At 45.6% G+C, this 63,540-nt stretch overlaps 1 protein-coding gene across 1 annotated transcript; it reads right to left on the bottom strand.

Moving 5' to 3' along the window:
• Window positions 1–40,621: 40,621 nt before the first annotated feature.
• On the bottom strand, window positions 40,622–63,068 carry LBHD2 (LBH domain containing 2). The gene is made up of 5 exons (XM_065839524.2): window positions 62,914–63,068; window positions 53,254–53,356; window positions 48,740–48,830; window positions 44,789–44,990; window positions 40,622–43,914 (listed from the first exon to the last, which is right to left on the bottom strand). Exons 3-5 carry the CDS (start codon window positions 48,827–48,829, stop codon window positions 43,838–43,840), a joined length of 369 nt encoding a protein of 122 aa, XP_065695596.1. The 5' UTR covers window position 48,830; window positions 53,254–53,356; window positions 62,914–63,068; the 3' UTR covers window positions 40,622–43,837.
• Window positions 63,069–63,540: the final 472 nt, after the last annotated feature.

The raw sequence follows: 63,540 nt of genomic DNA, 5'->3' as shown, positions 1-63,540 counted from the left end.
TCTGATGTACGCAACAGTTCCCTGTGACTCATTGATGTTACTTATTTCATTCTTACCTATCCTTACTTGTCACCGTGTCTGTGAAGGGTTTGGTATTATAACCTTGCTGTAACAAAGTCTTTGATTACATGATAGCACTTGTCCCTTTCTTCTTCACTGAACCCTTCTTATTTTGGGGTAGTGCTGGATGATTTTCAACAGCATAACCCATGTCAAGTGTCTTGCACCTATTGCTGGTCTTCTTTTGCACAGGGTGAAACATCTTGTGCTGCAAGTCCCATATGCTCTCTTATGGTAAGAGGAAGAAGTAGCAAAGAATCGGCAAAGCTAAGGAGAAATGGGCACTCAGTCAACTTTTGTGTTGTGCGAGCACAGTACAAAAATTTTGTTCCTTGTTTTTGCATTAACAATTCAGGTCTTGCCTACCCTGTTTGTTTTTTTCTTCACTGGAGAACTAATAGTATTATGACAGTGCAAGTAAAAGCTGACGAATTTTGAGTAGAATTGCTTTTCCTACAAAATGTTTTAAGCAGTCTGTATTTAGCTAACATTTATCTAACTCCACTCCTAACCAACAGTTGGAAGAGAAAATCTTTGCAGTTCAACACCTCCTCCTCTTCCCCTTTCACTAGAAACTGCAAAACCTCCCACTCCACTTCTCTAGATCTTTCGAGGAGACCTCTGCCAAAACACAACTTGATGTTCGATTTTTTTAATTTTTTTTTTTTTTTTTAGTAAGAAAAAGCAGAAAACAAAACACTTCCAGCCTCTCATACACAAAGAATCAGAACAGGGCATGAGTCCAATTTGTCTTCCTTCCCATATTTCCTGAACATGTACTCTTGGAGAGCCAGCCAAGGCACTCTGCTGCACGCTCTACTCACCAGCCTTGCTAGAGCTCTCTGGTAGGAGCAGTATCAAGGCTATCTCCATGACCCTGTTCTTCAGGGTGGCCACCAAAGCAGGGACTGTCCAAGGCTTCTGAGCATATTGTGGAGGACTACAGTGGGTCCGTGGATTCCCTGACGGAGGGCATGGTAACAGAAATTAGCCTTGAAGATATGAAGGCCTACCCGTGAGAAAGATGGGAGTAAAGGAGTGTCTGGAGATGGTAAGGATGTACCCGTGAGAGAGAAGGGAATAGAAGAGTAACATTGATGATAGCAAAATTAGCCAATGAGATGTTACTGCTGTAACTTGTAACCAATAGTGAAGAGACACATGAATTGGTAAAACTGTATAAAAATGCACTTGTGGCAATAAATGGCATCTACTACTTTCATCCTGGAAGAACTTGGTCTATGTCATTTGTCCGTCTCAACCACGACAGCATTTGGCAGCAAATGAGATGCTGTCTTTGACAGAGATCCTGTCTTTGACAGCTCAAGGCAAACTCTTCAGCGATGCCACCAGCCCACAGTGAAGATTCTGGGTCTCCCTTGTAGTCATAATTTCTGTAGCTGTTAATCAATTCTCATGCAATTCGTGGGTGTGGAGGCTTTTTTCCAAAGCAGACCATGGCCACACTTCCCAAGGGCTTGCCCAGGAGGTGCCAGGCAGAGAGCATCTGCTCCACAGTCACCTGTCAGCATCTGGGACAGGCTGTGCTGGAGTCACGCGGGCTGAGAGCAGGCCTTGGGAACCGGCCTCTTCACTCTGCTGTGGGCAAAATCCTTATGAAGGAAATGGAAGACGCTTCCAGCCTGGGCTCCTGGCCAGCCCATGGGCAGGGTCCCAGTTGGGACAATGGAACGAGCCCTGTGCAATTAGATCCTGGCTGGCGCGGGGCAATGCCTGTGCCAGGGCTACCGAGCAGTCTGCAGGGCAGCAGCCTGCACATGCCAGGCCAGAGCCACTGACAGGAAACTGGAATGGTGTGCCTTTTTTTTTTTTTTAAGGGCCTATTTTACTTCTTTTTCCTGTCTAGAAATTCTTCTCTTTAGAACCTGCTGATCAGCTGGGAAACTTCACTGCTGGCTCCTAACCACTGACAACAGCCAGGCTTGCTGTCTTCCTACCACGTGTGAGAAGTTAAATCCTGTTCCCACTGACATGTAGGCAGCGTCAGCTCCAAGATGGCACAGAAGACCTCCAAAAGCTCTTATTTTTAATCACGAGTTTCTTGACCTACAAGGCCACAGCTTCCAGGAAGGCTGTAACCTCTCTCCAGCCTTCACCAGCCACAGGTGAGGAGCAGCTCTGGCACCTCATGCTGCACAACTGTACCCTGCTCAACTGAAGCTGCAGGGACAGTCTTGGACCACCCAAAGAGGATTTTCTCAGGAGATAGGCTCACTTCTTCCTCATTTTCAGTCTCTAGACATCCTGAAAGATGTCATAGGAGTCTTTCTTGGTTGGTCAGTTTCCGTTCACTACCTCTCGTTGCCCCTCTCATGGGATGTACATCCATCCTTAAAAGTCCAGCGACCTTGCATACCATTGCTATGTCTACCAAAACATGTATCTAGCTTTCAGGAAAGCGGTTAGTAAGAAGACTTTAGCTGACAGGGAAATTAACTAAAAGAGAAACTTGCTTTTAACAAAACCAGGACACCCATCACAAAGGCTGTTCAGACAGCCCCTCTCCAGAAATGGTTTCTCCGAAGCTCCAGTTTGTAGGTTGGAGGTGGTGGCTGCTGCCTTTCCAAGTTGACTGCTCTCTGGAAATCGTGCTGCTAACTACATTAGGAGGACAGTCCTGAACCTTTGCCCTGTCCTCCTTAACTTTCTGAGTAACTTGCAAAGAAAAGTTTGACAGCTTGCACGTGTAGATGCTGAGGAAGTGGTAACTCATGAAGGGGACCTTGATGATGAGTGGACCCTCTTGGTAAATGAGGTTAAGGAAAGTAGCTTGTTTTTGTCAGCACAGCCAAATATAGGGACCTTCATCCAGAAGCAAAGAGTCAGGGACAGGTTTATTGCGTGGGAGTTTTAGGGAGGCCAGTGCTTCTGAAAGCTGCTGGAGGAGGCAGAGGGGAAGACTATGGCAGACAATAGGAAGAGGAGGCGTGGGTGCATGCTGTGCTGGTGACTGAGAGTTAACACAGTTCTCTGGTGCATTAAGCATACAGTGAGGGGTAGCGGTGAGATTGTGTTTTCTCTGTGTCTGGCGCTGGTGCAGCTGCAGTTTGGTTGTTACATCCATCCCTTGTGTGCCTCGGTTTCCTGATCTGTCCTGCCTGCCTGGGGAGGACAGAGCAGTGAACAGGGGAAAGGTAGGAGACTGAGCCTCACGTGTGGCCTGGGATCATCCCACCTAATAGAATCATAGAATAGTTTGCGTTGGAAGGGACCTTTCAAGGTCATCTAGTCCACATCCCCTTAAATGAGCAGGGACATCTTCAACTAAATCAGGCTCCTCAGAGACCCGTCCAGCCTGGCCTTGAGTGTTTCCAGGGATAAGGCATCTACCAGCTCTCTGGGCAACCTGGGCCAGTGTTTTACCACTCTCACTGTAAAAAATGTCTTCCTCATGTCTAGCCTGAATCTCCCCTCTTTTAGTTTAAAACCATTGTTAATATTAGGCACCAAACTACAGTCTCGATGGAAGGAGCAGGGTTGCCTTGTACAGTTACTTAAGAGAGAGAGGGTTCCACCTCCTGCTCAGCCCTTCAGGGCTGGAAGCAGAGCACAACTCTGGCTGGGATGCCCTGCTTGGTGCATGACCCAGAGCTCTCGGAGCGGGTAAGGGAAGATGGCATCACACTGCACATGCACCCTCACCGGCAGCAGGCTGCTTGGTGGCAGGGGTGACAGATGAGTGTGAGGCTACATCCATCCACTCGCCATTTCACTGCCCATATTGTGCTATGAATTGAATTGCCATTAACCTCTGCACTGTTAATTGCTGTTCATCTGTCTTACTTACAAATTGAAGAGGTGGCGGTGCCTTACAGAGGCGAAAGCGATGCACATCACGGTTACAGAACATCGAGCTGATGTGCACTGCATCTAACCAGAAACCAGAATGAAAATGCGATTCCCTTCTGAAATGAAATCAAGTCCTTTAAAGACAGAGGGGGCTGGAAAACTCCAAAAGGAGCCAGCTCAGGGCAAAGAATACCCTGGTTACGGTGGGATTTTCCATGCCCACGGGGGGACGGAGTCCTGAATGAAGGTTTGTCTGGTTTGAAGGAGAAATTTCATTAAGAACTTCAATAGCCACAACCGTTACTGGGCTACTTGCTGTTAAGATGGTGTTTCATGAGCACATTTAAGTGCCTTGTCAGTTTTTGATTTTTAATTATTTTTTTTAAATTAGTAACTGAGATTCTCCCCTCTCCATCCTGTATGGTGATGTACTGCCAAAACTGCTTGATATGGAGACAGACGGAGAGAAGGAAACTTCTTGTCTGACCATGCGGTTCTTCTCCTGTTGACTTTCCCTTTTAAAGGAAAAAGAAGTTTATTTCAAACTAAAAATGCCATTCAGACAATTTTTGTCAGAAATGCTGATATAAAGCATTATTTTTTTAAAAAAGCTTTTTTTTTTTTTTTTTTTTTTCAGCTGGAGCTGTAAACTTGAATTCATCATGTTTTCATTTGGAGCAGCACAATATTTCTAACTTGCAGTTCACTGGATAATATTTTTCCGATCCGTTCCAACTAAAGAGCCTCTGTCGCAGAGGCTGACGAGGCAGTTGAGCAGCCCAGCCCCTGGGATGGCCAGGATGAGAACATGGCAAGGCACGGCACACTGCCAGGACAAGCAGCTGGTGCTCGGGGTGATGTCGGGGTGAGAGCAGGTATCGCACAGGCTCATGTTCATCACCTGGATGAGTGACCTCCCACGGAGGGCGAGGATGGTGCTGGCAAAGCTCTGTGTCTGGGTTAGCAAGGGTTCAAATAAGACTCAGGTAAAATTCAGCATTGATATAGGCTAACTAATGGCTCTTTAGAAGATTAATTTGAAGTGCTTGTACTTTACTGGGTTTCCCAATTAGCTGTGACAGCCCAAGGAGAAAACAAACCAGCCTATTGCTGCAGATAGCCAGCTCAGGCTCCCTGAGCAGCAGTGAGGTGGGTGCAGCGAGCCAGGGTGTTGGGTGCTGAGTAGAGGTGGAAAGTGAGACTGAAAAGACTGCAGGACTTATAATGGCTGTGATCAAGTGGGTCTTTGGTCTTTATCCGTGGGCTGGTAGGGGTGACAGATGTGCTGAGCACCTCTTTCCCCTCCAAGAGCCTGGCATGCCACATGCTGTCATTTGATGGCCAACATGACCAGCAAGTACAGCCTTGCAGGTCACGCACAGGCCAGCAGAAACCTTTTCCAGGAGAACAGTGAGAAACAGGGCTTTTCTTTGGGATTGTAATCACAAAGTCAGAGGGATTAATTAGTCATAGTTTCATGTGGTTAAACAAAGCAAGCAGGAGAAATAATCATGCTGTCCGTCATGGACAGAGCTCATTGGAAACCAAGGCTTGCTAATGGAAGGCAGCTTCAGACACCTGAAACTGATACTCCTATGAAATCCTGGTATCCATCCTGGCATCCTTCTCACCTCCTTCATGACCCCATTGGCAGTTTGATTGGATCGTACATATTCTAGACAAGAGGGGCAGCTCTGCACAGCCAGGGACCAAGGATGTGGGGATGCAAGCTGGCCTCAGCCTCCATTTAGAATGCTATAAGCTGCCATGGAAAATGACACCTTTGGCAAACAGGAACAAGAAAACTGCTCTTGTTGTTATAGTATTTTTTTGTTCTTCCACACTTGACAAAACTAGGCTTTGTGCTCAATCACCATGAATAAACAGAATTGCACCTGGGACACATCTTAATTGGATTTTCAATTTTTCTGGCGGAGAAACAACCCTGTGAAGTCTTGACTATTAGCTAGCAGTTGACTCCAAGAGGGTAAGACTATGATAATGCTATTAAATAACTTGCTTTCAGGATTTACCTATAACTGGGTGTGCTGGTCTGTGACCATGCTTTCTGCAGGAGCACCTCAACCAGGGTCCTGGAGGTAAATGCAGTGGTTCCAGGCTTTGCTCCGGGCCAGGTTTCCCTCCACATTTGGGCACTTGTAAGCATAAATGGAGACAGATGATGTTTCCAGAGATGATGAAGGTCTATGCTGGGACACTACCCCATGTCCCTATCTCAGAAGGCAAGTGTGAAAAGGGGTCAGGACTGCAAAGCATCCAGGTAGGCAATAGGCATGTAATGCCAACCTGTACAGAGGAAGCAAGTCAGAAATAATTAACCTTACGTAATGAGGCTGAAAGGCAATACACATAAAACTGCTGAAGGGAAGCAGTCTTTCCGTGGTACGTTGGCCAGGGAAGTCATTATCTCAGTGCTGTGGTGGGAAACTGGAGAGCAGAACAGGTAGGTTTTGCCCCTCATCCGTGCTGTGAGGGTCAGGTTCAGGCTAGATAATGTTAGAATCCATCTGAAAGCATTGTTTTGTTTGTTTTGCTTTTTTTTTTTTCCTATATACTGGAGAATGATACATCATCAATATTGAATGCTAAAGGTTTCCATACAAGTTGCTCTCACTGATGCACAACTTTTGAGATTCAATTGCAATTGTAGGAAGGTGATTTATTGGGATTTGTTCATAAAGTTCGTAGTTGGTAGGGATATTTGAATACTAGACCTAAGAAGGGGTGATGAGTAGCTAATCTTGGATAGGCTGGATAACCTCAACTCCTGGCACATTGTTACACTACCAGGCACTTGACTCCATCCCTGTGCTGGCCTGAAGAGGTTTCAGGGTGATGCTCCCTTCCATGCTGACATTTCAACTGGGTGCAAATGGCAGGAATTTATCCTCTGTTTAATGTGAAAGGTCGTGTCTGGGCACTGTTTCAGGCTCTCTACTGCTCCTAGTCACTTTAGCAAACATAACAGTTAGGGGATGATGTTTTCATTGCAGCTCAGGCTGTTAAAATAGCTATCTACTGATGCTCGATGAAGGCAGGACAAGTGGGGTGGGGATTAACCCACAGTACTTGAGGGGCTTGAATTTTATTTTATTTTATATTTTAGATTTTTTTTCCACAGTTTCCTGATGTCATGCCTCCACTTTTACAGGATTGTGACAGGTCTTTTAAAATATGCATGGCAAACATGGAACAAAGCTGTATGACTGGGTACAGCTTATGCACAAGCAAAGCTGATTCAAAAAAACTCCAGAGGTAATTCAAGCATGTGGAATTCAAGACTTTGTAAAAAATTTGGCTGAGTTTGCAAACAGTATAGCTAGCTTTAAAAAGACTTAAGGGTTTTTTGGTCTTCAAAATAGCACAGCCAGATGGCAATAGGCTATTTTTGAACTTTGGTTACATAATTTTGCTAAATATTTTTCTTTCCTCTGCAAAAATTATCTGTAATTCAGACAGTGCTGGTGCTGTGTATGGTAGTCTCCTGACATAAAGGCATTCATTATGTGCTGCTCCCTGTGCCAGGGAGCAGTCGGAGCCAGGCTGCCTGCCAGGGGAGTGGATTTGGGAGCTGAGATGGCCCCAGGTGGGATGTGTCCTCCCCAATGGCACAGTCCCCTGGGGAATGGAGTCACAGACAAAGTGGGGCTGGTCGTGGGGTCCATGAACAGTCCCAAACACAGCAAGTCATCAGCCAGGTCTGGGCAGGGTGTGGGTCCTGGGTGAGGCAAGTTGGGCCCAGGAAGGAGTTTTGGTGCCCAGGGAGAAAGCATACAGACGATTCAAGCTGCCTGAGGGGAACAGCAATGCCTGGGAGAAGACAATGAATGTGCAATTAAAAAGGACCCCAAGGGGTCCATAAATGGGACCAATGCAAACGGACCATAAATGCTGCTTTAGGAGAAGGCATGAAGATATTTGTGCTCCCCACACCATTCTACTTCCATAGAATATGAAGTTTTTTGGAAAAAAACCTACATTTTGTTTCCTTAGTCTTAAGCATCTCTTTTTTTTTTTTTTTTTATGACAGCATTTTGATAATCTAACCAATACTACTGGAATGGAATAACCGAGGATGGAAAACGGCTCAGAGAAGCTTTGTTCTCAAATTTGGATTTTATATCAAAATGAATACACTGAAAATATTTCTTAAATATTTGACTCAAATATTTGATTGTAATGAAACCTACTATTGAGATTTTTAAATAGGACATTTGTTACAAAGCAGAATTTTGGTTTCCTGCCCAGTACTGACAAGCTGTCTTCCTCAGGTGGCCCAGTTGTGACCTCTTTACACCAGTATTCCAGCTCCTGGGTCAAGTCAGTACAAACCACATAAGCCTTTGGATTAGTGAGACTAGGGCCTCCTTTTAAGCATGGGCTCAGTCTTGATTTCTCCATTACTCTGGACTCTCTATAAGGTCACCATTACCTTCTTGCGAGTTTATCCCTGGCTCTGGTGTTCCTGACCCTGATCTGCACGGTGATAAAATCTTGATAGGGCCAAGAGCCCCAAGACACCGGCGATTTGCCATAGAGAGCTCAGGGAGGGAAGGCTACCCCAGTTATTTGCGGCAAGTGGGAAAATAGTCCTCTTCCTTTTTTTTTTTTCCTTTTCCTTTTCCATAGACTGGCCCAAAATAAATGCATCCATACACAAATATTTCTGCAGTATCATGAGAGAGAAAGAGAGGGATGGGTGGCTTAAACCAGTCTACTTAGCCCAAAAGAATAACAATTTTTTTCAGGTTGCTCTTATTCTGATTTCTTAAAATATTTTTATTTGGGATTAAAGCCAAAAAAACTCAGCTATTTTGCACAACCCTGATCTGAGCTCTCTAGAGTGGGGTGTTGCCTCAGTCTACTGGAAAGTGAGACAATTCATCAGGCCACAAAGGTCTCATTGCTCAAATATCCCATAACACGTCTCTGCTGTCACCCACAGTGTGACATTACCTTATGCCACACATTGTATATGGATCTGCGAGGTCTCAAAGTCTTCTGCCTTCTCCATGCTTATGAGACTACTAACTCTAAACAAGTTGGGCTTTGTTGATGTTTCCAGCTAGAGCACCTCATGAGAACTGAGGGCTTGGTAAAATGACTGTGCAGCTGTGAAAATCATATCTGGATTTCTAGGTCTGTTCTCTCTCCTCACCTCTTCCTGTCTTCTTCTGCAGTTTCATGGCTCAGCTTGGAATGCACTGCTGGTGGCACTTATCTCCTGGGAGCAAAAATGCAGACTCTCAGGAGCTGACTTGGCTCAGTAAGGATTGCCCAGAAACAGTGCCAGACATGTGTGCAGGTGGTTCTTCCTACAAAGGAGATGGTTATTCCTTGGTCACACTGCTGGCACACCACTGATGCAGGGCCAGCAGAAGCAGTGTGTTTTGCTGCTTTTCCTACTCTCCTTGCTCATTTGAATCAGTTGGAAGATGACAAGCAGGCACATTCACATCTCCTCCTTGCAGTTACTATGAGGTCTTTGCCCCTCTGTCACACTCAGTCTGGACTTTCCTGCTGCTTTCTTTTATACAGCAAGTAGCCCACAGCCACAAACTAAATAACAGGGCTTGTCACTGCATCAGAAAATTTAGAAGGAAAAAAAAATTGGTTATGTTGGGTGAGAAAGCAGTGACAGGGACACAGGGATCTACAACACCATGGGAGGAACACAGCAGCACACACAGACCATTTGGTTTCATGAGTCTGGGATGCTGATGTGAACAAGCTTGCAGCCAAAGTGGTGGGGATTTGGAGGAAGAGGAGCCTGGCCCACAGTCTTGGGGCACAGGAGGAGCTGTAAGGATGAGCATCTTCCCCTGGGGCTGCTCATCCCACCACCCAGTGAGAATCTGTTGTGGCATGTGAAAAATTTGTGTAAGAACATACTGCAAGGGTAGGACCAGGGCTGGGAGCCACGGCTTGGCTGGCGCTGCAGGGAGTGGGAAGGAGAAGCTGCCAGACCCTGGGGACACACGTGGGGCTTGCTATGGAGAGCAAGTCACCTATGGTAAAAGGTACATGTAGGGCTTCATTACCATGTTCAATTAATGTTTTACTGTGTTTGGTGGTGAGGAAGCATGTCACTGTGAACCAGCTGTAGGACGTGTCTGTAGGCAATGTCCCTAGGTTGTTCTTCAGAAGGGCCAGGGTGTTAAAAAAATTGCATAACTCATTTGTCCGAGTCTTGACAAGGTAGGAGTTGCTAATTGGCTTAAAGAGAATGCCCTCAGAAGTGTGCTAGTTGCTTGCTAACAGGATGCAGAACCTTCCTCCTCCAGGCCTACAGAGTTTCTTCAGTCTACTCAATACAGGCTGGATGTCCTTTCTGGCCAACACCTGAATGTGGGCTGGATCTCCTTTCTGGCCAGCACCTCACAGCTATGCCATTTTCCAAGCTTGCTGGCATGCTCAGAGCTTGTCTGTTCAGAGTTACTCAGGACTAGTTTTTTCCATAGCAGTGATCTATTTTTATGCATGATCCTTTTTGTTCTAAGTTGAATGCCCTTTTCTGTTTTAGCATAACACACTTTGACTGAGTTGAGGTATTTAAGAATGGGGATTGCACTTACAATTAACACCCTACTTGAATCTTACTTGCCTTTCAAGTACAGACATGGCCTAAAAGTCAGGCCAGGAGCTATGGAGCCAGTGGAGACGGTTGCCCCAGAGGGAAGCCTTTGCTAGAGCAGGACTGAGCTGTGTTGATGGGGTTGGACTAGTGGTGCTCAGTGTCAGAAAGATAAATAGAGAGTTTCATTAATAATGATGGTGAAGAAGTCTTTCACCAGTTTCAGGGCTATGCCATTTTTTTTTAGAAGCAATTTGTTTGTTTGTTTGTTTAGGTACAGCAGGGCTTACTGATGAGCAGATGACCTCATTGCAATGCCTTACTGAAGCAGTTATGGGTAGAGCATGGCTGTTTACTCCTGATCTCAAAGCACTTCACCCGGTCCATCTCCCAGGTGCCCCTGGGCACAGCTCCTCCATCACAGACATGCTCACAGCTTTGGGCTCCTCTCAGTAGATGACCTTTCTATTTTCTTTTTTTTTTAATTTTCACTGGTTGTATTTAAAGTTCTAAGTGAGACAGCTTTCCAGCTTTGAGAGGCAGCTTCCTCTGGTCTGGTGAAGATGAGTGTGTGGCAGTAGCTGTCAACATCTGTCTCTGTCAGGTCAGCAGTAAAGCACCAAGAGACCAAGTTGTGTCATGAAGATGATGGCTGGGAAGGGGCCTAGACTGAATCTTGTCCTCCCCGAACACAGGTGCCCATACAGCGGCCAGGAGTTCGTCATGGAGAATGATGGTCAGAAAGCATGAGAGATTTGCAGCCCTGGGAAGCGAGAGGACAGACCTGAGGCCCACAGTCGATATTAATGGTGGCCCCAGGGTGCTGTTGCATGAGTGCTGATAATATTCTCACCCTTATGTTAATGTCTGATCTTTCATTGCTCCATCAGCAACACCTCCCACCCCATCTGAGCTCAGTGTCCTGGAGAATAGTATGCTTAAAGGTGAGGTCAAGATAATTTCAAGAGGTGCTAAAAGAAAAAGCGAGGGCAGGCTAGCAGCCAGGAAAGGGAAAATGGGCCCCATTGTTAAAAGAAGAAAAGAACATCAGAGGGCTTTTTAAAATGTCAAGAGTGGAGTATTGCTGTGTGCTTGTTGCTTATTGAGCAGAGTTTGAGGGAGGCTTGCCTTCAATATACCTTCCATACAAATATAAAGAAACATGTTTTTAGTGAACTTTAAACATTAGCTATAATAGTCTTTGGATAAAAAGGCAGGCATTATTTCTTCGAGCACGCTCTCTACTGCTGAGCAAATGTTCCAATGTGGCAGGATGGTGGCTTTAAAAATAGCTGTTCACTCCAGAGCTCCCAAGTGTGGCTGGGAGGTAAATTAGATGTTTGACTGTGAGCAGTCATAGATGTGGCCCAAGAGTCGCAGCCGACAAGTCCTCATTTCACTGATGCCAATGGAAATATGAAGCAGTGGAAAACGCTTGCAGGAAGAGAGACGGTTTGGGTATCTTCAGGAAGTTCCAAGGCTTTCAGGAGCTATTTTTAAACGTCACCCATTGCTGAATGAACTGTTATGATACCTGTCATAAAAATCACAGGAAACTGGGTGGAAGGGCAGTGACAAGGTGTTATCTTGGGTGACATGCCTGTGCTAATTCTCAAGGTACTTGTCCAATCTTTTCTTAAATGTCCAGAGACAGAGACCCACATGCCTCAGCTCAGCAGCTCCAGTGCTTCGCTGCTCCCACCAACACAAAACTCTGCTGTGTTTTGCCTGAATCTCACTTTCTGTAACTTATGCACATTATTTTTGTCCTACTGACAGTAGAAATGGGGAAAAAAACCTATTTCTTTTTTTTTTTTTTCTTGATGTCCTTTGAATTCATCCTCTCATCTCCTGGCAGAACAGACCCATTTCTTCTGAGCTTCCCACACAAGTTGTGGGTTTGGGTGCTTGCTCACCCAGCTGTTGTCTCCACTAAACTCCTTCCAGTGAGCTCGTGACCTTCTTAAATTGCCTCCAAACAGGATGCAGTAACTCAAACTAAATCTTACCAATGCTGGACAGACTAGATTTACTTCACATATCTTAACAGCAGCAATCCTGTTTGTATGTCACAGTACGGTATTTGACTTTTTTGCAGCAGCTATGTTGATTTGTGGTCAAATTGTGACCCACTAAACTCCTCAGATCCTTTACTGCCTGGCTGGTACCAAACTAGCCTCTTATCTCCCACAAACATGAATACCTGTTCTTCTCTACAGCTGGGACTTTTGTCCTTACTGAATTTGTCCTTACTGAATTTTATCCTACCTTTTTTCAGAATTTATCTCTGATTTTTTGAGGTTACTTTACATTCACTTGTGATGCAGCACAGAGCAGCCTGCCCCATGATGAAGCTATTTGTGGATATAATAAGCATCTTTTCTATCCCATTATTAACATTAGTGATGAAGATACTGAAGGATGCAGGACCCTGCAAAGATCTCTTCTGGTCTGTAAATATCTTCAGTCTCACAGTGAGTGACTGAACACTGAGTACTGTTGAGTACAGTCATTGAGAGCTGTTGTATCTCTTCAATGTAGCTGTCTACTGCAGACTGTTCCCTAACACAAAGGATCTCCTGAACCCCAGCAGCACCGACCTGGCCGGGGAAGCTGCGAGCCCACCAGCGCTGGTGAGCAGCATGTCTGCTGCGCCGGCCAGCTCTCCTATGGGCACGTCAGCCACCCAGCTCACCCCTGCACCCAGCTCCTTCTAAGGGCACAACACTCCAGTGTTGTTTCAGTCTTCATCCTGGACTCAATACATATGTATTTTCCAAAGGCAATATCCTTTGCTTTGACAAGAGGGAGGGAAGTCATGGGAAAGTTTCATTTTTGGAAAAACAGCAATTTTGTGAGAAATTTCAGGAAATGAGAAAATATTGATTTTGTCTCCACTTGTCAATTTTCAAGATAATATCTTTTTTCTTTCAGTCAGGTTTTTCTTTTCAATTCCCTACTCCCATCACCACCTTCCCTCAACTTTTCCTCCATCTGCTTGCAGGGAAAATACAATGTTCAGATATTCTTTCCAAATCTTCCTTTTTCCACTGTCTAACCTTTCAAAACTTCAATTCAGAGAAGTTAGACAATGGAAAAAAAAAAAAAAGAACTGTGAAAACAAAAATGTTGATTTTTCTAGGATGTGTATGGAGCCATTCCTGGGCAGAACCAAAAGTACCAGAGTCTTAGCTAAGAAAAAATTACACTAATGTCATTCAGTGGCAAAGCGTCAAGAAAGAAGGGAAAGTAATGCAAAACCAAAACACATTAAAAGGTGTTCTGCTCTGACATGGCAATGAATAAACACATTCACAATTTGAAAAGGTTTGATATTCACCCCTCTCTCCTCCTTTCTTTGACCTGATCATGTTCCTCTGATGGGCTATATCACAGTACCACAGTATCACAGTATGTTTGGGATTGGAAGGGACCTCGAAAGATCATCTAGTCCAATCCCCCTGCTGGAGCAGGAACGCCTAGGTGAGGTCGCACAGGAATGTGTCCAGGTGGGCTTTGAATGTCTCCAGAGTAGGAGACTCCACAACCTCCCTGGGCAGCCTGTTCCAGTGCTCTGTTACCCTCACTGAGAAGAAGTTTTTTCTCAAATTTAAGTGGAACCTCTTGTGTTCCAGCTTGATCCCATTGCCCCTTGTCCTATCATTGTTTGCCACTGAGAAGAGCCTGGCTCCATTCTCATGGCACTCACTCTTTATATATTTATAAACACTAATAAGGTCACACCTCAGTCTCCTCCAAACTAAAGAGACCCGGCTCCCTCAGCCTTTCTTCATAAGGGAGATGCTCCACTCCCTTAATCATCTTTGTTGCCCTACGCTGGACCCTCTCCAGCAGTTCCCTGTCCTTCTTGAACTGAGGGGCCCAGAACTGGACACAATATTCCAGATGGGGTCTCACCAGGGCGGAGTAGAGGGGAAGGAGGACCTCTCTCGATCTACTGACCACCCCCTTGTAATACACCCGAGGATGCCATTGGCCTTCCTGGCCACAAGGGCACAGTGCTGGCTCATGGTCATCCTGTTGTCCACCAGGACCCCCAGGTCCCTTTCCCCTACACTGCTCTCTAATATGTAATTTCCCAACCTATACTGGAACCTGGGGTTGTTCCTGCCCAGATGCAGGACTCTACACTTTCCCTTGTTAAATTCCATCAGGTTATCCCCCGCCCAACTCTCCAGCCTGTCCAGGTCCCGCTGGATGGCAGCACAGCCTTCTGGAGTGTCAGCCACTCCTCCCAGCTTAGTGTCATCAGCAAACTCGCTGATAGTACACTCAATTCCCTTGTCCAAATCGTTAATGAATATATTGAATAATATTGGCCCCAGTACTGACCCCTGAGGCACTCCACTAGATACTGGCCTCCAACTGGACTCTGCACCATTGACCACCACTCTCTGGCTTCTCTCTTTAAGCCAGTTTGCAACCCACCTCACTACCCTATTGTCTAGACCACATCTCCTCAATTTAGCTGTGAGGGTGCTGTGAGAGACTGTGTCAAAGGCTTTACTGAAGTCAAGGTAGACCACATCCACCGCTCTGCCATCATCCATCCACCTTGTTACATTCTCATAAAAGGCTATGAGGTTGGTCAAGCATGACTTACTCTTGTTAAAGCCATGCTGACTGCCCCTAATGACCCTCTTATCCCTGATATGCCTTGAGATGACACCAAGGATAAGCTGTTCCATTACTTTCCCAGGGACAGAGGTGAGGCTGACCAGTCTATAATTATCCGGATCCTCCTTCTTGCCCTTTTTGAAAACTGGAGTGACATTTGCTTTCCTCCAATCCTCGGGCAACTCTCCCATTTCCCAAGACTTGGCAAAAATGATGGAGAGCGGTCCAGCAATGACTTCAGCCAGCTCCCTCAGCACCCGTGGATGCACCCCATCTGGACCCATGGATTTATGGATGTCCAGACTATTTAATTGCTCCCCAACCCAGTCCTCATCGACTAAAGCAAACTCCTCCATTGACCTGGCTTCATCCAGAGTCTCAGGGGTACAGTCTGATTCTGCTTCCCATGGGGATGCCTGTGACGGAGAGATAAGTCTCAGACATACTCTCCCATCTCTGTAGGACTAAATACATAATTTTCATACCCTAGCAGCACTAAGGGTTTTCAATGACCTTAGCAGAGTATAAAATCCAGTCTTAAGTCTTTCTTTTTTTTTTTTTATATTTCATGCAAAGAGCCAGGAAAGAACTGATTACAAAAGTACAAGGAATAAATTCTTCTGTAAATTCAAAAAAGCGGCACTATTACTTTTGGAGAGGGCACAAAACATAACTCAAAGCAGGACTGCTGACTGGAGTTCAGCCGGCCAACACATCATCCTCAAGAGCAATGAGGCTGCTAATCTCATCCGCTAGATAATCCCACTCCACGGTGAAGACGGAAATAAAGGGCCATGTTTTCAGCAGTCCTACAAAAACAGGCTTGTTTGACTGCATGAACTGGGCAAATTGCAGGATACACAGATAGCACCATGGCACATTTTCCACTTGCAGACACATGCATCCATAGACACAGAGGATTCATCCTGAGAGACCTGCTGGAACTGTGGCCAGAGCTGTCTGCACTGGAGGTTGCAGCTGTACGAGCAACCCACACTCCCACAGGGAGCTCCCACCCTGCTGCCTGAGCTGCAAGGATGACTGTAGGGGTAGCAGGATTTCAGTGCCCTCCTTGCCACCTTGAAACACCCTTTTAGCACCACATCAGCACGGTGAGTGGGCTACACTGCGATCAGTCCCAATTTCTGAGGGTAATGCCTCTGAGGATTATTTCCCCATGTCCCCACACTTCCTACCCTTCTGTGGGCTCAAGTAGAGGCTCTTCATGGGTTATTTTTCTTCCTTTTCCTTCCTTGCTTGCTGTCTGAAGGATATCTTCAGTAGAAACATTTTCTGGTTAAAAATATATGATGGATGTGAACTGAGAATTGACATCCCCAGCTTCCCAGAAATCTGTGCCAGTTTGTATCAAGACTCGTCTATGCTCTTGAAAAAAAAGCAAACCAAGGAGCCCCATCCTCCTGACGGATGGAAATACCTTCCTTGTTTTGCAAAATGGAAAGCAAGGAGGCAGCTCCTCACATGCGGGGGTGAGGATGGAAGAGGGAAGGGAACATCTTGTGGATTTTATCCTGACTCACTGGCAGCTTCTTTGAAGGCCTCATTTTGCCCAGATGGGAGTGCATAAGCATGGCAGCTTTTCTCTTTGTGTCCTACACGTGCCGGGACGCAGAGCTGCCATGCTTGGCCGTGTGAATGGTGTTTTGAACAGGACCACCTTCTTACACAGCCCACGGCCCCTGCTGCTGGTCCACAGGTGAGCTGTGTTGGTAGCCCCTGTGATCCATCATCCTTCATTTTGACCCTGTATGCCTGTGATAGGTGGTCCCTAAGTTTTCCGTCTCATTTCTGAACCGCTATGTGTTGTAATGTTGACTCTTTACACATTAACACCTGGTTGTAGGTCCTGTTGAACTCTTCGGTGCTCCCACATGGAGCTCTTCTGTGCAGTGGTGGCACAGGAGTAAATGGTTCCAGAGAGCTATGGCACCACTCCAGTGGCTCCATACTACAGGGGAAGGCACGTCAGGTTTCATGATGATTGAGCAAGTGGTTTGTTTTAGACTGGCTACTGCATTTTATGAGCCTATTTGTACTGTCATCTTCAGTCTCTTCCCCAGTTCCAAATAAAGATATCAAGAAAAGCTTGTTGCACCAAAGGTTTCACAGTTCACAGCAAAAATGTTCTATACAGAGGCATATAAAAGACTATAGTAACTAGCCCTACTTGGCCAAATGTTGCTGTTATTAGACTGGTGTATATCACAGTCCAGCCAGTGGTTCTTGAGAGGCCACTTGAAATCACTTGCTACTAGGACAATGATTTCACACGCCAGAAGGCTCCAGTGGAGATTATTTGCTCTTATTCTCTGTCAGTTCCTCCCACTACATTTGCTGACTCTAAGACAACAGCATCTTGGATATATGCTTTTACTTTAGGTGTGATTTCCATTTTGTTGTCTTTATTCCTATTACCGGACCCACCTTCTCTGATATTTTCAGTGACAATGTTCTCACTCAAGCAAAGCATTTGCTTGGTTTTGGGAAGATATTGCAGTTACCTTTAATCTACCACACTCTCACCACATAATATAACAGCTCTTTCCTCATTCTCACTTTATTTATATAACTGAACAACCTCTATATTATTATTTCCTGTGCAAAGTTCAACTCAGTGTGATTCTTGGCAGTCCTCGTTGGTTTCTGAGCCATGACAGTCAGAAATATCATCACCAGTTGCACTTTCCAGGCTGCTGCTGGGGCAGTAGAGCCTCCCATAGTGATATGAGTCTTCCAGCATGTCTCTATCTGGTATCATTACAGCAGTATTTGTCCATGACCAGGTGAGTTTGCAGTAGTGGCTCAACACAGTCCCGGTAGATCATTATTCCCTAAAATAACATGATTCAACCAGTTTTGACTCTACTACATATTTTGCCTCCTTGTTTCTCCACAGTCTTTCCCAGCATGACCAGAAGCTACACCTTCACCTGTAGTTTCACCATTGCATCTCCAGGATAGTGTGTTTCCTTCAGTGCCAGTGTTGCATTCAGAACCTCAATTTCTCCATGCCACACAAGCAGGAATTTTTAACTCTGTATTCATACATTTCTATCAAAAGATGGTTTGCACACAAGGCATCTGTTTCTTCCCACTCTCTCCTAAGCTTAGCCTTGACTGTGGTTGAACACCAGAAGAGGTTGCTCAGGGAGGTTGTGGTGTTTCCATCCTTGGAGATATTAAAAACCTGACTAGGCATGACCCTGAGCAACTTTTGGTCACTCTGCCCAGCACAGGAGGTTGAAAAGTGTGAAGGTGTGTTGTCAGCCCTGCTGCTGCTCCTCTGGCTTTTCAGAAAGTGAAGATCACAAGCTCTGGCATCTTCTGACACTAAGCAACTTGAGTTTCCACCACCTTTTTTCAAAAAGACTGATGGGTTTTATTATGACTGTCAATAAACTGTACTTATTTCATTGGAAACACCCTGATGACTCTTTTTCATGAGCTTGTTAAAAGTGTTTTATTTTCTATTTCTAGGTAAGCAAGAAAAAACATGACTCCCCTAACTTTGTTTTCAGATTTGGTATAATCAAGTTAATTACTGACATTCTTTTTGATACTTAGTAATTTTAGCCTAAAGACATGTTCAACTTGACAGCTCTAAATACACAGATATAATGGAAAGACCGATCCATTCTCAGCTATGCTGAGTTGGGGACATGGTGACAAAATAAAGCTTTAAATATGCTGCTTCATTTGACTGTCTCAGCAGCCATCTGTTTACCACGTGGAAAATAATTTGTAAGGTTTCTTAAGGGTTTCTCCATTGTTTTGAGCATGTTTTTCTTTCTTTTCTTGCTGAATGAGGATCTCATTCTCTCACCTCTCAATCTGATGGAGCTGGAGACTTGGGGTAGGTACTTGTATAGTAATTGTGCAAGACAACATTTACTGAATAACCTGAAGCAGGGAGAGGTGACTGCAGACATCTCTATCTCCTGCTATTAATTGGCACACCTGTTGCACAGACCTGTTGGTACCATGGGATGAAACAATGAAAGATGAAATCATGGTAATTGCAATCTTCCCGTGAGTTATCATTTAATTTACATTTTAATTAATTTTTATAAGTCTAGTAGTTATGAAATACTGAAACAATTAAAGGCATGAAGGAGGGAACATGTAGGGTCAATTAAGGACAGTGAGTCAAAGAGTTTGGTTCAAGACAAAGTTCATATGAAAAATAATGCTTTGTAATTTATAATTCTGTCTATGTGACACTTTCATAGAATCACAGAATGGTTTGGGTTGGAAGGAACCTTAAAGATAATTTAGTTCCAACCCCCTGCCATGGGCAGGAACACCTTCCACTAAACTGGATTGTTCAAAGCTCCATCCAGTTTTGTAAGTTCTTTGGAATCTTGAATAAAACAAGACATAGTTTTAGAGTCTTAGCCATTTTGAGACATCACCAGTTTCCTTAGTTTTCAAATGAGGAAACTGAAGCAGAGAGAGTTTGTACATCAGCTTCCTGAGCTTGAGGAGAAAATCTGCAATGGAGCTGGGAATCAAATCCTGAGCTGTTGAGCAATCCAGGTAAGCATCTTCCTTACAAAAGCATCCTTCCAACTGGCACACAAAAAGGAATTATGAAAGATGTGTGTGTTTTTTGTGGGCAGGGTGATGTCTTCATTACACAGATCTCATAACCTGGCCTTTGGCTACGGAACCATTTGATGTTCTCAGAAAATGGCTGTTACTAATTGAAATGTTGCTGTGTCTTGTGATTTTCATATTTATTGTTTTCTTAGGACATCAGTTCCTACATGCAGATGCTTCACTTCTGTTTAAATTAAAATGAAGATTCCTACATCAGAGATGTGTAAAATATAAAGCACTGCTCCTAACTGCACAGAAACCAAACCATGATATTAAAAATAACTTCAATGCATTTTATGAATCACACCCAGTGTATCATACCTCCAGTTTCTTAAACCACCTCCATGATTCTGAAGGACAGATTTGGGACTTCCGATGTTGCTGATATTGCACATCAGATGGCATTGAGCCTGAAGGTGCTGAGCTGCTCTGAGCAGTCATGGTCACACCAACAGTGCATCATCTGGAAGATGCCAAGAAGCGGCTACCTAAGAGTGGGGGACAGAAATGCTGATTTCACATCTTTGGACAATATATCTATCAGTGCAGGTCTGAATGCCAGATTGAAGGAGGAGGGGAGCTGGGTTTGCTATCTCGAGAAACGCAAGTGTCGGAGAATTAGGTGGTTTTGAAACAGCAGCTAACACAGGTAACTGCTTACACTGGTGAGGGACCTCAGCCACCAGCAGGTATCAGCCTAAATCTGTGCTGAGATACAGCAAAGATGTGACAGATGATTTATGGTATTTTCACAGAGAGTTGTCTCTTCCTATGTTATATTCCTATAAAGCCTGTGAGGGATGACATAGAGCAGAAGGCTTTCTGTTTGCTTGGTACAAGTAGGGATGGCACACAGCCCGGCCCTGGAGATGATGGAGAGAGATAGAGATGGTCCCCAGAAAGGGCTGGTCTCTGTGCACGGAGAGACAGCTGCTGGGCTGGGGAAACCCAGGGAGGAAAACCATCTTTGCAGCAGCAGTCTGAATCGCAAACACCATTTACTTTTATTCTGATTCATTTCAGCTCTTCTCTACACCAAAGGGTGCTCTGTTCTCTTCTGCTCACAAAACCTCGCCCTAGAATTTTGGTTTATTTGGAGAGCTCAGGGTGGTGAAAAGGGTCAGGATGGTCCCTTGAAGATTAATCTGACTTGAGGCGGGGCTGCCACGAGAGACACCGGCACCAGTGGGGACTGTTCTGCTCCAGGTGGCCGGGAGCCCCATGAGCAGCCAGACTGTAAAGGCACTTCTGCCACCAGTGCAGATGTGCTCAGGGCTTGCTCAGACATCCTGTGCATGCTTGCTTGGACACAACATCCGTCCCTGTCGCGGTTGAGACAGACAAATGACATGGACCAAGTTCTTCCAGGATGAAAGCAGTAGATGCCATTTATTGCCACAAGTGCGTTTTTATACAGTTTTACCAATTCATGTGTCTCTTCACTATTGGTTACAAGTTACAGCAGTAACATCTCATTGGCTAATTTTGCTGTCATCAGTGTTACTCTTCTACTCCCTTCTCTCTCACGGGTACATCCTTAACATCTCCGGATACTCCTTTACTCACGGGTAGGCCTTCACATCTTCAAGGCTAATTTCTGTTCCCATGCCCTCTGTCAGGGAATCCACGGACCCACCGTAGTCCCCCACACGTCCCTCAGGGAGGGAGGATGTTCATGCTTTCCCTGGGCTCTTGCAGAGCCATCGATGTAGAAGCTAACCCACTTTTTCTGTTTTTGCTCAGTGCTGTGTGTCTGCAGGGAGTGAATCTCCATCCTTTCCCACTGCTCCTTGCCATGGGCAGGCTGCAGGTTGCTTTACTGGCATTTGTCCTCTGCCTCTTTCCAGAGACCTAGGGATGCTCTGCCCCGGCCTTACAGCTGCCTGGATGGGGCTGCTTTTGCTGCTCCGAACCTCTGGTTAATCAGTATTTTCACATTATTATAACCAGAGAGATGTGAGATCCTGAGTCAGTCCTGGGCTGGGAGAGAGTGTTCTTTGCCTTCACAGCACCGTGGTGTAGAAAGCTGCTAAAAACAGGTGACTCCTGGCAAGAGAGGCATAGGAATAGGTGCAAGCCACCTGCAGTGTTTCAGATTGTGTCCCACATCTTGCTGTCATGCTGGAAAACAGCGGCTGTGGTGGCTCTGGTGGCTCTGCTAACACCCAGGGAAAAATGTGTGGCACCAGGCCCTTCGGGAAACAGCGAGGGAAACCACAAGGGACAGCCAGAAAGACGTTTATCTTTGTCTTGGAGAGAGGAGGCAGGGTTGGAAAAAAAAAACACAAGAGATGGGATGAAAACCAATCAGGAGAACAAGGTTCGTGGGCCAGATCGGCCGCAGCTGCCAATGTCATCAGCAACAGGCCTCGTGGGAGCCACCCTTTCCAAACACGGAGGAGGACATTGGATGCTCTCCCAGAAGCAGTGCTGCAAACCCACCCAGAACGCTCCAGACACAAGCAAAGATAAATATTATTCTCTTGTTTTAAAAATAAAAAGTCTGATAAGATATCCAGAAAATGATTCTGGCTCAGTGCTGCTCCTTCTCCCAGGGCATCCAGGGTGTCACTCTGATTTGGAGACAGGGACACAGACACTGTGCTGGGTATGGCAGTGCGGGTACCCAGGGAATGAAGGGATGCTCTCTGCCAGAGGAAGGCAGAGCAGGATGCATGGGGATGCATGGTGCCTTTAGGATCCTCCATCTGCAGAAACAGAGCTGTGGCTCAGCCTCACAGCTGCAAGCTGCCTCACTGCTTTGGCGTGAGCCTGAGTGCAAGTCCTCTTGTTAATGAAGCATCTTTTTTCTGTATTTCTCATGTCCTGATTGTCTTCCCACATAGATGGTCACAGGTCACTGCTGTGAGGGAGGAAGCCGACCTCCCAAGTCAAGCTGGACACAGGGACTGTGAGTGACTGCTCGCACATCTCCCTCATTTCCCCCTAGGTTTTAAACCACACAAAATGGTGTATAGCCAGGCCCTGAGGTGTTCCCAGTCTTTCCTCCGCCCCTGCTCCCACGCTATCCTGCCCATCATTTTCCTTGCTGTGTGTGGAGGGATCCTCATGTCTTCCAATCTCTAGATGCGCTGACACTGGTTCAAATCTAACACTGCAGGTCATTAACATGGGAGAGCAGTTCAGTGAGGAGCAGAGAAAATTTTATTAATGTTCTTTTCATGTTAAAATGATACTTCTGGTCCATAAACTGAGCAATGAAAGAGAGCAGCTGTGTCAGTAGTCAATAGTTGAAGGGGAAAAGAATTGTTTACAACCATATTGGCCCTTAGAAAAGGTTTAAAGGCTTTGTTTGAAGCTATGCATCGCTCCAGTGTTTAACTATTGGGGGGTGGGGGGAAGATGCAGGTGTGCTCAGAGCATCCCCCGGCCACTGTAAGGCATGTGTAAACTGAACAGCAGGAGAGTCCTAAAAAGTGAGGACAAAGTGCCAGCGAAGATCAGAGCTCAGATGCTAACCAAGATTCCCCATTTGAGATTTGTTGCGGAATGCAAAATATGCTCATCCATGCTGCTGATGAAGTGCTGCTTACGGGGGAAGGGGAACAGATCAGGGCAAATATCACTGAAGGAAAAATTGAGGAAAGACAAATGTATGAGGAATCTTCATGCAAGAGATTTATTCTTGTGCTGGCCAGAAGGTCTGGACCATATATACCAGAGTAGAGGTGAAGAACATCAGCTGCTCAGTCTTGCAGGGACTGCAGCCTGCCAAAGGGACCTGAATCCACAACCCCTTCAACTGATTCATGTAAGCTGAGGAGGACTTTGAAAGGAACCAAATGTTGGGGTTTTTTTTCTTTTTCAGATATTTCAGCTCCTTATTTACCCAATTTTCCCCCTGAACGCTTACCTTTGCAGTAGATCTTCCGTGTTTATTTACTCCATCTAAAATCCCAGGATAGTAAGAACTGCTTATGTTAGAGTTCAGGTTGTTTACCCTCTGTTTTACTTAGCAGACAAAGCCTTAGATACACTTTTATAGGTAAAATACTGAAGCTGCACATTTTAGGTAAGTTGTCAGATAATGCAGAAAATTTTATTCTGAAATTTAGAGATGTCAAATTAAAAATGGTATCTCTCTGTCACCTAAATGAATGTTTTTCTATGTAATGACAAAGGTGATTATGCCAGAAAAGGTAGAGAGAAAGTATTTGTGTTCTTTTCAGTTTTCTTGGAAATCTTTTAAGATCCACAATGTCATAAGTTTTGCATGTAGTTTTCTTTGTATCTTATGTAATGAACCTGTTTTCCATCATTTTAAACATCTACTCAAAGATGAGATTGATTTTTCTCTAGAAATGTCTACTTTTCTCCATTGAATACAAAGGGAACAGCTTGGTGTGTGCACATCATTGAAGTTAATGCAGGGGACCTGCCTGCCCTCTCTGGGCTCCTCTTCATCTGCTTTCCAGGAGCTTGTTCCATACCTCAGCCATCAATTTTGCCAAAGGCACTGAAGTGGGGGATGAGTCTGCTTTGCCGTGTGTGTGTGTTTTGAGGCCATCTCTCTGGAGAAATCACTTTGTTTGAATGTGCTTAGAGATAATAAGACCTGAGACCTCCAGTATCCTATTTCTGTTCCTCCCTAGGCAGCTGCCGAAAGGCAAAGCTCACTCTGGTTTGTTATTTCCAGTTTTCCAGCCCGTCGGTGCCTGAGTGGCAGGTCTGGCAGCAGCTTCTCTTCCCGGCTGCTGGTGCACGGCACGGCTGCCTGTGAGCGCTGCTGGTTCCAGTTCCACTGGTGGTCAGGTACTGGTGTGCTGCCAAGGTACGTCACCACGGGTCAGGGAGTGAGCAAGCAAGGTATGGAGAGAGAAATCCTCCCCTGACGACAATTACATTTGAAAACTTTGTTTTGTGTGTCCTTTGTAGTTCTGTCCTGCCAGCAGCATGATTTTGTGTAGCTCCTTGGAGGTCCTGAGTTATTTATTCTGGTAGTTAAGCTGCTCACTGCTCCTCTGGGCAAATCCACACCATCTCTCCATGGGCAGGGAGAAAGGCAGGAGTCCTTCAGAGCAGGATGGCAGAAATGAAGATCGTCAGAGATGGCACTTGATTAGTGACCTCCTTCATGCCCTATTCTCTTCATTTGATGTGGGCAATCAGGAGAAAGGGTTGCCAAGGCTACAAGATCTTGTCAGTCTGCCTTCCAGGTCCTCTGTGGCTTCCCTCTTCTCCCTCAATTGTGCCCAGACTTTCTGTTTAAATACCATCTGCTTTAGCTGCAATTTACACAAGTGTCCCAAAGGGTTTTGCTCTTGATTCTCCAGTAATCTAGCCTTTGTATGCTAACCCTCAACAAGATGGTCTTGTTACTGAGAAAATACACTTGTCTTTGAAGAATGATAAAATAAGGATGTGAAGCAACAAAAGACAAGCAGGTCAAATCTGAGACTGCTGAGCCAAATTCTGCTGTGGATAATTCCTGAGGATAACTTCCAATCAGAGCAGCAAAACAAGAATTTGCCATAACTACTGAAAGGGCTGATGGAAGATCCTGTCTGTAATGATCTATCTGCTGCACATTCCTGCTCATATTCAGCAAGCAAAATAATACCTACTGGTGTCAGCAGGGGTGTCAGGCAGGGAGTAATGACTTTGCCTTGGTGATCCACATCACTGATGTGACTCAAACCAGGTTTAAAAGCGGCTGAGTTTCAAAGGTTAGATCCTGATACCTTTATCCTTTCACCCTCTCTTCTCCCAAGTTTTGTTTCTTTTACATAAATGCAAATTTGAGGTAGACTAGTGGGGTTCTTGCTCGTAAGGATCATCCCTTAAACAACCAGTCTGATCCCAACACTGTCAGAAAATAATTAAAAAGCAGAACAAGACCCTTCCCAGCAGGTTCATGGTAAGGCATTTTTCACAGTGTCTGACCAGCACCTGTGCATTTATTGCAGTATTACAGGAGGAGTAAGTATTATCTAAATTAGTAGAATTTATTAATATTATCAGGTTCCTCCATTCTGCTGTTTCTCTTTTACTCCTATCATGCATTTAGGAATACGTTTCCTGGCAGCATCATCTTTTGAAAGGTCCATCAGCGTTCTGCTTTGCTAACACTACCTGTTATTCAAGCTACTTGCCTGATGCTCCTAATTGTATGGCCCTTTTTTCCCTTTTGTTCAGTTTGCAGTCTTTTCCTGTTCGGGCTGAAATGTAACATTAAGACCATTCTGACTGAGCCAGGTAATTTGATATTTACTATATATGTAAAAATGTGAACCTAAAGCAGCAGTTTCTGAGAATAAAACATAAAAAGCATATTGTTTTGCCTATTTAATGAAATCATTTAAAGAGTGTTTTCAAATTTGACAGGTGTGTTGTATCAGAGTCACCTTTCTCTGTGAAAATTTCCCTAAATGGAACTAAAAGTGTGAACCTTCAAAACAACCACAGTTTGCACAGGAGAGGCTTGCAGAAATTTCATAGCTGAATTCCCCATGACTCTTTCCTTTCCAGGAGCTCTGAGCACTGCAGGGGAGGCTGCCTTGGAACTGTCAAAGCAGCGTTGCACTCTTGGTTCCCCGCAGCACAATGCCAGAGCTCTGGGTCCAGTCCGTGTTGGCTGAGCTTCCCTCAAGATCCAGCATAACCAGATGTTTTCTTCAAACATGGCCAGATAAGAGATTTTTCTCTTGATGTCCTGTTTTATATCACTTTGTATGCTGCAAACCAAGCAGCGTGCTTTACAGCAATTAGAGGAAGGGTGCTTAGGTGGTTAGGGAAAAGATGGAGCTGCTTCTTACAAGGCTTCTCCTCTGAGACCTCACACCCTGGTGTGACTCAGCCTGGCAGGGTCTCACCTGCCTCCTGGGCTTGACCACTGGTGGTTCCGTGGGTCAAAAAAGGAACAGACCCCTGGAAAATGAGCACATCTACCCTTTTCTCTGGCTATTGCCTGCACTTGCTGATGTCTCTGTATGGTCAGTTGGCTCCCTGATTTATGAGGTGACTTCATCTCTGTGTGCCCTGGGTTTTTTCTCTCAGCTAAGGGCATAGGAAAAGGAGTAATGATGCACAGAACACACTGTGAGAAGGAGAAGTGATGAGCAGGAGGCACTTCTCTAACAGTCATCTGCATGGCTGCGGAGAAGAGGGCATGAGACCTCTGTAGGAGTTTGTTAAGCCCTTGCCCTTTGGTGTGGGCCTATAGGTTCATTGTGAGTGAGGATAAAATGGTCCCTGATCCAGTGAGGTTATTAAACCACAGGGGTAAAAGTTGGAGGGTTGGTTATACAGGGAGAAATTAGCTGCAGGGATTGGGGCTTCATGGACCTAAGCTTTGAGAAAGACCTAACGTACTTTGCCTCTTCTGGGCCATTGAGTGTTTGTCAGTGCGTTGGCCAGTAAAACCCTGAGGAAGATGGAGAAGCGTAAACCAGGGAGGAAAAGGGGGCACACACATCAGAAAGCTGGACGCCCTGCCCTAACAGAACCAGGAATTTGTCTCCTGGATCCCCTCTGGCATCCAAGTCTAGGTCTGCCTCCACACGTGGAGGAGGAAACAATTCAAAAGACATTTACAGCTGTGACTGGCTCTGGGTCACCTAAAATGGTCACAGAAATGGGGCAGGTGGTGGCATGCTCTTACAGACCTCTCTTCTCCTGGAAGACCAGATAGTGGGCCTGACAACTCTCTCCTCTTCAGCTCACAACCCAAGGGGACTGAAAACAAACGGAAGAGATGAGCAGAGGGTGGTTTGCTCTGCACACCCAGAGCTAAGGGATTTCTGTTGGCTGTTTCTGCTGGGTGTGCTGAAAGGTCAGCAGTATTTCAGGTCAAGTAACCAATAGCTATTTTTGGCTTTTATTTTGCAAACACTACATCAGAAACAAAGAGTTATTTTTGTCCATCAGGATCGCCCTGATAACTTTGCTCAGTACAATGTTAAATAATCAAACCCCACAGGAATAACAGCACTGTTTTATAATTCCATATTGTCAGATACATAGAGGCACACAGCAGGGTGTGTGTGGAGGGGAGAGCTCAAATCTCTCAATGAATACAAAAGAATATTTATACTATTCATATCATCTGAGTCCACATATTGCAATGATTTGGAGTATTGTGTAGGTGTGCACAGAGGTGTGGATTTTTAAACAAGGGGGTACTTGTCCCAACAGGAGAAAATAGCAATAGCTATTGTCCTCCACCACTTTTTAGCAAAGGCAGTGCACAATGTGGCTGGTGTGACAAGGAGCAGCTGAAGCACCTGCAAAGCCCCACTCCTACACACACTGTCACCACAGCTTTCTCCACATCTGTGTTGTGGAAACACCGCCTGTGCCCATGAAAACCCCGGTGGAAGTGGAGCGTACTGATTTGTGAGTCACTGGTAGCACTGCTACAGCAACAATGAAGAGAAAGTCCCAATTTCTGACGCTCTATGGTTTATGTTACATAGGACCTAAATGGGACCAACATTTCCTTTCGCTAAACACTGTATGGACAGCTCTTTCCCAAAGACCTTGAAAATGTCACTGGGGAAGACAGATAAAGGTAAGAGAAAGGCTGTCTTATAACATCCAATTTATGATTGGAGAAGTTAAGCACAGACACTTCACAGACCATCTGCTCTGCACCTGTCACATCCAGTGTATTTTTTAAAACTTGCTACTTGGGTGACAAACAAACACCTGTATTTTCAAACATGGTCTTCGTGGCGGGCGATGGCCATATGGAAAAATCTGCTTCGAGGTATGCAGCTGGTAGAGGTGAGGAACTGACCTCTCCTAGGAATACAGAGAAGCTGTTCCTGCTCACAGCTGGACACTTCAGAGCCACACTCCTCCGACTACCTGCCGGTGGTGTCAGTAGGGCTGGTATTGAAATGAGGCACTGAACCAAGATATCTTAAGCAGGCCTGGGTCAAGAGTTGATCTTTTTATTAAGCCCACCCTTCTGTTCCTCAGAAGGCTGAGATCTCCCTTTAGTCTTGTCTTGCCTTGTCTTGTCTTGTCTTGTCTTGTCTTGTCTTGTCTAACCACCAGTGGGTGGTTATGGAGAAGAGGCAAACTCTTCTCAGGTGTGCGCAGTGAAAGGACAGAAAGTGACAGTTACATCTTGCAACAGGGGATAGGACACAAGGGAAAAAAATATTCTTCAAGAGGATGATAAAGCAGGAGAGCAGGATCCCAGAGAAGATGTGGTAATTTCATCCTTGAAGGTGTTCAAGGTTCAACGGGACACGGCCATGAGCAACCTGCTCTACCATCAGATGTAGCCATGCTTTGAGCAGGGGTTGGACCAAATAAAGTCCATAGATCCCTCCCAGTCTAAATTACTCCACAACTTTTCTGAGCAGAAAATGTCACTGACATGTTCCCCATCCTATCTGAGAGACTCGGTGTTTTCCCCAGGAGGCAGTGCTGAGATGAAGCCATCACTTGCGGACCTGGTGGCTCAGCTGGCTAGTGAACACAGCAGGATGTGAGGAAGCCTCAGGAGTTTTTATTTCTGCTTGGAGGATTTGATTGTGCTTCCTACCGAAGTGATGACTGTTCTGTAAAGGACTAGGGAGTTGTGAGGCTACAGGGCATTTTCAACCCCTGAAAAAGCTAAAAACCTACTGCACTTTGCGTGCAACATCAAGCAGTCATTGGTCTGAGAAGACAAAGACCCTGCAGGCTGCTGCTTAGGGCACCCAGCTGGAAGATAAGTATCAATTAAAGAATGTTTTGGAGTCATTATTTGCTAGAGCAAATATTGAAATCCTGGAGTCTCACTTACCCTTGTCCCTAAATCTCTGCGAATACCAGTCCCCGAGCTGTGCTCTTTTCAGCTGACCTACTGGAAGGGAGGCCCCAAAATGCCTTTCCTTGCCAATGGGACTGCCTCTCTGTTGTGCTAGGAGGAGGAGAAGGCTGAGGTGGCCCCAAGAAGCCTCCTGGCTGCAGGCACTGAGCAGAAACAAACACCCCTTGGTACTGGTGTGTAAGTCTCTGGGAGAGGCGAAACTTGAACCACCTCCTTCCTCAGGATTTCCTGCAGCATAACTTGGGCTTCCCCGTAAGTATCAGGCTGGCTGTAATGAGTCCTGTTTCCCAGGCACTACAGCTTGCCATGTGCCTCCTAGGGAGCCTCGGTGTCTCCTTTGGTGAGCCTGCAGGTTTGCAGGATGCCCAGGAATCTGGCCCTGGGGTTGATGTCCCAGCAACCAGTCCAGCATCACAGAGTAGGATTGAAATGGTGCGAGAACGTCAGCTTCCAAGGCAGTATCATTGACTTAGAGTTTATTGCTCACTAGATCGCGTTTTCTCACTCTCTCTCTGGAAATTCAGTACTTGGAGTCATGAGACTGTCAGAGAATCTCAGTTTGGAGATTTTCTAAAGGAAGTTCTCAGCAGTAATGTTCCTCTTCCCCTGCTGCAAAAAGCAATTAGGGAGCCCAGGTCCACTCTTTTTAAACCTTGTAATTTTAAGCCTACCACAGAACTCCTGAACACCTGGAGTTGACAATCCTACAGCCCAGAGGTCCTCGTGCCTAGACCACCCAGCCTTTGCAAATATCTGCACAGATACATTTGTCTTCAATTTGTAATGTATTTTGCAAAAGCTGTTTCCATTTGTTGAAACAGGCACTTAAAACCTTGAACGTTCACATTCCTTAGTACTGGCCTCTTTTGGAGTACTCATGTGCCTTTTGTCTGTGTGATGGAGAGGCTGCTGTCACTCGGTCAGAAGGAAGGTAATATATGCAGTTGCCTATTTGGGTTGCTCATCTTCTGGAGTGTTGAACAGAATTCCTAAATGATGCCTCAGTCCTTTGTTCCACTTTCAAAATGAATATCCCAGAGAGGTCTGCATTTTTCTGGCTCAGAAAGACTTTCAAGCACAATGAATCAAAAAGGGGATGATTTTTGAAGTACTTGTGTGGGAAATTTATGGCTTTGCTTCTTCCAAGATGAAAAACCTGATGTAGGCTATAAATTTACTTAGAGGTTTGCCTTTAAAACTCAACTTGTGACTTCTCATGGGAAACAGAAGACAGGTAGGTATAAATCAACCTGAGCTAAATGGAACAGCTAAGACTTCAGAAAGAGAAATCTGGTCCAAAGGACGTGCTCTTTGTTGTGGAGTTAAGCTGAGTTGAAACCCAGTGTTATTACTTCACTCATCTGTGCACACAAGACCCTCTGGCACAAGTTTGGTGACACTTCCAGCCAAGGGAGCTGCTGTGAATAGGAGCAGTGTCAGCTTGCGGGGAAGATGCAGGGTAAGAAACCCTGCTTGGAGCACTCTTATAGTTTTCCACCTGTCCCAAGAAAGACAGAGAGGTTTTCCCAGTGCTGAACAGGGGAAAGACCAGAATAAGTGGGTTTGGGAAACCATAAGAGACTAGTTATTCCATAATTCACACCCAGTCTTGGCTAACCCACAGCTAGTAATGGTCATCCAGTGTAGCTGATGTGAAAGCAAATCCTGAACTGCTCTGCTGGGACAGAGAACAAAAAAAAGTTAAACTGCTATGGAGAAACAATCCCATGTGTATTTGTTATTAGTTTACATTGAAACATAACTGCTGACAGGTTATTTTGGTAAAAAAGGCAGGAGCTCATTGTGTCCCTCATTCTGCTGCCTGCTCTGCATGGGTGGAGTTTCACTGAAATTGGCTGGAGCCTTTCCACATACAGCAAATGGCAGGATTAGCAGCGATGTTTTGCAAATATCCCTCTTACTCAAATAACCTATTAACTAAAATGCTCCATTGAGCTGCAGTCACTGGTAGGGTTGTTTTAGTTTATAGTTTCTACGGTGAGCAGTGTGTTTCTGGAAGCTGGACTAGTTATTTCTTTTTCCACCACTTGGAAAGATTGTGTTGAAGAAAGTGGAGATTGCTAGATGTTTTGAAACATGTTCTTCCACAAATAAGGTTTTATTTTGAATATTTGACAATAAAAAAGTACTTGTATGATGCTACAGGCTGTGGGCTAAATTGTGTGGCTTGGTGATTATTTAGCAAGATATGGAGTTGCCACAAAATTAGATGCAAGCTCAGAAAACAACCAGGAATTGTGCAGGTTTGCAGCTCCAGTGGATTGTCACAGAGCAGAGGGATGGAAAGCTCATGGCATCACTCAGGGTGCTGGGCAGTGCTGGGGCTAAACAAAGCAAATCTCAGCGTTAGAGCACAGGAGACAAAGCTGAGGCGGGTCCCATTGAGAGCTCTGACAAAAGTTTGCTGTTTGTCTCTCTGCTCTGTAATCTGGAGCAACAGCTCTAGCCAGCCCTAGGGATTCCCAGAGGTCACAAGCATCTGCCAGTGACTCTGGTGGTGGGTGACTGCGCTTGTGTCATCTCTTCCAGAAGATGAAGATGAAAAGAAGGCAGAACAGAAAAGTGTTAGGCACATGTGGGCTGCAAAAAGGGCAACAGTTTGGTTTGTGGGTGTTATTTTGGTGGCACTTGGGGACCAGCACCTGCTCGGGACAGGCAGTGGTGTCACTGCCAGCAGCAGGGCTTGGCCACCAACCATCGCTCCAGCTGCAGATTTGGCTCCTCGGCTCTCTCTTGGCTGTTCGCGTCCAACAGAGGCAACTGCGTCCTGGAGAGGAGAGAAGGGTGTGTAGCAACATCAGGCGACTGCTGATAGGAATGTAGAAAATTTGAGCTATTTTCCTTTTTGTGTATAAAGCTCAGTGTCAGCACCCAAAATGCAACATGAAAGTAAATGTCAAACAGCAGAAGAGTCACGAAGCTAAGAGCAACATCTTCTAGTAACTGCATGCATGTTTCCACCCATTAGTTTGAATATGTAATCCCTAAATCATGCTAACCTCACCAGTATGTTTTATGCAAACTATTACTGTCTCCAGGAGCTGCAAGTGAAACACTGTAGTTATGCTCTTATATCACGTGTAATGATTCTTGTCCAATTTGCTAGGCAGCAGTGTTCAGTGTCACATTGTGTGGGCATTAGAAGTATTATTTGGTAGTCTTTTTTAATTTTAATAATTTCTGAAATGCTAGGCATATAATTTGCTGCTTTTAAGTCTGAGGTGAAAAGGGGAAAAAAATGAGAAGAGTATCACTGCTTTTAATGGGTTTATCATCTCGAGGCCATGCTCTTAGAGGGGAACACTTAGCTGCTCAGCAACCTTCCTCCTGCCCTGAGAAGAAGCAACCAAAATCTGTCCTGTGGGGACACTGTGTCCTGGACTAGACCCTGCCAATGAGAAAGTTTGTGAATCTCACAGGTGTACGTGACTATTGATGTCAGATGTAAAAATGCAGAACACTCTACTGAGGAAAGGTAGAAATTTCTAGGAGAGTAAAGATGGAAGGTTTGAAAATTTGGGGACATATAAATCTCCTTGTGTGACTTCAGCTCAGATAGATGAAGTGGCTTCTTCTAGGTTTGTGGTGAAACAAGAACCAGAACAGAGGTCTAGGGACCTGGGGATCCTGGTGGACAGCACTGTGCCCTTGAGATCAGGAAGGCCAATGGCATCCTGGGGTGTATTAGCAGGGGGGTGGTTAGTAGGTCGAGAAAGGTTCTCCTTCCCCTTTACTCCACCCTGGTGAGACCACATCTGGAATATTGTGTCCAGTTCTGGGCCCCTCAGTTCAAGGACAGGGAACTGCTGGAGAGAGTCCAGCGCAGGGCAACCAAGATGATTAAGGGAGTGGAGCATCTCCCATGTGAAGAAAGGCTGAGGGAGCTGGGTCTCTTCAGCTTGGAGAAGAGGAAGGAAACTGAGGGGTGACCTCATTCATGTTTATAAATATATAAAGGGTGAGTGTCAGGAGGATGGAGCCAGGCTCTTTTCGGTGACAAGCAATGATAGGCCAAGGGGTAATGGATTCAAATCGGAACACAAGAGGTTCCACTTAAATTTGAGAAGAAACTTCTTCTCAGTGAGGGTTACAGAGCACTGGAACAGGCTGCCCAGGGGGGTTGTGGAGTCTCCTACTCTGGAGACATTCAAAACCTGTCTGGACACATTCCTGTGTAGCCTCATCTAGGTGTTCCTGCTCCGGCAGGGGGATTGGACTGGATGATTTCTTGAGGTCCCTTCCAATCCCTAACATTCTGTGATTCTGTGACTCTTACAACCCAGCAAGCAACACTTTTCCCTTCTGGTTAATCCATCTTCTGAATCATTTATGGATGTTTTGAGGATGCTCACAAAGTTCCGAGGCATTAGCCTGGATAAGAAAGTGCGGAGAGGTGTTGTGTGTGCTGTCAGCCCCCCGGCGGTGTGTCCATCTGCTCTCATGCGCTAACGAGGACCTGCTGCGCGACGCTTTTCAGGAAGCTTCGATCTTCAGGGCCTTTTGCATTAATCTTTAATATGGTCTTTGTGTGCTTGTCATGTAGGAATTCAAAGACAGAAAATAAGCTGCTTAGCAAAGATGGGGCATATTAGCTGACTTATACTCCAGGCTGCAGGCCAAATCCACCAGCCTCTAGTGCAGAAGAGACCAGCTCAGCTGATATGCTCTTTTGCAATTTTTTTTCCAATGAGAAGAGACAAACACATCAGCACCGTAAGGGATCCCATCCTGTGTTTTGTAATCCTTCCTTTCTTTGAGCTACCTGATCTCTCCAAGAAGACACATGAGGAAAGTTCTCAGCGGAGGCCCAGCAAAACTGCCAAGAAATGCACACCAGACGAACAGGGCCACAGTCACTTCAAAAGTAAGCTCTAAAATAGTCCAAATGCCCAAATTCAGTGTGTTACCCATCTAGAAGCAGGTCCACAACGTCAAAGGAATTACCTCTGCACATATGTGATCTCAGAGGAACCTGGGATTGGAGGTTCATGAGCACAGCTTCACCAGACGTAGCCTGGAAGCATGGATACTGCTGGGGTTGCTTTATGCTTTTGTGATAAAAGTTGAGTATCTGCATTAGCTGTTTTCACGTTAGATGTCAGAGATTCCTGCTTTTTCATGTATTTTGTGTCCAGTCTTTTGCTTTGAGTTGGAGGCAAACCATTACTCAGAGGGCAATGGTATCATTCTAGGTTAAAAAAAAAAATCTGCAAAGAGAAGATCTAGCTTAACTATGGGATAATTCAGTGTACAGAGTGTTATATGTTCCTAGCAGCCTGTAGAAAGCCTGACATATGCAAGTTTTCCGAGTTAGCATTGGCATATACAGTCCTGTAAGTTCCAATCATGATCTTTAAGTTTATTAAAATGCACTGAAAAGGAAGGTGACAAAATAAAACAGAATAAATAGTGGTGCCTTGTAAAGCCTGTGAGTATCCTGAGCGCAGTGCTAACCACAATAAATTTGGAGTGGAAATGAGCTCTTTCAGTTTCTTCTGAAATCTCTCTACGGAGCAGAGCTGGTGGTCGCTCTAGCAATATTTAATATTTTGTTTATTGGCATCATATGCTCTGTACTATTATGCCTCATTTGGTTTGTGTGTGTTTAACTTGTGTAAATTAACTACTCTGCAGTGGTACAGTACTTACAAACCAACCTACTGCGATGCAGCGCCTATAGCATATGTTGCTACGGAAGCTCTGTTGTTTATGAACACCCCAGGAGTGATTGCATTATAGCGATAGCTGTATGCTGTTCTGGTGTAAAGCATGGGCCCCATCCTGCCATCCACAGCCATGCTAAGAGCTCACATGCTGTTGCGTTCAAGGCACAAAAAGTGTTGCCTGTGCAATTTTCCTTCTAAGTAAGAATAGTTCCACTAGCAGGGAGATTTTTCTAAAATGTAGCAGCATCTGGTTCTCATTTAGGGAATCAGTCATTTATCCAGTTTTCCAAGACTGAGACGCAAGATGTCAAACGACTTCAGTCCAGGCACTGAGTTGGTGGATCAGGTTGATTTACATCTCAAGATGCTCTTAGTTCTCTCGTTCGGCCAGCAGATGTTACGAATTGATAGAAAAGAGAGTTTCCAGCATTAATGCAGTAGTGCCTGTCTCTTCTCCTGTAACCTATGCACACTCATATATTAAGACTCTGTAAGATCATATCATGGTGTTTTCCCAAGCCTGGATATGTCTTCTGATTAGATATGTATGCTGGATTAAGCCAAATCCTCACTTAAGTGATGTACTTTATGTATCTAGGTCATTTGCACAACAATTTTTATTGTAAATCTGGAATAACAAGCACAGCTCTTGGCAGAGTTCCGTATGGCAGAAACATTTTATGTCTTCATATAAACGCATGTGAGCTTTACTGGAGAGAGAAAAAAAAAGGAAAACAAATTAGCTAATTTGTCTATGGTTTTCCTGGCAACTCAAGAGTAACCAGGAAAGACAACTGGAGGGACTCAGAGCTGCTGCTTTTACTCTGCTTCTGGGTAAACATGTTGGGCAGCTCTTGGACCATTTCACCTGCCTCCTTTGGTCTCAGCCCACTCTCAGTCTGGCCCTGGGCACCTGCAGTGGGGAATGCAGCAAAAACCTGCTGTTTTTGTCCAGATGGGCTGCAGTGGGGAGCGGGGCTGGTAGCAGCAGGGAGAGGGGTGATATATCAAAAGCTACCCCAAAACAGGGCAGGCACAGCTCAAGCCTTGGGCAGGATATGGACCAGGCACCTCTGCATGGGTACAGGCATCTCAGGCATCTCCTGCTGGCTTAGTACCACCACAGGTGACCCTCCTGCTTGCAGATCAGAGCCCACTGCCATAGACATTGTAGCGTTATTTCCAATGCAAAGCAACCAAAAGGTAGTTGCAACCCTAAAGAACTTAAAATCGAATCACTTGGAAGGCAAGCTGTGGCTTGGTTGCATTAGTGGTTATCACAACCAGAGCCAGATGCTAGGTTATGACAAAATCCTACGTTGTGAAAACAAAGTAATTACACATCTGGGTTATTTGTGAGTCGGATCAGTTCTTTCCTATTTGCTGAATTGAAATGCAAGCACATAAGCAATGCATTCTGCTGCATTGTTCAAACAGTGAAGCACCTCCAGCAGCACTGCTGCCAAACACGCTGTGGCTCTGCATGGGGAGAAGGGCTCCCTTCACTGTTAGAAACCAGAAAACCTTCGAAAAATACAATAACATCTGTACTAACTCAGAGTTGGCCTTGCTTGGGACAGCAACTGAGCATGATAAGCATCATCTCTTGCTCTGCTTATTTCAATATATTACTGAGCATTTCTATAAAGCAAGGATTTAAAATACCCTCATTTTATTACTTTTTTTCTTATCCCCTTTGGTACCCAAACTCATCCCTCAGCTGCAGTGGACCCAAAGCAATGCCAGGAAATTTAGAGGATTTCTGTCAGTGGATCTGCAAGCAGGGTTTGTACCCACATGCCAAAACTCTGGTATTTTAATAGCTTCTTTTTCTCAGAATGCATACAGAAATCATACAGATGATTTCTAGCAGGACAGTCATTCATGCTGAGTCAGCAAATAATTTTCTAGTCTTATTTTGAATCACTCTTGGGACAAGTCTTAGCTTTGCATGTACTAACTAGGCCAAAAAAAAAAAAAAAAAAAAAAAGTAGAGAAAAAGACACAGCGCCCTTTGTCCTCTCCAGAATTTGTTTAAAACCTCAGGGATGAATAAGGCACTTTATTTAACCCAGCCTGGCTATAAATAGGAAGCAGCACCTTAGCCTTTACGTGAACTAGGGAACTCAGATGTGTCTCCTCAGTTACAATACATTTGAGAGGCACAGCTTTCAGTTTGAGATGTATTCCCACACTAGAGGTCATTAAAGGTAACCAAGGGCTCCGGGTTTGGTCCAAAGATGAGGGACCTTGACTTAGAAGGAAGGTGCTGGGACCAGGAAGAGCCAAACAGCTGCTTTGGCTTTGCTTGTGTTCTCTGGTTGTGCTTTAAGCACCAAATTCTCCTGGTGTTTAGTGTCCCAAATCCCATCTTTTTTGTTTCGTTTTGTTTCTGCTGGAGCAAAATTGGTTTCAGCACAGTAGGAGTCATTGCTCATCCCCATGGTACCTGAAGGACTTCATGGCGGAAAAGGCACAGGGAGGTGCTCTTCCCTCTCTGCAGAAATCCTTTGCAGGAGTGGGGCTAGCTCCTGTCCCCACAAGGGACACTGTCGCTGCACCTCTGAGCCAAATTACCAAAACTAGGATGGACAAGAACCCCTGAGATTTATAGAAACCTCTTCTGCATGAGGTCCCAGACCTTTGGGTCATGAAAAGGGGGAGGATAAGCTGCCTCAGCCACACGTGTGTCCTGCTGGTGGCTGAACATGGCCATTAAGAAGTAAAAAAACAACAACCATGCTGCTTCCAGAGCCCATGCACTTTACAGCTACACGGAGACCATTTTTGTGTCCAATTCACTTTGTTCTGCCTCCACCATAAATTTGGGGGAAGAAAGCTAGTTGCTTCCCTCTACACACCCAAGCTGGGAGTTAAAGACCAGTACCAGGGAAATAGCACTTGAGTTGCTGTTTTCCATTCCATGTTGAGTTTATTTTGTTCTGCCTCTGTGTCTACAATTGCAGTTCTGTATTTGCAAGACCTCACCAGCCTGAAGAGTTAATCCTGGAGGCTGAAGGCTGGGTTGACGAGACAAGTGCCTGTGCTATTTCTTCCTGCTCAAATCATGATCAGTGAATAGTTAACAGCAACAATAAATTATTCTTAGATTTCCAGCACAGTGGGATCTGGAGCTTTTCCCATCTCCTGGGTCTGGCTGTACATCCCAGCAGCACCCCAGTCCCAGGGGTTTTCATGGCTTCATTGCCTGCTGAATAGTAATGCGTGGGGGTACAGTTGTCAGGGGTATAGAGGACACGTGGGTGTGTGACAACATCCAACCTATGTTTCATAAATTAAATGACTAATTCATAAAGAGAATTTGTCACACTCCAGGAGCCATGCCGATGCTGAATGCTGGCTTGATTGCAAACATCCATATAATGGTTGGACTCACCACAATCACGGGCATTTTAAAAAGATTTGCTTTGGTGTGTGGGCATGAATTGTCAGGCAGGATGAAAAGATCCTTGTCCTTCGTAGAATAAGGTCTGGGGTCTGAAAGCTGAACATGAGGAGAGCAGCTCCTGGTGTGTGTCCCCACCTCCCTGGAGACCCCACTCCTGCCCAGCTCCCAGGTGAGCTCAGGGAGGGTCTCCAGAAGGGCCGTCTGCTCAGGTTAGATGTCGAGTTTTTGGACTCTTCATGGCAGAAACATTGGACAAAATGGAGGAAAATGTTTTATCAGCATTCTTAGAGGAAAATTACAACTTTTTAATATTTCAAGTTGTTTGTTGTTCTGGGTTGGTTTTTTGTTTTGTTTTGTTTTTAAAGAGAGAAAACCAGAAACGTTTTGTTAAAATCCTATTTTTCCAGAACTGAGTGAATATAAACTTTGGAGAGTTACTGTCTCTGAAATGGAAGCCACAATATGTTTTCAAAGATAATGGGAAGAAGGGTGCCCTGCTCTAATTTGTGATGGAAGCAGTGCATGTGAGTAACAGCTTTTATAACATAAATGTGAGGGCCGTGATGTTTGTTATGAGAGTCATGGCTCCCTGTAGCTGCCAAGGATCACTTTTCTCCACAAAAGAATTCACAAAAATATTGTTTGTTGTTTTTGGTTTTTTTTTTTTGGGGGGGAAGGTAAAAATACTAATTAGGATTGATTTGATTTAGACATGACATTTTTCAGTTTCACATCAACAAAAACAATTTTCATCTCTTACTAGTGGTATAAATAAAGGTTAATTCCACTGAAAATGGTATTTGATCCTTTAGACAGGTGAATCAAACAGAATACATCTAAAAAGAAAGAACTACTAAGCAGACGTCTAATCAAAGACAAATGAAAATATCTCATAATATATCGATGGGATAACATTAAATAAACCTGAGGATCCAGTGGATTTAAGTTTAAAATATGTTAGGAGCAAGACAACAGTGTTCTGATGTTCATCCTATATAGTTAATTACAGAAAACCTCCCCCTGCCTTCAGCCTCAAGGAAAGAGAACAGCCAGGACTCAGCACAGATCTCACAGCGACATAAAACCAGCACCAGTTTAAATTGCATCCCCTGGAGCCATCAGGTAGCACCTGTTGCATCCTTATGTACATGAACACCACACACCACGCAGGAAAACCCCAGAAGGAAGGGAAGGCTCCTAGGGACATGAGAAGGAGGCAGCGTTGGTCACTCTGCCACCCCACCCCCAGGGTAATATATGCCTGGACGTGAGATTTTTCCATGCACGGTGCATGGAAACTCCAGTACTGAGTGACATTAAGCATCAGGTTTGCAAGCACTGCCAAGTCCCAAAGCTGGGGTCATTGCCTCCCACCTGGACACAGAAAATTTCCCTAATCATGCTGGGGCGAAACTGGCTTTGACCCCAAGCAAAGCTTTTTGCCACGCTGATATACCCATCTTGGAATGCAGCAGCTGCTTTTGAACCACAAAAGTAAGTGGCAGTCTCAGCCTCCAGTAATCTGATCCTTTGCTTTTTTGGTAACTTGACTTTTCGGGAAAAAATTGGTTGTTCAGTGGCAGATTATCTCTGCCTCTCATCTTCTCTGCCACATGACACTGCTCTCCTTGCACGGCGTATAGGTTTCCAGTAATGTGAGTTCCTGCTGGGCTCCACAATAGACTTTCCAGAAAATGTTAAAAATGTGCATGACATTAAAAGGTGAAGGCAGATGAGCCAGCTGACTCGCTGCAGGCACAGGGGCAGGGTCCCAGCCAGGGCAAAGGGGCCGCATCAAGCAGGGCAGCAAGGAAATCCCAAGACAGAAGCAGCGAATGTTGAGCTGCCTGGTTTAGGAAGGGCTTGAAGGAAAGAGATGGAAACAGCAACTGCTACTAATGTAAATCTCAATTTGTCTGAGAAGGAGCACGTGGGTATGAGTGATAGGACGGGAGCTGCACACCACCACAAACAACCCTTTGTATTTTTAAACCGAGACACTGTGGACACATTACTTCTTCCAGTCGGTCCAGTATAGGCATTTAATAGGCTAAATGGTGTAATACATCTACATGACATACATTAGTAGAGTATTATGTACAGGTGGCATTTTACAAAATTAGAAAGAACTGAAATAGAGCAAAATCCAACAATGTCTTACTCCATAAAACTTCCTTTCTGCACTACATGAAATATTCTACAAGCCAGACTAGAAAAATATGACTGAATGTCTTTTTTTTTTTTCTTTTTAGTTTCTACAAAGCTTTTAATCCAGAAAAAAATACAAAACAACTATTGAGTTTATTAGAGAGACAACACTTGCACACAGACAAATTAAGTGGACATTCATAGGCCAGCAAGTTGAATAAATAGGTCTTGTTTGTATAAAACCATTTTTTTCTCTATCTTGCTCTCCTATTCTAGGGCCTTTGGCCCATGTTCAGAAAAATAAAAATGGGAGGAGGAGTTTGGCTTTGCGTGGTTAAAATGAGGCCACACGGCTTTAGGAGAAAGCTTAGTCTGAAGTATCCATTTGCTTCAGGTAAAATACTTCAAGGGAGCAGCATTAAGACGGAAAGGAAAACAGAGGAGTAATTAGGCTGGAAGGAGAAAATCTGGCATTTCTATATGGGTGTAGCTTTACATACTAGGATGTAAAAAGTACTGCTGCATGGTGTTTTTCTCAGGGTTTATGTAGAATTTCGTTGTTTCTTTGGGAAACTTATTTAGGGAAGTGCCATTGACCTCAGGTGGAAATAGGATAAGAGCCATCCAGAGCAGGAAGGGAGGGAGTGTCTGAAAGCAGATAGAGAGCACATAAAATTGGGGGAAGTGTTCCCAACAACTGTTTTTCCTTTTACAAAGCGAAAAGCAAGTTTAGTGATATGTCTAACGTCATTCCTCACAGAGCTGGGCAGACGCAGATTGAAAGGAAATCACACAGCTAAAAATATGTCGTCACCGTTGTTGTTTTTTTTCCCCCAGAGTTTTGTGAAACTTCTTAACGGTTGATGCAAAAACAGTGTTTAAAGAGCACCTCGCATCCGCCCGGCCGCCTTGCCAGCGCAGCTTTCCTCCCACCACAACCAGCTGCAGATGGGGCTGAGCAGGGGACCTCCTCTCGCTGCTCAGGTGCTGCCCGAAAACGCAGCTTGAGCTTGTTCTTGTTGCATTGGCTTTACCAGAAAACTGTCACCAGTGAAGGAGGTGACTGAGAGGGCAGCCAGATTTAGGAGGTGCTCTGAAACCTTTAGTTGTTCTGGCGAAATTCGGTGCTCTGACCAGAATCCCACTCATCAACAAAAAAAATCCATGACAGTGTAAGGAAGAGAGTCTACATCAAGAAGGCAAAACAGATTGTTATACAGGTTGAGACAGCAAAGTTTAACTTAAGGATCATGTTATACTATACTACACTGCTTATAAAAAGGGGTTTAGATCCCAAACATCCCAAATAATAAGCTATAGTTTTGTACATAAATTAATGTTGCTTTGAAGTAAAATAGTCTCTTTCCTTTGTATTAAACATTCATTGCACAGAATTATTTGTAAGTAAATATATTAAATTTGGTTGCTAAGAAGGTATAAACTTATTAATACATCTGACCAGTAAATTTTGCCCACCATTACACAATTAAAAGTTATCATTAGAGGAAATTATTACTGGAGAAAAGAAAGCACTTGGAAGTCAATCTAGGAGTTAACACTGGAAGAAATCCTGTTATTTCATTCCACCTACAGTGAGAGGCTTCTTCTGGCTGCAACATTAATTGAAAGTACAGAACCCATTCTGCAGAGATGGAGGAAGCCAACTTCATAGCTTACAGCACACTCATCACTGACAGAGTCAAACCCTTTTGAGTACACGCATTATCTACCTCCACCAACACTGTCCAAAAGGTAGCGTTTTGGGATTAGATTGGTGCCTCTCCGGGGACAGTGGGAGGGACTCTCTGAGAGGTCCCTGTGCAGGAATGGGTTCACCCCTGTCAAAATGGCCCCCAAATCCCCAAGGAAAATCCACTGGAAGCCCGAGGTGTCCAGAGACAGCTTGTCCCACCATAAGCTCTGGTCTCCAGGAGGTGGCCCTGCAACCAAAGCCAAGTGGGATGCGCTGTGGGCGAGGTCACCCCGGCACCTCTGCTCCCACCGGCATCACCAGTCGGGCAGGAGGGAGGCAGGTGTATGTCCCACCACCTGGATCCTCCTCCACCCCCTCCTATTGTGGGTGGCATGGGGAGGACCTGGAATCGGCCAAAATGGAGAGCAGGTATGGACCGTGCTATGGAGTGCCCGTCACCCACTCGCAACCACTGCCCAGCTCGGGATGAGGGAGGAACAGCTGGGCCTCTGCACCTACATTATACACAAAACATACCAAAAGAATTGTCACAACAATTTCTATTAGCAAGGCAGGACAAATCCAGCCCTGGCAGAAGCGGGAGCCATCTCATTGGCTTCAAGGGAGAGGAACACACCCCACACCATGGCTGGACCTGGGCCTCAAGAGTGCACAAACAGCACGATCCACCCCACCAAGCCTACAAACAGACAGCCTCACTCCACAAGCACCGGCTACTAGCTAATCTGCTTCATCAATGTACAGCGAGAAAGCGTTTCCCAAGCATTAGCCTTATTGAAAAGGCGGCTAAGAAAAGGCTGGTTCATTCAAATTTGCACAGGTTAAGCCAAAGGGAGAGAACTGCTCTGGGCTGCCCCAGGGCAGCAGCCTGGAGGCAAATCTTACACTTGTGTCTCTATACAAAAGATACAAAATCAAATGGTGACATTATATTACATCTATTGTCCATAATATCACAGTGCTAGTTTTAAATGGCTAAAAACAAGAAAGGTTTTAGATTTAAGACATCCCTCCTGTAGAAATGTAACCCCTTTGTCCTGCTGTTGATACCTGAAAGCAGCCTTGATTGAAAAAGGTAAATCCAATGAAATGTGCTAATTGAAATTAGGAGCATTTTTTCCTTGATAATCTCATATTTCCTAACACGTCCCACAGTTTCCCAAGGAAAAATTAAACAAATAATATGAATCCCAGCCTGAAAATCAAAACGTCAAAAAGAACAGTTCTAAAGCCCAGACGCTTCTTACCAGGTACTAACTAAATAAAAACCTTGCAGATTTAAATACAGATTACTTTGACATGTCTTCAGAGTGTGTTAGCTTTCCAACAACATTCACAATGAAGTTTCACTTTGGAGGCCATGGAGTCCCTACTTGTCCTCTTCAGTTCTGCTTTCCAGAGTATCTGTACTGTCTTCCACTTCTTGACCCGGGTGCACTAAGGTATCTGCAAGGAAATGGTTCATCAGTGTTTATTTCCCCATACAGGTACAACAGCTTTCATTCGATTCCCTGCTGATATGTTAGGCCACAATGTGCAACCTGGTGGTCAAGCTATAGATTGGGTGGCTCATATTCCTTCTTGAATGATCAAACCCCATGGTTGCCACCACCCCAAAAGGCCAACTGGAATAACAGGTGATTTGACACTTCAAGATCAGACCATTTGTCATCACCCCTTTTAAGATAAGGGAAGGTGCAGCTTGCACCCCATCCCAGCTGCTGTCTCTGGGCTTTTGGGTGGCAAATGTTGGTGCACTGAAATGGGAACTCTCATGCTCTTAAAGAGAAAAGGAGAGCACTGAGATGAAAAACAAACAAACAAACAGACCAGTTCCATACTGCAGTATTCCTTATGTAAGCTACACTCCAACAAGCTCTTGTCATTAGCCATATTTACCCCACAGTGACACTACTAGTTGTGTGTACGTATTTGTGAGCTCCTGCTACACTAATGCATTCCTGGGACACCAGGATGCTTTGAAAATGTGCAGCTGTTAAATACTTCACTTCTAGGCTAGGAGACAGGGAGGTAGACACAAGCTACTAAACAGGATCACTGCTTCCTAGAGTGAACTGCTAATGTGCAGTAAACTGCCTGTGGGCCACGCGAGTGGCTAGGAATGAGCCTCATGCAGATGAAAGCACCATGTGCTGAGAAGCTAGAAGGAAATTTTTAGTCCACAGGACTCCTTCTCCAGTGCAGGTGTTTCTGGGCATCTTCAAGCACCTACTGCTCTTTGGTATCCTGTTAACTTCAGTGCATGGCGTGGCTGAAATTGTGACAATGGGGAACAAGGATGAAAATTACTCTTCCAGACCTTCCAGATCCATCTGCTGCTGCTGCTGCTGGACACAGACTCTTTGGTCACCATGAAGACCTTTGTCTTCGGCTGATTTCAGGTCCTCAGGAGGCCAGCGCAGCTCCCCACTCTCCACCTCCCCGGACTCGGTTGGCTCCACCACGATCGATGGCAGTCTTTTGGACAGCTTGGGGTACTTCTCACGTGAGTCTGGGAAGGCCTGGTGAGACATGTGGGGACATGCTGGTCAAAGCGTTGCCCAGGGCTCCATATTCAGAGCAAGCAGAGTACACATTCTATCTTAGCATCCTTTCTACATCTGGCATGTATTCCCACATCCAACAAAAAAACCCTTCAAACCAGTGCAGGACAAGCAGCTGCATCCAGCTCCTTGCAGCCAAACATGGACGCAGAGGGGCTAAGATGCCTCAGCACAGCCTCCTCTGCACATGCTGTCCCTCACTGGGTAAAGAACCGACTTTTTTTGCCAGTGTGTCAGGCAGGCAATTGCGTTGACTTGTGTGATATGCCTAGTAAAAATGGAAACTCAGGCGACAAAATTCATTATGTTGTTGAACACTCGTGTTTCGGTTCTGGTGGGTTTTTAGGACACAAAGGTCATTGCTGTAATGCTAAGCTAAATGGCTGCTGCAGCCCTCCTAGCTGATGTCCTTTCACTCTGATATTTTTATTTTCTTGCAGTGACAATTTATTAAGAAGCCACCATTCTGCAGAGCTATTTCCTGTACTGTGAAACACTGTATATTATGATGCATTCACGCAAAACAGGTAGCCCCAGAGATGGGGCTCATCTTTACACCGAGGATGGTGCCAGCTATAATTTTCATTTGTTGCATTGAAACTGCAGGTCAAACAGTATGCAGCGATTAGAGCCTGAAGCTGAGCTACATCTTTTTAGTGAAGGATACTGTAACACATGAAAGTGCTTTCTTGTTTTCAACATAGCCGGTTCATTTAAATCTCTCAGAGTACTTTGTTTTGGAATGGTGGTTTTTTTTTTTTGGAGGAAAAATCGTTCTAGCTCCTCCAGGATGCTGACACAAGACAAACTCTGTTGTTGCTTTGCTGAAACCATACCTGTTGGCTTCTTAAACTTCCGCATACCTGCACTAATGAGCTGTAAATTTCTCCATGCTACATGCGTTATTTTATTCTATATGTAACAATAAAGCAAGGTGCAGACTAGGGCACTGAACTAGGGGTTGAGAGCAAGAACCATCCCGGTTTAACTCCAGGTGCTGCCTCAGGTTTTCTGTGTGCTGGTGAGAACGTCCTGCAGGTCTGCAACATGTTCACTGCTGACCTGGGGCCTCTGGTGAGAATGAGCACTGCTGTTATGTGATTCAGTCTCAGCACAGCTCCTGCTATGAGCACAGGCAGAGACACTCATATATTCCCTAGACACCAGAAAAGCAGGTATACCCTCCAGGACACTGCCAGGGATCTGACGGTGTCATAACCCACTGGAAGTGTTTGCTCCATGGCCTTTGCAACCTTCCTTCATCCCATTAGCTGCTTTGTCTAAGAGCTTAGGGTTTAGTTGTCCCACTTGGCATCAGAGCTGGCATGGGGAGGCAAACCCTCAGGAAGGGGCAATTCTCTTTCTACACGTCTGAGAAGCAGCAAGCCCATTTTTGTCATTGCTGTGATGCCTGTATCTGACTTTTGGAGATGGGGAAGGATGATAATTCTCATCCTCATGCCCTCACTCTCCATAGTATTGTTGCAGGGATCCATTACTCTTTGCAAACCAACATGAAGGTAAAAAAATGTATATTGTTGTTATTGTTGCAAAGTGAGACACAATTAAGAAGGAATTTTCTACGTGAGAAAGCCCCTTCAGTGTAGCTGGAGCAAGTGAGTCACTGCAGGTAAACCTTCCTAATGCCGCCCTGAGCTGCACCCACATGGGCATAACTCGTCCTGATCAAGTAACGCTGCTTGTGCTGCCTGTCAGAAAAGTTTCCCCCAACTTCCCATTACACAGCCTCCTCCTGAGCTGTTTATAATTTGGAAAGAAATTTCCATGGCAGCTGTCTTGACTGGGAGGAATTTTTAAGAAGTTGCTAATATGATTCTGCTATTTCCAAATATGAGACAAGGTAAAATCTCCTTGGCCAGGACAAGTCCAGAGACATCCCCGAGCAGCAGTGAATGCTTCTTCAGAACCATGGTGGAGCCCAGTTCCCTGAGCCCCATAGCTCGGCTGGCAGAAAATAGCCATAAAATTGTGGGCAAATTGCCCTATTTCCTCACAGGGCAGTGTGCACAGGTCACAGTGACCTGTTCCCTCAGCTGCTGCTCAGCCTGCTCAAGTGGCAGAGGGCTGCGTGACAGCCACCCTGTCCCCAGGTCTGCCGGCAAACCCTGGCAGGGGGATCCAACGCAACAGAATTTCTGCTTTTTCCGTCTGCTTTCTGAAGCCCTAGGAAATGACACAGGCCAATCTAAAAATGTGCTAAAGACAGATTATTACAGCTGCAAAAAAATTTAGGAAAGGCACCTGTGCAGCCTCAGCTTGGCTATTTTGTTTGTGCCATTCTCATCTGGCCGTTTCTCACAACAGTCACATAATGTTTCTTTCCACCGGAGCCCAGTATTTACCACGTCCCTCCAGGAATGAGTCAGGACTGGCAGGAAGCAGAGCTGCCTGTCGGGTCTCGCTGTGTTTTTTTGCGGAAGCGGGAGCGTGTGATGAGTGGGCAGGAGACTGCAGCAAGAGAAGGACTGGTCTCCTGGCCAGAGTGCTTGGAAGTTGCTGGAAGAAACCTAGCTGTCCTGCTGAGTCACCGACTTTGTGCTGCCTCTCGTTTCTTTTTGCTTTTTCGCCTCAGTTGGCCATCACTAAAATATGGATGGTATCACCTTCCCCTAGAGAGGTAGGGTAAAGGAGCTGGGGGAAAACCTCTGGAGCATACAATCATAGACATCGTAGAAAAGCCCTCAAGACATACGTGGAGTCAGAGCTGGCAGAGAGTTTGGACACTAAGTCAAAATGAAAACTCAGTGAAAAAGAGGAAAGAAAATACTGAAAATGAGCTCTTTGTGTGAGCAGCGTCTATCCTGCGTGGCTGAGGAGGCACAGGAAAGCCTATGGTATGCTCTCTAATTCCATACAACCTTTCATTATAACACAAATGATCTGAAAGGAATTTGCAAAATTTCATCTCTGACTTCTCAGGCTTCCAAATGCTTGACTTCAACCTGCAACAGTAGTTTTCTGAGTCAGCTTGCAATAAAACACCCTGTGTTGAGAAGCAACTCAAGTCCACCAGGACATGTTCAGGTGGTTTGGCCCCGCTGGCAGTGACACCAAGACTCATGAGCACAACCACAGAGCACAAAACGGGGTGTGGGGGTTGTCACAGGGGGAAATTGGGACATCGTGATCCCTCCTGCTGGAAACAGCGCCACAGGCGGGTATGCGAGTGGGTGTCTGAGACCGCCTGGGGACAGAAAATGCTCTTGCACCTGCCAGCAAATGGCCTTGGCCAGCACTGCTTATACAAAGCCACAGCTGTTTATGTGAATTACACAATGGTTTCAAATGGTCTCTCTGCTAAAATGGAAGCTCCCTTTGAGCCTGAGGAAACTTAGCTCACTACAGGGGTGGTTGTACAGAAGTTGTGGTACAGTACTGGCTGGATGTCTTCATCATGGTTGCTCATATCTGAGCTCTTGGTGACAAACACCCTCTCTGCCTGCATCCCTGCAGGGGCTGGATATGACTGTCACTGTGCCCCAAAGCCTGGCACCCAACAAAACCCTCCTGCCAGAACTCCTACCTTTCAAAAATAAAACCTAAGTAGGATCAAACATCTATTTCAGGGCTTGTTCTTCTGGCAGCTGTGCTCTAAAATTCTACATCTACGTGTATGAAAGGTATTGGTTGCGTTACATCACTTTTGAAAAGCAGCTCTGGATACTTCCTAGCTTTTCTGAAGTTACCTGGCTTGAAGGGCCTCCTTCTTCTTCAGGACTCTGGCTGAGCGCAAATTCCTCCATCACTGGTTCCCGTGTGTTCATCACCTCTGTCATGCTGTGAATATTAAATCAGAATGGCAAAACTCAGCTCCAAGCTTTGGCTCCATAGTTAATTTAACAAAAGATATTGGTTTTTCACATTTGCTAAAATAATTGTGTTACAGACTGTCCTTTCTAAGCAGACCCCCAATAAGTGTTTCCTTTACTCTCCCAGCCAACTGCTACCACTGCATGCCGTGATGCAGAGCAGGGCACGGACCCCACATGCCCCCCCAGGAGAGCAGAGAGAACCCCTGCAGAGTCCCAGAGTCATCAGCAGGAAAATACGAGTCCTCCCATGCTATCAGCAACCAGTTCATTACTAATATATGAGCTCAGAAATTGCGTCTGTTGACCAAAAAAGTTACTTGTGGAAATACAAGCCTTGAATTATATTCTGATTCTCCATAACATCTTCAATATTTGCTCTTCCCAGATGTCTCTTCCATTTAGTCATGAGCCAGCACTTCTTCTTTAACTGTTAATTTCAGACACACCAGCTGTATTGATGTCTAAAGGCCAGATTTTCAGTAGTCTTTACTTGCCTGAGTATTCAGAGAGGTGTTGAGTGGGGTTTTCAAATGTGTTGGGGAAGGTTTGGCACCTAAATCTCATTTAAATCAGAAACTTAGGAACCTAAGCAGCTTATGTCTCCATTAACCATCCCCTGTGCTGTTTGGCACCTCAAGTACTTCAGCACAGGCCTTCGACATCTCTTTGTTCCACAGGGCACTTTGGCAGCCCAGGGCAGAGGGACAAGAGCCTCAGCCCAGCCCGTGGCAGGGCAATCGCCCATCTCTAGTGCAAGGATTTGCCTCACATTCGAGATTTATAGATACAGCATTCTGCTGAAAAAAATGAGGATGCCTGAAAACTTCATAACGCATATTAAGTGCATAGGAGCAAACAAAGCCTGAACCACTCTGTCTGACTGAAGTAGCCTGGTTCATTTTGGATGGGAACACATCAGCCCTGGATTGGTTTGGCCCCAGGCATTTCACCCTCTCTAGCTGACATTCATCAGGTACAGCAGCTTCTGGCTGCTGGAGCCTCCTGCAGCACACAGAACCCAGGCATGATCAATCCCACTGCCCTGCCACCTGTCACAGCAAGCACCCCTTTAGGCACGACTAAATGATGCCATTAATTCTGGCCCTGCTTCACACACAAAAGCCTCCTTTGTAAAGGCTGCTCCTACTGAGAAATGCAAACTAAAACATCTTAAGGACAACTTGTTTCAGGCTTTACATTACCAATTACCCCACAAAACTAAATTTTACAATATCTGCAATTACTACAAAACCCTTCACAATGACTTTAATTACCTGTAGCACAGAGCAGCGTGATATCGCAGAGACCTTCATTCCCACTGCATCATATTTAAAAAAGAGCATGGCAGACCCAGGAGACACTTGAGCTCAGCTGTGGGACAGGAACCAACCCCACAAGCATTCATCAGCTTAGGGAAAAGCCCTGAAGTGCCAGGCCTGGACCCAACAAACACCGAATTAAACTGCATGTTCCTGGTACACATTCACACAACAGGAGAGGCTGTTGTGTTTCAGGCTCTGAAACTCAGCAAGAGGCTGAACCAAATCCCTGACCTAGGCATCCCAGCCTGAATCCTTGCAGAACCACAGCACAGTAGAAGAGGAACAGATTCTGCCTTCTAGGAAGACAGTTTTGAGCTCCTTGCCTTCACTTGGTCCCATATCCTTCCCTAGCAGGAAGGAGCAGGACACCACAATTCACTTTATCAGTAAAATGCATTTATTTTCTGGACACCTGCTTGGATTCCTGCAGCATCCAGTGGACCATACCATTGGGCACCCATGGATGACAACACCGAGTGACTGATTATGTGGAAATGGGAGACTCTTTCCTGGAGTGGTGACTGAGGGCTCAGCTGTGACAGCTGCTCTTACACCCCAAGACAGCACTTAAAAGAACAGAGCTGTGCCCCTGGACTCCTCCCTGCCCAAAAGGAAAGCAGAACTCCCTCCATTGCCTCCTCCTTCTGATCGCCTCTGATGCTCATGCAGTTCTTACCTTTTTTCCCTGCCCTAGCCTTGGTGCCAGAGGGACCCCTTTGTGTCCCTCCTGCTGCCCCCCAGCACTGCCTCTGTGAGCCACCACACTGGGCCACAGCTGGACCCCACTCTCTGACCATGTCCAAGATTAACATCCTTTGTTCAGATCCATTTTGGGGTTCAGTGCTCCATCCCCAGATGTCCTGGATTGCAGGGAAAGGGAAATAAGAAAGCGTATGTCTGGCTGAAAATAATCTCGGTGGCTTTGTGTGGGGCCAGGATTTATGTAGTCTTGGGCTTTGCTACTACAAAGAAGACATGTCCCAGTGCTGTGTGTCCTGGGGGTTGGTACCCACTTGCCAGTAGGAGACCTCTGCAGCTGCCCACAGCTGGTTGGTTTATTTTAGCAGCCTTTCAATACATACCAAGTGTTTAAAACACTCCTCTGTCCTTGTTCCATGGAACATTAGAGAGATGCATCCACACATGCACTGTCAAATGTGTCATATGAGCTCAAAGACATTGTTAAGACCTCATGAAATTCTATTATTGAGCAATAACGGACTCCGTGCTTCCCTAAGACCACATTACACCCTGCAGATTATTTCTAAATGACAAAGACATGATTCTGGCTAGGAAAATGGTGACAGTCCTGCCAGTGTTACAGCAGATGCCTCAGTGAATCAGTTCCCAAGCTGTTGAAGCTCAGGCCGTTTGCACAAAATCTGTGCAACTTAAGGGTTTGATTGAATAGGACGGCAGAAGTGATTGTACTTGATGTGTTTCAGAAAAGAACACGGGACCGTGCAATTGGCAAAATAATTAGGCTTTAACTGGAATAGATTAATTGTTCTCAGCCTCCACTTAGTAAAGGAAAATAGAAGAATCTATATGGGTTGCAAAAGCAGTGATGCTTCTAACAAGCTTAACTAGGTATTTACAACTAACAATACCTAGAAGTAAAAAAAAACGAGAATGCCACTGCAAAGCAGTTCATCTGAAGCTTAAAAACACTTGTAGGACATCACTGAATTGTTTTTAAAGCCACAGAACCGGAAAAAGGTGTTTGGTTGCTGCTTAGGGGTTTTTTACCTATGATATGATTTATGTGCAGGATAATTTTTTACTTTTCAGACAGTTTTGATGGAAAAATATTGAGTCAATTTTACTCCTGCTTTTACGTGAGAAGTACTTACATAAAACAGAAGAGTGGCTGATACAGCAAATTATTGTCAGAATTATATCTATTTTAAATTTAGTCCTGCATTCATTTTAGGTACAGTAAGTGATAATATCACCAATGACACAGTAGTCATAGTGATGCAAAACAAGGCAATAAATAGCATTTACAAACAAAGAATAAATTCTGTTCTGGTAGATGAGTCACCTATTTTGAACCTTAAAATTCTTGTAGCAGTGAATTAAGAGATGCATTTACTTCCCCTTGGTTTAATTAAGCTCAGATATACCAATTAGGGAAAAAAAGAAAAGCAAGATTGCTTCTGGCTTTTCTGTGTGAATACTACATTTAGAGAAGATTATCTTAAATGCAACTGTTACAGTCGCAGGACCACACTATGTTTATCTTTTTTCAGGGGCACGGAGCAAACGCACAGCCCACTTTCCGCTGTTTGAGATGGCACTAACAAGGCCAGTAACATACAGAGCAATATATAGGTTGACAAGTGCTAAACTACCATGAGAAAGTGCTCAGAAACAATGCATGCATTTTTATTTTAGTTTTGGAACAGAGAGCAAAAAGGACCTGTGAAGTTCCTGATGGTAAAACAGTATTTGAATAAGGACCACCTTCAGAATTAAAAAACGTGAAGCACTTCTGTGGCTCTGGAAGACGGGCAGGTTTTGCAACACAAGCAGAGATTTTCTTAAGAAAAAGGGCAAAAGCACATTTTATGGGACAGGCTGAGCCACAGTTGGGAACAGTCATTGCCTGAAGCAAGGATCAGCCTGGAGGATGCTCAGACATGCCCCAAGCTGAGGCCTGATCCTGCTCTCACCTCACCAACCAGAATGGGCAACAGAGGAGATGCCCAGCCAGAGCATAAGGCTCCATGGGACAAACGGTGAGCACAGGGCAATCATAGAATCATAGTATAGTTTGGGTTGGAAAGGACCTTCAAAGGTCATCTAGTCCAACCCCTTGTCACGAGCAGGGTCATCTTCAACTAGATCAGGTTGTTCCGAGCCCCATTCAGCCTGAGCTTGAATGTTTCCAGGGATGGGGCATCTACCACCTCTCTGGACAACCTGGACCAGTGTTTTACCACCCTCACTTCCTCATGTCTAACCTGACTGTCCCCTCTTCTAGTTAAAGCCATTACCCATTGTCCTGTCGTAACATGCCCTTCTAAAAAGTCTGTCCCTATCAGCGACAGAAGAGTGTGTTACCTTCAATCACGTCAACAGACGTCAGTTCCAAAAACCGTCCTTGCTGCAAGCGTTCACGTTGTTGATGAAGTATTGTACGAAGTCTGTCAAATCTTAAAAGTGCCTGAAAGAGACAATACAAGTTTCAGAGCATGCAACCAAAATGACAATGCTGGCAGCAACCAGTGTGAAACAGTACTACCAAAACCTTGCTGCAGAAACTCCTGCTGTGAAGGTCTATATGATTTTCTACACCAGATGGAATTTGATCTTGCTAAGGATGCAGCTTGTAGCATACCTTGTGAATTCCAGAGGCAATTAATGTTCCAAAACCACCCAAAGCTCTTAGCTGAAATACCTTGCAATCTGATCTTATTCCTTAGTGTAAGCTACATAAAAACTGCTGAAAATGGGACACTGAAATTCTTCCATACAGGAACTCTGATGATAGTTGTAAAACCAGAAAATAAAAATGTATACCTTATTCGGCAGGATCAGTGTGTTTAGTGAGACATGGTTCAAAACATCAAAGAACAAGATTCCTGCTCAAGAAGCTACCAGTCAAGATACAAAGACAACAGAATATGCTGAAAGAAGCATACCTTAGGATTGCATTACTGCATATTTCTTACAGATATCACAGAAGTTATTTTTGCAAAGGTCTACTCCAAAGTGAAGGTATTACTCTGCCTGGTATCAGGACAAGGAGCCTGGTGAGCAGAGGTGAGGATCCCATCATTTCATAGTGTGAATCACCAATTTCTTACGATTTCTCTGTCAGAAAGTCTTAGCTGAAGAGCTTGAGGAGTTGCAGTGCTGAAATATAGTCAGTATCTTGGCCAAAGATGATTTTCTGAGAAATTTGTTTAGCTCCACAGCTTGCCAAATATATATTCATGCCAGCCACAGCTATTTCCTTGGATAGGAAAAAGGTGTTTTCAGCGAAGTGAACGGCACTAGTGTAAGTGTTTTATCCTCCAGCGGTTTGGATTCCAGCCCAAGTGAGTAAACGACTCTACCTGTTCCGAAGGCCTTCCTACCAAGATTTATAACACTGGATTAACTACACACTGATTTTATTCAGAAACAGTGACAGTGGAAAAATTGTGCATTGCATTCTGGAGCTTCTTCTCATGCCACAGGCCACACTTATTGCAAATTAGGGAAGCAGGAACTCACATCTCCATCCCCAGGATTCAATTCAGAATGTTTAATTCTTGTCTGGCAATTTTCCTTCCTAACCAATGATCAAACCGACTTCAGAGAGGCTAATGTTTTATCCCTTAAAAATTCATTACTACACTCAGTGCTTGTCTCTTGTATGGAAAGCAGAGAGCAACCGATACTGTGTTATCTAATACTCTGGGAAGAAGATTTTTATCCCACTACACATTACAAAACCGCTGCTATTAACCCCAGGAAAATGCAGTGAGAACTCACATACCTTCAGTCTCTCCTTTTGAAAAGACTGAGTGTAATAAGAACAGTTATTACACTGAGTCATGTCTCAAGGAGAGACAAAATGGTGTAAGAAATAACAAACTGGGCACCACATGGCCACTGGTTGGAATCCAAGTCAGGCCAGTTATTACTTAGAGGGATCTTCAGATGCTGGGTTAGTAGTACATAAGGATACACACGGTACTGAGTGAATTAAACCCACATCCATAACATTTTTCAGTCTCAAAAAAGGACTCCTAAACTGAACTGACCCCAGAGCAATCTCCTCTCCAAACTTTTGAGGAACTCTGTCCTGTGTTGTGTGCCATGTCTGAGAGGGGATGTCAGCCCCCGGGGCTCAGCTACTTGTAAGCTGTAATAAAAAGAAAATCACTTGAGGACTGCAGTGTGGAAGAAGTCCCTTCTCCCAGCTCCACACAGCTGTACTTAACAGTACCAGAAAAACTTCTTCCCGGTCAAGATTGTTGCAGAGTTGAGTGTTGCCAGTGTCTAAAGCTACCAGAATGCATTTATTCTCTGAAGAGGAAACACTCATTTTATCTACCTAATAGATGCAATTATCTTCTTTGGCTGACACTAGAGGAAACATAAACTAATACCCTTCCTTCTACAGTACTGTTTAGTCTTTTGAAAACAAGGCATGGCTACTGAGATCATGCAACAAACCTTTACTGCCATGGAAACAGTCTGGAAATCACTTGAGTAAATACTTTCTCTTCTTATCCCTCCTTACTTTTACCCACCCTTGCTGCTTTGCTGATTAGTCTAGCCTGGAGCCCACTTGCTTCGTGCACTCTCTCCCAACTTACCATTCTTCTACCCTTCAAATTAACTGGCCCTTCTTCGCCTCAGCTTGATAACCAACCTCTTCTCTGGCTTCAGGAGTACCAACACAGCTGTACAGGCCCTCCTGCATTATTGCTCTGAGAGGAACCCAAAGCCCCTTAAATCACTTGAAATGGGTCAGCTGTGCATCAGCTGGGCACCACGCTGTCATTGTATCCTCCTCTCATTTGCCACAAGCCCTCATCCTGGGCCGATGCAGGACCCCTCTGAGGAAAGCGCACTGTGATGTGTTACACATTGCATGTTGGGGCTGGGATCTAGGAGTGTTTGTGCCTGACCACAACAGAAGTAACAGCCATTTTTACGCAGCCCCTGAGGCATTGCCACGCAGAGTCATCCAATGGTGTGTGCATGTGCTGCTGTTAACAGTGACAAAGAAGTCTCAAGTCTCAGAGACTGGTAACACTGCCTGGCCAGCCCTCACCTGGGTTTGGGGAGCCCTTCTACACCTCCTAGTAGAGAACAGCTGATGTAGGCACTACTCCAATGAGCTGGTCATGCCCTGCCTCTTTAGGAGCCGCAGCACCAAGTGAAGTGTAAGGAGATACAACCAAGTGAATGATAAGACAGCTGGTTCCACTAGTGAGATGAAGTAACGCCTCAGTGGTGGTGTCTTCCCCCAGATCAAGGGCCCTCCGCCTCTCACCCCAGACAAAGGGATGGATTTCCACCTAGGCTGTTTGGCACAGGCCAAAAGCCCAGGCACTAAGAAGTGCTCTCCAGGCTTCTCTTCCACTTTGGAAAGCATTTCAGACACACGGTGTGCTTGGAGTTTCTATACCACAAGGACGTGGTCTATCCCAGTGGTGTGGTCTCACCTCCCATGGGAGGACAACCAGTGGCAGGGAGCAGAAACAGGATGTTTTGCAGCAGTTCTGGCCAGATGGGTGTGTGGGAAGCCCAGCCTGCCTGTCTCTCCTGCATTGCGCCCAGCCTTGCCATGGGGAGAGACAACTACACCATGCACAGGAGTGGAGATCTTTCCTTAGAATAAATCCACCGTGAATTGCAAAGTACATGTTTTTGAGGTGAGCACGCTTCATCAGCAAGACAGAAATAGGAACCAGACACAGGCTGCAACCCTAGCAGCCTGCAGATCAGCCTCTTGATAAAGGAGCCCTGTGTTTCACAGGCACCGGGCCCCAAACGCTTCCCCCAGATGCAGCAGCACCTCCAACATCAGGTCACTTTTTATTTCAAGATGCATTCCAAGCTGAAAGCATCATCCTTCCTCTTCCAGCTGCCCCAGTGTTGGACACAACTGGGTGGCAGAAGGAGACCTGACTTCAGGGTGTCAGGGCTGCTGCTGGGTTAGCAGGGGCTGTGGGACAACCCAGCCCTCCTGGGCTTCCTCAGTTAATCATTCCCCCACGGAACTCTCATGGAAATATTATAACAGCCTAACAATGCCACATTGAAGGTGCACCTTGTAACAAATAAGTGTAGATAGGCAGCAAAAATTGGCCTTGAACCACTGCTCTGCCTTCAAATTTATCAGTTTTTCTGGCACTGCAGAAACGGGAGCCCTCCCTTTCTTATTTCAATGGGACAATCCCAGGGGTTTCACCAGCCCTATATTTAAATTGTGCTGGAGAGACGTGCCCTGCACAGCTGGGCGGGCTCAGCCTCAGACTGTAAACACCAAGCTCCGGGAGCTCGCCCCTGCAATCGCAGCGCACACGCAGTTCCCACTGATAGCAGATAGCACCTCAAACAAAACAGGAGTTCAGCCTTGGGCATCCGCTCCCCCTGCTTCACCCCACTAAAGCCTCTGGGTAAATGCAAACTTTTCTTCATTCAAGGAGTCCAGTCTTTTTGTGTGCTACACAAACAAACCCCTGCTATTGATTACAAGGAAAACTGGGACAGGGCATGCATAAGAATGGTGTTAGGCAGGAGAAGCAATGGTCTACTGCTTCATTCCTGCAAAGGAGAAAATCTGATGAGCTACAGTGAACCCTGCTCAGCAATTCCCAATAAACAGGAGGGTTTTCCACTCAGAAGAAGAAAGGGTGACTTATTTGGGCCAGCTTGCTGCAGCAGATCAGGCTGTCAGTTCAGCCAGGGCAGGTGTGTGGGTGATCTAGGACAGAGCTGCGGTTGTTGCGGTAGATGAAGTCATGAAGGGGCTGCTTACATGGTACCAGAAGGTGCATGTCCCTGCAAAGAAACATGCCAGTCAGTGTCTTCTATGGCCACGTGCCTCTGTGGATCCAAATCTTCTAATCTTTAGTCTTACGTCGGTGTCCTAGGAAGCTGGAGCCACAGCTTATGCTCTGCAGTGCTTCAGGCCACACAGGTGTCCTGGGCCATCCAGAAATAGGACCATGCCTGGTACACCTCTACTGAGGGTGGGACACTAGCTTCAGCATCTTGGCACAACCCAAAACAAGGGCTTACCTCAGTGTCACCCTGCAGCCTCCCATGTCCGTAACTGCCTGCTGAGCTCAGCTTTTGGACACTATGGATAGGAACTTGGAGAGCTTCTTTGTTTCCCCTGGTTGCCATTTGTAATGGATGCATTTTATGAAGTGTTGTGGGTTCCATGGGAGTACCACAGGGACCATAGAGGATAAATGCGCGTGTGTATGAACTCCTATTTAAACCTCCCACTTCTTTTTGGATGCAAATCTCTTTCCTAAGCAACTGAGAAAAGTGCGATATGTGTCAGAGTCTGGAGATTAGAGATCTGTTCTGTTCCCGCATTTCAGAAGCTCTTGTCTTCAGCCACCCACACAGTACTTGAGTTCTGCTCTCCGCAGGCCAAAGCTGCCTTCCCCTCCTCGGCGGCGTGTGCTCTGCAGAAGATGTCGATCTCTCTCAGGAAGCAGTGAGACAAAATGATTCTCGATGTGGAGGAGCAGGCATTTCGGCATGAGACACAGCATGTAGTTTGGGAGAGCAAAAAGGGGTAGGAGGCTGCTATTTCCAGACCGTGCTGACTCTCACTGCGAACTTCGCAGCAAGCTGCAGTTTTTACTGTTCCTGCTCCAGTGAAGCTACTGGGGTAAATATCACCCTGGGGAATTTATCAAGCACTCATCTATGGACTACCAACACCAGAAAATACAGGCTTGCACAGGGCATGGTACTGGCAGATCGCTCTAAGTATGCGTCCTTGACTCCTGGTGCTGCACAGCAAGGCACTGGGAGCCCTTGTTCTTCTTACATCCCCAGCTCCTGGAGCACCATGACCACACACAAACCTCAACTTCGTTGTAGTTATCCAAATTCCTACTGGCTCTGTTTGCAAAAAGGAGCTAGAAACTCGACTTATAAATGATCAAAGAAGAAGGAAAAAGAACTAAAGTGTGCCTGTGTTTAACTAACACAATTTTGAACGCAACCTCATGATTTGAGAGTGATTTAACTCAAAGTTTTTATCACAAACGATGTTCAAAGTGCTGTTTGCTGTGGGTGCTTCCTTGGTGGGTTTTTCTCTTTTTCTTTTTCCTTGTTGCTTTAGAGAAGCTCAATTTTCCAGCTCCTTGATCTCAGCACTAAACTACCTGAGCTTCCTCGCAGAAGATGCCACAAGGGACAGGTGCGGCAAGGGAGGAGAGGGGGCAGCCAGCCAGGATGCTCGGAGATAGGGATGAGGAGCAGACAGCCAGGAAGCCTGTGCAGAGCAGCAGAGAGAGGAAGAAGCAAAGCATATGGGAAGAATGACTAAGCCAGCTTCTCTGAATGCTGGTAGACCTCAGTATCATGGAAATCTCCACAAAGTCCTCATGGAACTGTGTGCCAAGAGAAAGTCTGGATTTATTTTTTTTTAACATCAGATTCAGCAGCTAATTGATGTGAAAGGACCTCATTATGAAAACAGCCCCATCAAAATTAGAGATAAGCCTCAACAAGCTGTTAAATGTTTTTAGAGGTATGGCTTCTGGTACTCACTGTGCAAATACTCTCAACTGAGAACTTGCTGTTGGGATCAGAAATGCTTGTGCTGAGTGTTTCCGAGCTCTGCTCATGCAGTGAACTTTGCATTGGCTTCAGTTCCTCAAAAAAACCTTATGAAGCCAACACCTTACAAAGAAGTATATCTTTCCTTCTAATTCAGAGCAACTGTTGCTAAAAGGTCTGAGAAAGACATGGTTTTGTTTCTGGGATATTCCCTGGAAGATGACAATTCTTTCATCCCTCAGATTTCATGCCACAACTGTCCCTCACCTTACAGCACCCATGGGAACTGGTGACAGATGAACGTTGGCTTCCTGTGCTTCTTTCTACTATTCCCTAGGTATTTCTGGATGGTCCTGCATTCAGGCCACAGTCCCATGAGCAGAAGATGATTGGGGAAAAAAGTATCTTAGAACATCAACACAGAGTAGGTGATTGTTAGATGGAAATGCCATGGGAAACGGATTGCAAAATGTCTGATGTCTTTCTGGTACCATGAAATAATACTCAGGATAGTCTGTCACACTGGGCTTATTTCTAGGTAACAGAATAGAATAAGAGGTAGGTACAGTTAGATAAGAAAAGTAAACTGGAAAGATATACTAATTATTTCCCTGTAACTTTGGGGAAATTGGAATACAGTGCTATCCGTGCTGTAATATGATGAAATATTGAGCATTTAGTAGAGAATTTAGTAAAGCCAAAGCAGTAAAAGTGTTAGATTTGAAAAACAAGCAAACAAAAATCCACCAGACACTCCTCATAAAAATATTAAAAAAAATAATTTAAAAAAGACAATGAAGAGACTTTTAATGTTCCCTGTTGGTAATTAAAAGCATAACCACAGGTGTCACGGCATCACAACCTAACAACAGAGATGCAGCCCGTCTTCTCTAGGAATTAAAACTCCATCACCCTAATTGAATTTCCAAGTATGGGAAGTTGTCCCAGCCTAGGATGGAGGATATGAGAACACGGTGTGCTATCGCAGTAGGGATGGGCATGATGGAGGGTGAGGACAACACACAGCTAAAATAAAGAAATTATTAAAAAAAAAGTAGTACTTTTTTTTTTTTAATAAGTCATTAGCACTGAAAGCAGATATGGACTAATAGGGCTTTGAGTCTGCCAAGCAATTAACAAACACCTTTCAGATCTAGAGGTCTCCTAAATATTTGCACACAGGCCGTTTACGTGCATGCGTGTCAGAGGAAAAAACTCAGCTGAAAATTCAGGTTGTATTTTACAGAAGTTGCAGTGGTCTCAACAGAAGAGCTGGACTTGGACTATTATCTCCCAGGCCTATGGAGACATGGGCGCTATGGGGCAAAATGCTGCAGGATCAGATAGGGCACCCTGGCGAGAGCAGGGGCTTGTCCTGCTGGACCACAGCTTCTTCCAGCACTGGTATCTGCTCTGCAGGGGATGGCACTGGTTGTGCTCTCTGAGCCATAGAGCAGAGGTGATCCCACCCCTAAGGACTTCTGATCAGCAAGGGACAAAGGCTGAAAAAGGGGGCTAAGATGAGGTTTCAAGGATCCGTTGGTATCTATCATTTTTTTTTCATTCTACCTCATTGCTATTGGTTTGCAGCTTTCCTGGGGTTTGCAACAGAGTCTTCCTTTGATGACACAAAATGCAGGAAATTGATTAATTTACATATTTTTCCAGAGAAGGTACGCATCTGATGAGCAAAGAGAAGGGCTGTTGCTGAGAGGCAGATGCTGGTCTCCTTGAAGTCACAGCAGGGCTCCTCCTGCCTTACATGACACAGGATCCGTCCCAGATCAAGGCTTCTCTGACTGACTCCTCCAAAATAGACAGATGTGGTTAAACAGGCTCAAACACAGGGGCATAATTTCAGAAATGAGAGAAGGAGCAATTTCAGCCTGTGACACTGTAGGATTGGTATCAGATCTATGCAAAAGCCTGTTGCTTAATACAAAGAGATCATTGTGAGAAGGGAGTGAATGTAGTGACTGTATTTGCACATTCATTTCTTCTGCTAAAGTAATGTACCAGAGATGTTAGAAGAAATTCCACTGGATTGACAAATTGTCAGGCTAGATGGGGAAAGCAAGGAAAGCAGGTCAAGTCATTCCGTTTGCTTGTTTTCTCACTGTAATCATAATGTTGACTCCAAAAACATGTTTTTTAAATGGAATATTAATTATTGAAATCCTGAGCTATGAGTTGGATTCTTTTCTGGGCACAAAATTTGTTGCTCATTAAATCTAAGAGATGGAAAACACTGGCTTGAGCCCGGTTGTGTGTAGGCAGATTTCCCCGCTTCACCTTCATTTTCAGACTACTCATAAGGATACATTGTGCAGAGAGACAGGCTACAGGACAGGCGTGAACACCAACTTCTGGGTCCTTCAGTAAGATTTGAACCTATGGCCAGGACGGCTTTCTTTGCTGTACCACTGACCATACGATTCCAGTAAAGATCTCAGTCAGGAAAAGACTCATGGAAACAAATTTCTCTCTGTATATTGCTTATTGCAGCTTGAGGGGTTAATGCTACATCCAGCTGAACCCAACTCCCCTCCGTGACTGTAGCTACATTCAGAGATCTACAAACACGGCTCTGTCCCAGATGAAAAGAAAATTTTTGTGGTATGTTCATTTGGCAGTAGGAAAATATTCACACCCTTTGCTCAGAGTGAAACATAGTCCTCATTTAGAGAGCAAAGTAGGTTCTTTCTTTCGCTACAAGTGATCGTATGTATGCCATTTGCTACCTGATGGGAAAAGCAGGATTTCAATGTTCTTTTATTCAGTTCAGCTAGGCTGTACGAAAAAGCATTATTGTCTTAAATTTGTGCTTTGTTACCTGTTTCCTCGCCTCAAAAGTTACCTTGAAAAAAAAACCAGAAAAACAAAGAAACAGAACTGGAACAAACGAATAGCTGAGGCGATCGCAGACCACAAACCAACAACTCCCTCAGCGCTACGCTCATTCATCAAGATTCCTTCACACAGCCCTTTCGGCTGCCGCACAAGTTGTTGGGTTTTTTTCCAAAGGAGAACCTGTTCTTCAGTGAATTCTCCTTAACAACAACAACAAAAAAAGCCTCTGGAGAAACAAGGCGACGCGGAGGTGCACCTTCTGCCTTTCATTCCCCCGCAACTGCCCGCAGCCAGGCGTGGAATTTGAGACACTTTTCCCCAGCCGCGCTCGACCGCCCCAGCGCCCGGGTCCTTCCCTCCCGCCTGACCCGCACCGCTCCGACCCGCCGCACCGCCCGGCTCCGGCCGCCGGCCCCGCTGCCCCGCGGTGACCGGCAGCAGCGTCCCGGTACCCGGGCCGCCGCCGCGGGGCTGCAAGCGCAGGACTTACAGGTGGCGACTCCTTCCCGGGCTGCCGCCGGACTCCTCAGGCGACCCCGGGGCGGCAGCCCCCCATGCCCCGCCACCCGCACCTCCCCCGAGCCCGGCGGAGACCTCCCGACTCCCGGCCCGGCTCACCGGCGGGGCAGGCGAGGCGAGGCGGCAGCCGCCCGCCGCCCATGCACGGCGGCAGAGGGGAGCCGGCAGCTCCGTCAGCGCGTCCGCATCCTCCCGGGCCGAGCGCTGGCACCGCCGCCGCCGCGGTACCTCCCCGCCCGCAGACCGGCCCCGCCGCTGCCGGCGCGGGGAAACCACTCCCCCGGCAGCGCCAGCGGGGCGGCGCGCAGCCACGGCCCCCCGGCACGGCACGGCACGGCACGGCCCCCGCCGCGCCCCGGGCCGCCCCGCGGGGGAGGAGGGAGCGGCAGCCGTCGTGGTCCCGGCACTTTCCGCGGACACGCGTGGAACAGCACGGGCCAAGCCCACGCAGCGCCCCCCGCGCCGGACAGAGAGGCCCGGGAGGGGAACAGTCCCCACCTTTTACTTGCTCACGGGTGTGGAGCTGACACAGGGCTCCCGAGCCCTCCCTGCAGCAGTCCCTGCTGAGAGGACACTGAGTTTAGGAGGCATAAACCTTTTTTGCTCTTTTGGCGGGTTTCTTGGGGAGGGGGTATTCCTCCCAGAGTGAGTTTCCCAACTGCATGCTCAGCCCACAGCTGGGACACACTCTCCTGTCGGCAGCATCCTATCACTGTCTTGTCCAGA

The sequence above is a fragment of the Patagioenas fasciata genome, chromosome 5 (assembly GCF_037038585.1).
Source record: "Patagioenas fasciata isolate bPatFas1 chromosome 5, bPatFas1.hap1, whole genome shotgun sequence".
NCBI classification, from domain to species: Eukaryota; Metazoa; Chordata; class Aves; order Columbiformes; family Columbidae; genus Patagioenas; species Patagioenas fasciata.
This window is presented reverse-complemented; position numbering and strand designations above follow the sequence as displayed.

Excerpts from the sequence above, each read along its gene's own strand:
- LBHD2 (XM_065839524.2), bottom strand. The coding sequence starts at position 48,829 with ATGACAGAGGTGATGAACACACGGGAACCAGTGATGGAGGAATTTGCG. Across the intron at positions 44,991-48,739 it reads AAGGAGGCCCTTCAAGCCAG|GCCTTCCCAGACTCACGTGA; the intron begins GTAACTTCAGAA and ends ATGTCTCACCAG. Across the intron at positions 43,915-44,788 it reads GCAGCAGATGGATCTGGAAG|ATACCTTAGTGCACCCGGGT; the intron begins GTCTGGAAGAGT and ends ATTTCCTTGCAG.